General features: G+C 41.1%; 3 protein-coding genes and 1 long non-coding RNA gene across 7 annotated transcripts in view; 2 read left to right on the forward strand and 2 right to left on the reverse strand.

Moving 5' to 3' along the window:
- Positions 1-7,660, reverse strand: part of NCF4 (neutrophil cytosolic factor 4) — an 18,675-nt gene extending 11,015 nt beyond the window's left edge. The window contains exon 1 of the mRNA XM_033514713.1: positions 7,563-7,660. The gene's annotated coding sequence lies outside the window, so the exon portion shown is untranslated. The remainder of the gene's footprint in view (positions 1-7,562) is intronic.
- Positions 7,661-19,993: 12,333 nt separating this feature from the next.
- Positions 19,994-33,245, forward strand: PVALB (parvalbumin). Of its 3 annotated transcripts, none has more exons than XM_015628295.1 (5): positions 19,994-20,049; positions 23,647-23,714; positions 25,728-25,860; positions 26,344-26,453; positions 31,657-33,245. In XM_015628295.1, the coding sequence occupies exons 2-5, from the start codon at positions 23,654-23,656 to the stop codon at positions 31,683-31,685; spliced, it is 333 nt and encodes a 110-aa protein (XP_015483781.1). In that variant the 5' UTR covers positions 19,994-20,049; positions 23,647-23,653; the 3' UTR covers positions 31,686-33,245. The 3 variants fall into 3 exon arrangements, with proteins under 3 accessions (XP_015483781.1, XP_015483779.1, XP_015483780.1); XM_015628293.1 differs by lacking the exon at positions 19,994-20,049 and adding an exon at positions 23,189-23,207; XM_015628294.1 differs by lacking the exon at positions 19,994-20,049 and adding an exon at positions 23,268-23,340.
- LOC117244426 lies at positions 28,806-42,887 on the reverse strand. The gene is made up of 3 exons (XR_004497508.1): positions 40,215-42,887; positions 34,637-34,704; positions 28,806-28,889 (listed from the first exon to the last, which is right to left on the reverse strand). It is a non-coding gene; the product is annotated as an uncharacterized LOC117244426 (long non-coding RNA).
- Positions 42,888-42,979: 92 nt separating this feature from the next.
- IFT27 (intraflagellar transport 27) lies at positions 42,980-54,485 on the forward strand. Of its 2 annotated transcripts, XM_015628292.3 has the most exons (8): positions 43,002-43,117; positions 46,636-46,715; positions 47,772-47,831; positions 49,133-49,192; positions 50,145-50,262; positions 50,572-50,681; positions 50,883-50,984; positions 51,598-54,485. In XM_015628292.3, the coding sequence occupies exons 1-7, from the start codon at positions 43,084-43,086 to the stop codon at positions 50,979-50,981; spliced, it is 561 nt and encodes a 186-aa protein (XP_015483778.1). In that variant the 5' UTR covers positions 43,002-43,083; the 3' UTR covers positions 50,982-50,984; positions 51,598-54,485. The 2 variants fall into 2 exon arrangements, with proteins under 2 accessions (XP_015483777.1, XP_015483778.1); XM_015628291.3 differs by having other exon boundaries at positions 42,980-43,117; positions 50,883-54,485.
- The last annotated feature ends 12,783 nt before the right edge of the window (positions 54,486-67,268 follow it).

Genomic DNA, 67,268 nt, shown 5'->3' on the forward strand with positions numbered 1-67,268 from the left:
TGAGTGGGCTCAGCAAAGCCTGTTTTGCCTCAGTTAAAATGTCCCCATATACAGCTCTACCTTTATATTTGTAAACTAGGATGAAAACTTCTGATCCCCTCTTAAAGCTCTGTGATTCCCAAGGATTCTCCTTTTCACAGACCAAGAGCCAGGAGGTGGAGCTAAAGAATAAATTTTAAAATGGGAGCAGAATATATCATCAGAAAAATCAGCCTTGTCAAACACCAGGGCACCAGGCACAAGAGATGAGCTTTGAAGGATGGATCAATGAAAGTAAGACAGGAGTCCTTTAAAAGCCAAAGATCTTTTTGGCTTAGTGTGCTCAAAACAACCCACATACAAAGACAAGGTAATGGCTTGCCCTGGCTTGTACTCAAGCTATAGTGACAAAGCATTTATATAACATCAGTTAACAATCTTTCAAGAAGAAAATAAAAGGAAGAAAGTGATGAGGAAACCGTGATTTCTTAACGATATGGTGAAGTTGTAACACAGTTTATCTGCCTTAGTCAAAAGCTGTTATGTGCATCCTTGCCTCTCCATTTCTGCCTTTGACTCTCTTCCATTTTCATCTTCAATACGTATTTGCCTCCTTCTCCTCCTTCCGCTGACAAGAACAAAAATTCCCTTCTGAATGGAGCAAAAAATCAACCAGCATCCTTCAAAATAAAACTCTATTTGCAACTGTAATCATCAGCCTTGAGAGTAACTGCATTGCATTGCATTTTAATGAAGTAAATCCTTCACCCATCTCCTTGCCATGGATAACTCTAGGCACCACGATAGAATTTGAGAGGGGATACAGTGTCTCTTGATCAGAAGGAACCAGGAGAACAAAATTCTGAACTGTATTTTCTGAGTGATCTGCTACTCTGCTACATATCATAGTTTTGACAAGAAAATCATAGAAAGGGTATCCTAATTTTTCAAATGTCCTGAAAGATAATCTAGATACAATGCAGGTACATCTTTTAATAGACAGAGGATATGACACATGCAAAAATACATGTTCATCATTTATCTAGGGACATGGCTTTTTGAAAACAAGTCGGCAGAAACTCTCAGACAAATTGTCTATGCAACTGCTTTGCTGTAAGATGAGTAGAACAAACTGAAAGCAGCTCAATTCCACTACTTTCTACTAGAGATCACAGCTAGTAATAATACTAACTTGACAAAATACTGCTAAATCTACTAAGAAGGTTTATGGTTCTGCAGTACTTTCTTGTTCTGAACTCAACCGGAAAAAAGGATTGCTTTTCTGACAAAAAGCAGATTTCTGCCTCAGAAGAGTGGATAGCTGATTGGTTAGAGGGATCACCAAGGCTGTGAGACTAAGATTGGAAACACTGCTTTGACATCTTCTTCTGTGCCAAATCAGTGCCTCAACTACCACATGTTTTCTTTCCATTTCTACTATTGTGCTACTATGGTAGAAATAACAATTCCTTTTCTATGGGTTGAGAAAATAGGCTGTCTCTAATCAAACATACATCCTTTCTCTGCTCAAAAAATTATTTTAAGAATGAAATAAATATCCACTACAAATCTGATAGCCTGATGACAGTACCTATGTCAAGAGATGTGCCTGCAGCAGGAAATTTCATCAGCTGACATGGCCAGCTCTCAGTTTTGAGAAACCCCATCTTTACACTATGGCTGGCATGGTCATTGTGGTGCTATGCACTGACCCAAATACATGTGCAAGAGAAAGCAGGAATTCATCCATGTGCACAGAATACAAAACAAAATTTGTTCCATTAAAGGAGACTACTAAGAGAATCCTCAGATGACTGAATCATGACCATATGCTGCCACCACTATATGCCTCTTCACAGTTCACAGTCTACTCTATTATTTTGGACATGCCTGTGAGCTGTGAAACTGTGGCCTTCTGTCCAATGCACCTGTTGTTAGAAAACACATGTACAAGGACACATAGCACCCTGTAAATCTGACAGTATCAGTTAGAACCAACCAACCAAACGAGTGAGGAATTTCAATGAAAAATAGGAATGTAGTCCCAAATCACCAGAGATACATGAACTACTAATAAAAGGTAAACCAAAAAATGTAGCAGAAATACTCAGCTGAATCTTTTGGATGACAGCACTACATACCCATGTCCACTAGAGCAGCAGCTACTGTACCATTTTGCATGACTCTATAGAATAATGGATTCTCTCTCACGCACCTGATCTTACAAAACTGCTGTGCAGTTATGCTCAACCACCTGCCATAGAATAAACCTTTCAAGTGACAGGAGAAAGCAAACAAGAATAAAAATGTTAAAAGATGTCTGATCTCATCACAGATTAATCTGCAAAGGAAATAACATTAGCTATCACTGCAAGGAAGCTGAACATCAAACAAGAACACATATGGCAGAGTTGGCTTGCAAGATACTTTCATTCAACCTATTGTTTTTAAAAGAGATGTGGAATGTTTGTTTCTGTAGCATACACATCATTAGCAGTTGGATGCCTTGTCTCCTGTGGTTGCTTGAGACTGAGCTGCAACTGTAATAACACTGATTTGGGAAGCATTTGGGGATCTTTTCCATTTTCCTTTACAAATAATATTTGTACTGACCACCAGCTTTACAGAATGCTTTAATAGACTTTTACAATATTTATTTCAAATACAGCCATGTATAAGCTAGCTATTATTTTTATTATAGCACATTAATAATTAATTACAGTTCTGTAAAATTTCTGGACAGAAGTTACATTAGATAAGCTATTCATGTCTGTCCTGCAATCTTTGGAGCTCTTTTGCAGGTAGTGTTACAAAATCCTTAGGAGACAATTGGCACAATGGTAAGTAATAAGATTGTTTCTTTCCCATATGCTATCAGGACAGTGGAAAACAAAACATTAAAAAAAAAAAAAATTGAAGTTGTCCTATATTTCTGAACTTGAAACTTTGAATAAAAAAGCCAAAGGGGACATAAGTTGAGAGTTGAGCTGATTGGATTCGTATTCTTCATTTGATAATGGCTCAATGTATGGATATTCTCCCTGTCACACATTGTGTTGGGATTAAAAAAGCCACAGGAGTATGGATTGATAGAATTTGGAAATGTGCTTTGAATTAAATCTGGACACAGTTTCCATGATTGCTTTTTTAGGGTGAAAAATAGCTAGTAGGTATTTGCAGAAAAAGACTCTTTTCATGCCCTGCTGATATAAACACAACTGAATAATCCATCTTGGACTGAAGAAATTTAAAGGTCAGCATCTACCACAGTTCCTGACAGTGAATTTAATGGTGTCATTTCCAGAATAAATTATTACTCGACATGGAAGAGGTTTACAGAACCAAATGTTAAAGAAAGAGCAGCATTTTTTTAAAAATTGCATTCTTCTCAGAACATCAAACTAAATCATATACCTGAATCTTGGCTTTTTCACCTCTACTGCTTGAGCAAAATAAGGAATAAGTATTGCAGGGGGAAAGAAAAGACACCCCAAAAAGTGAGGTTTCTCTTTAGACACTATCAGCTATTTTGGAAATACGCAACCAAAAGTACCATTCTGAGGTTTGAGAGTTCATGATTCAATAGGCAGATCTCACCAGCTTTTCTTATGCAGGGAAATATCACAAGCAGTATTATCATCTTCCTCTCTGTGGAAAACAATTCTTCTTTTAAAATAAACCTGCTTCCTTTAAAAATCTTTTTAATTATACAGGATTTCTTCCTGATAGGGCAGAATCACCCAGATTGGAAGAGTTAGAAGAAACTTCTTCATGAACAGTGGAGCTTTTTTGTTCTTGCAGAGCTCAGATGGATATTTGATGCCCAATCAAATCAAATAAAAACCAAGTGAGAAAAATGGAAGCTCAGAAACAAAAAGAGAACATTTCTTCATCCAGATCACATATCACTTCCTGGATAAAAGAGGCAAATAAGGAAGAAATAGGGCAGAGCTTGTCACTGCTATTGTGCACAACAGATGCAGGATGGAGGTGGATCCCTGTGCTCCAGTCAACTTCTCCAATGTGAAATTCTGGTAACTGGCAATTGCAGACAAAAAAACAGGAAAGTTCTATTCAAGCAGTCCTGAGAGAGCTATGCCTACAACCATCCCTCCAGAACTTTAAAACCTAGTTTTAATGCCCAGCAGCAGAGTACCTTTGTGGCAGGGAGGTTTTTGTGTTTTAAGTCAACTATTTATCTTGAGAATCAAAAGTCTGTCAGAGTTATTTCTACTCAAGACAAAGAAAGTTCTGCTTCATCTATTTCACAAGTTCAAAAGACCTATTAAAATTACCCCAAAAAATTTCACTATACTTCCCCAAATGGGAAAGCAGGGTCGGGATTTGCTAAAATTTGTGCACTGATGCATTCAAATCAACCTACACTGTTCCTAACAGTTTAATTTCTTCATCCATTTGAAGAAATCTTGTGACCAAATTCATTTTACCTTATTAAGAAACTTTAGGTAAGTGTCTGTAGTTAAGTGAAGTTTTCTAAAAAGTTCAGAGAAACAGGCACCACTGGCCAGTAAATAAGACCTCAAGTGGGCCAGTTCTCCCTATGAAGGTTTTATCTGTCTCCTAGGAATATATATGTATTATGAAATGGCTATATTCCCAGCTTTGTCACCTCAGGTTTCTAAAGGTAAGGTAATAAATCTGTCCATTACTGTGGACCTAGTTATTACTGGTACAAAGGTACCTTCTCATTCGGGACTCAGCTATATTTGGATATGCACTTTTACACTGGTATAATTGTCTTTACCCTAGGGGAGTTGTACTACTTAAGATACACTGATATAGTCAAAGAAGCACAATTTTCTGGTGCAGAAATATCCAGTCTGCTCCTTATAGAGAGTTTATGGCTCATTTTCTAATGGTTCATAAATTGGGACAATATTCCTTAATAAAATCAGGGGGCAAGGGGGCTAAAGATTAGGATAGGCAGGCAAGTGGCAAATATAGAGGCAATAAATAGCAAAGCCCTGTGTTTTTTCAAAGTTCTGCTGTTCAAAGTATTCCTCACAGCATATACTCACAGCCTGCCTCACCTGCTGCCTCACCTACCAGCCATTTATTACCTCAGACCTTCACTCCCTGAAAGATAAAATTGTGGAATTAATGCACCAATTAACATTTCAATGAGCAATTCAATCCCATATCAGTGGCTGGACTGTCCATTTCAAGTGTGCAAGGCTGGAGTTTATGTCTCCCATACCTCAATAGGCAGAAAGCTGCCTCATTATGTGAAACTGGGTCTGAAGAAGAGATCTCTTAATTAACTGCCATAGCAAGTTCAGCCACTGGTTTGCTGTGTAATTCCTTCTGCCTTATCTTTGCCATCTGTAAAATAGGGCTGACTAAGACTTTTCTCATGAGGGGGGAGGTGAGAAGCAAAAATGCTCAGTACAGGTATAATTCTTGGTGAAAATCAGGTAAAATGTGAGAAACTACAACCATTACTCTTTGCAACCCACCTACACTCAAAATCACCTGCAGTGCAAACAGAAAACAATGTAAAAAGGTTGCTCTTTAAAAATGTGCCAGTAATGCTCCAATGCCAGGCCTTAGAAAGTCCCAAACCCTCAGAAAAGACTATAGTGGATAAACTATCACATATGTTCAACACCAATAGGCCTGTCCTACTACAGAAAAGAACAAGGAAAGGAAATGAAGAATTACTTTCTTCGGAGTACTATTTAACTTTGGAATACATCATTGTGCTTGTGGATTGCTTCAATAATCTGAGCCAAACAAAGGTATTGGAGAACTCTGAAGTTGTGATTTCAAGAAATGAGTATATGGTAATGGTAACAACTTAGGAAATTCCCTGTCTTCACATACTCTTGGTTTTTTTTTCCCGCCTCACAGGATGGCACATCTGAGGCTATGCTGCAAAATACGTCAGCTAACTAAGACAGCTGTAAAAACACTTTTTTAAGCCACAGATCAATTTCCCAGCCCAGCTCACAGAGCAGACATCAACAGGATGAGGAGAATGAATGGGGAGGAATACATTAAACAAGCACTGCCTGATAACTTTGTCTTACAAGAGCAGTCTGCTCTGACAACACAGTGAGTGTATGTGTGTACATGCACAGCCCCAAATAATTCATTTTATTTCTTGACAATCCATCTCCACATGCAGATACTAATGCAGCCTCTTTCATGCATATGCTTCAGGGCAACCTAACAGTAGTGTGGCAAGAATTTTACCACTTTTAATGACGCATGGAAGAAGCCAAAACACACCCCCAAACCATAACCTTTGCTGTAATAGCTTTTCTGAATGAGACAGCAACTACTGAGGTAGTATCTACAGAACACAGTTCTTGAGTAGCTGCTCCTCTCTCCCTTGGTGCCTTTGCCCTGTTTGCCATCACTTTATTCATTTGCCATCACTTTATTCATTTTTCCAGATTTCACTACAAACAACTTGTACAAGCTGTTGCACGATGTGAAAACAGTGCCATAACAGTGGGTTTCTCATCAGGAATCATAACACAGGTAGGTGGAAAAGAAGGCAGGAAACCGTATGTCAACAGCACTTTTTCATGATTGAAAGGTGTTTTCCTTGTGAAAACACCAAAATAAAACTTAAAAATAAAGGAAAAGGAGGAAGTGAAGGGAGGGGAATAAAAATCAAAAGTGCCTGTGACTAAGACATGCAATAAAATCTATTTACTACCCAAATAATTCTTAGTCCAAACAAGGTGGTTATGACACTCTCAGATGTGTCTGCTAAAAAAACTGTAAAAGCTAGAGGGGGATTGATGTCCTGTTCCAGTTCTTTCTGTTCCACATCTCACCTCTTGAGTTCTGCTGAATGTGACATTTTTCCCTGGCACCTAATACACAGAGCTCTGCTGCTAATTTTGTGCACAGAGTTCTCATGCTGTGTAATTTGAGGCCAGAGACTCCTCCAACAGCCTGCCAGACGGAGTGCACACCCTTCAACACTGCTTCTGCTGCAGAGAAAGGGGGGATGGGACAAGGAAATGAGCCAGACAAGAAACAAGAAACAAGCTTCCAAACTTGTCCAAGATGTTTAGCCAATTTTTGGCTCTTAGATTTACCAGGGATCTATCTCCAGCTCACTCTGTCCAGTTTGTCAGAAGATCCATCCAGTGGATTTGCCAGCAATTGCAAAGACTCAGTCAACTTAAGGCGCTCACTTTTCCCTTTTTCTTCCCATATTAGATTCTGTGTGGCTGCTCTAAAACTAAATCAGGCTGTTGGCCAAAAGGGTTTTTTAATACTACCCAGATGAGATAGTATAAAAACTGATTTCTGCAATATTACAATCAAGGATATGAAAGAGAATCTGTTTCCTCTTTCTCCCCACCTTGGTTAACATTTCTGCATCTCCCAGAGATAGTCTGCACTGTAATACATTCTACTAAAATGAAAATGGTCAAGTAACCTTCAAAACATGAGCAGATGTACTCAGTAGGGGATTGAACTGGACGTATTCTCATTAACTAACCAGAAAAAAACAGACTCCCCTCTTTGCTTCCAGTGCCTTTTAGTGGAATCATCACTTTCTGCGGTATTGAATTAGATCCATTTTCAATACTACTTACTTTTTCCTTGGTGCTGATATTGCCAGAAGGAGAACACCCCACACCACTGTATTCTCTCCACTCCAATCTTCTTTCTCTTGACTGCATCAAAAACAGACAGTGAGGGGACTGCAGCATAAAAAGAAAAAGAAAAAAAAAAAAAAACCTTTGAGAACAGAATTATATCAATAACTTCTTCTACTGTAAACACTTCATGTCAGAACAAAATAATCTGCACTATCTGAAGATTTCTTTGGATGGTACAGCATCATCCTCACTAATGCTTCTTCTCTGATAATTATTTTGACCAGCAGTATCAAGAACAAACCTAGTCTGAAAAAAAAAGGAAGACTCTCAGGCTCTGCTGTACAGTGAGTACTATGATAATCCACAGACCCATCTGAGACTAATTTAAATCTTTCTTTAGAATTTGAGAAGAGCTGGGACATCTTCTGCTGTTCACCTGCAAGAAAGAATCATGATCTTTGACATCCAGAGAACTTTCTTTGAACTTTCTCTGCAGTTATCTCATTGTGAAATATGTGCCTCTGGAAAGGGAACAAGGGAGGGAAGGCTGGAAAAAGGAACATAGTCCTTTATTCTATATCTGGGAAGTCAGATAAACAAAAGATTACACATAAAAGTCAGATAACTTCATATACTGATCTACCACAACCACTAACGTGCTCCACTGAAGAAAAATAAAAGAATGAGAGCAAAAATAGGGACAATGCACAGCTGACAAAAAGAGTAACATAAAAAGTAAAAATAGGGATATGTAGAAACAAGCAAATGTAAGGAAGAATTGGGAAAAATCTATCCTTTCTCTAAAGTAATGCAGTGCAAAGTCCAGTGCAAGTCCAGACTTGACCCACAAGTGTCTGGCTATCTAATTTATGAGATGTGAAGATGACCACCCAGAAGGCTGGCTATAAATTATATCTCTTAGACATGACATTATGATTTACATTCGGGCATAGGAAGGGAAAACTGATGAATAAGAATCTTGACCTTACCCTCTGGGGAACTGCCTGGAATGTACTCTGTTGGTACCTGAAAGTCTGTAGATGCCCTGAGGTAGTAATATTCCTTGCCAAGACCTCTGCATCAGAAAAGGTAATAGATCAGAGCTTTTTTCCCACTGTCTGACAGCATGGCTGGACAACTACAGTCTCAGACCCACAACATTTGCAATTTTGCTGACCAAGCTTTGCTCAAATCCTTGCTTTTTCCTCTTCTTTCATAGATCTTCGTTGTTTATAGCCTTTATTTCTCTCTCTATACTTCCACTTCAGTTTGTTAGGGGTTTTTGTGGTAGCAAAACAATAGCCAGTAAGTCAAGAGTAATTATTTTTCTTGTCTAGCAAATGCTTATCAGGCTGTATCTGGAATACTATAAGACTGTATCTGAAATACTATCACTAGTTTTGGACCCTCAAAAACAAGACAAATAGTGACAGTCTCATAGAGCTCAACCAAGGACAAATAAGGCTGGAGCACACAATATTTAAGGAAAAGCTGAAGTAAATTACTTTGTTTAGCTTAAAAAGGAAAAGACTGGGAGGGATATATAACTGCTACACCAGCTAAACACAGTGAGATTAAAGAGCAGACACAGCTAGACTTTTCTCCTAGGTGGACAATGAAAGCTGCTGAAAGGAGACAGAGTTGCACAAGCAAAAAAATCTCAGTGGAGGTAAGAAAAAAATAATTCAACATGACACTGGAACAAGGCCTAGAAAGACTATGGGGTCTCTGTCATGGGAAATGTGCAAACTTTGACTAGACAAGTTTAACCTGTCCTTTATATTAGGTCATCTTTGAGCTATTCATTGCATGTGTGACATCTGGTGGCCCCTTCTAACCTTACTTATTCTTTGTTCAGTTACCAGATGCTATCTTCAGACAACCAGAGTCTCCATCAGAGTTACTGGTCAGCCAATCTGCTTGACCTAAATTAAAATCTCACAGGCATTTGGTAGCTGTGAACACTTCAGACAGTCTATGATACAGTGCTATAAAATTAAGTTTCTTGTATTAAAAAAAAAAAAAAAAAAAAGAATGAGCTGAAACTCAAATTCTCCTAAAGTCAACACTTCTAAAATCAGTACCTTTAATAACATCACAGTAAAATGTATTGATGCATATTCTCAGATTGCATTGACAGAAAGAAGTAATCAACTGATCTCCATGCCTTGCCTATACTTCCTGTCTCATTCGTCTGCACTTTCCTCTTTGATCACCAAGTTTTCCAGCTTCACCATTTTCTCCTGGTGGCATGCATCTTTCTCCTAGCCCATCTTCCTCCTCAACCTACTTTTCTCTTCACATAACCTTTTATTTCCTTTATTGATCCCAACCTTTTTTCTTCTAGTCTTGAACTTCTGAGCTGGAAAATAATTCCTCAAGGCACCTCCCCTAAATAGCAGCTAATTATTTGGCTTTGGGCCTGCTCCTGCTTTGTCAGCTCTCTTGTCATCAAGTCTATCAAGTGTGTGTGGGGAAGCTCTGGAATGACCAAGAAACCTATAAACTGACCTGGTAATCCCAGGGAAAACCTGGTCTGTGTTAATGATACTTGTAAAATAATCAAGAGAGCTTGATGTGTAAAGTACCTTTGAGCAGCCTTTCTCAAATGTTGCCTGACACAACAAGTATTCAGTGCTCCAAAGGGGGGAGGAGGGAAATATGTCTGCCATGAAAATTAATAGAGAGATTAACATTATGCACCACACAAACACTAGACCTGCACTGATTTTATTAGCAATTAAACATTTCTTTGTTTTCCTTCGCCTTAGTAGTTTGTCTCCCATTACCCTCAGTCTCTTTATTTTTGCTAATGTTGTGGCCTTTAGACATCAAGAGTCTTAGTATGAGAAATAAAACAGTTATAACTTTCACCATGCCTGGCATGCTTACACAGTGAAACAAAGGACGAAGAAACATTTACACAAGTTGAAATTGGGCTCTTTAGGTTGTTAACTAGTGAGCAGTCAGAAAGGCTGCAGAGTTTTATAAATAGACTTGATTGGGAGAGCAAGAATTACAGAAAATAACACTTTCACCACATAAATACTTAATTCCAACTGGTATTTTAGAGATATAACTTGAAAAGTCAGAGACATTTTGCTCTCAGTTACAGAAAAGTTACTGTTCACATATTTTGAATGCAAAACATGGGGCTTACCAGTCCACCTACATCATCATGTAAGTATACAAAGAGTTCATGAACATAGCAAAAACTTTTATACTAGAAAAATTGTTAGTTTCTTTCACTCTTGAATCCATATTATGATTCATCAGAGCAGACCTGTATTTCTAATCTGAATACTTTCTTTTCAATTGTCACAAAACAAAAAAAATTTGAAAAGCAAACACATTTGCTTGACTTGGCAATACAGTTTACATTCTTACAGATGATTGTCTTATTCTTTCAAAGTCTATCAGATTTAGCTAGGCTAACAACAGGCACTCTGCTCTTACATATAATCCTTCTGCAAATCTCAATAAACTCTTTGCTGAAATAATAGCCATCCAGCCGCTAAACCCACAAGATAATTAAACACTCTATGAAAGGACATTTCTTTTTAAGCAGATTGAAATGCTATCAAATGATTACTCCCTCTTAGTTTGGATAATAATTATTCAAATACTCTTTTCTTTTTAACCTTTTCTCACCTAAGTTCTCTCTGGGGCTCTTGGGCAACAGAAAAAATAAAAATGTAACTGTGGGATAGCTGAAGGCTATGTGAAGGCAGGAAAAAAAGGCATTAAATAGTTACTTCATTCTCATTTAAGCTCCAAATCTAGCTTCAGAGGGACTATTCATAGTCCAAAAGTTTAGGATAAAGAAGACTGTGCAAGATCATAGTGCCTTTGGCATAAGAATTGATTCTTGCTATGTGACATCTAAGTACAATACTTAAAAAAGGCCCCAATTACAGTTGGAATTAGAAAATTTGATGCATTATAAAACAGCTGTGGAAGAAGCATGTAGAAAGAGAAACTTCTAGTAATTTCCAATAAGTCTATTCTCCAAACAAACACCTGGGTTTTCTTGTACTGATTTGGTTAAAAACATAATGAGGAAAAGAAAGTAACAATAGCTATTTTTAAAGGGCTAGCAAACTATGTAGAACCACAGGAGAAGGGTGGTTGCTATATACTACTGATTCCATTTAAGATACCCCCTCCTTCACTTTGGAAAGGGAACAACTTCCTTAAACACACATTTGGATCTCTTTCTTCAAGTGCCTATATCTACAAAAACCACTTCTTGTCCAACCCTATTTACTTCTCTAAAATATGACTGTGCTACCATTCTAAGAGAGAGTCTAGCAGATGTTTTTGTTTTGCTGTCTCATCTTCAGGCTCCTTTTAAGGAGCTATTAGTCTTCCCTAATCCCCCAACTAAATTTATCAGCAGTTGTTAGCAGCCAAGAGTTAAGCTAAATTAAACTTTGAAATCCCTGTACAGTGTATCAGATGCACTTCTGGTAGGGGAGCAGAAAGTTCCAAATGTTCCACTTACCAAAACGTAGGAGAACTATGTTTTTCTCTACAGGTTTCTCAAAGCTTCTATATATTTTTCAAGATGACCACAATTTCCCTGATTTTATAAGAGCAGGAACTCAGCTATTGAAACAACTTTTCATTTAACTCTACATCAGGTATGTACTTGCTTTTTTCACATAGGTACATACCTTCCTCTACAAGTGTAGATTATGTAGGGAGGGGGAAAGTACACACACACATACTTAGGTTAAGGCTGCATGCATGCATGCTTGAGGCATCTGTTCCAGCTGACACCCATGGTGAAAAGGTATTTATCTTTATCTCTCTCTCTCAGCATGTATCTATCTGTTCCCCAGTCTTCATCCTCACACAATCAATCATTCCCTTGTTTGCCTCTCTCACACGCTCATAACTACTTACCAGAACAGATATTCTTACTGGTCTTAGTGAGTAATAAAATACACAGTGTTTTAAAACTTTGTATGTCAATACTTGGTTAGTTTTGGTGAAAATATATGATAATTCCTCATTCCAGAACTGCAGAATTCTGTGGTGCTTCTATGTCAGAAGATGGACAGTTATATATCCTTACATACACACACACACACACACAAAACCAAAACTAAATCAAACACCACCAGAGCAAAAAAACTCTCAAAAAAACCCACAAAACAAAACATAATATGACAGTCCAGAATATACTCTTTCTTATAAACAAAAAGAAAGCACATGCATAAAATACGGATGCTTAAGATGAAACAGAAAAGACAGATCTTTTACCTGGTTTTGCTGCCTTCAGATTACAATATAAAACATCAGCAGTTTTCAGCAGTCACTGATATCAGAAAAGAGATCAGTACCCACCTAGATTTACGGTGTCAATGAAACTCCTAAACAATTGGCCTTCTCTCTACAAAGCAATTATTCAGTGGTACTAATTGATCCCCATCACATTGCAGTTCTTGAGAATAGCTCTAGAAGAGGACCATGGTGAAATCTCCATTAAAAGCACCACAAGAGTCTCAATGACAACTGTGGAAGATGGCTCAGACCCTCAAAAGACAACTGAGTTGAAAATGCAGCTCTCTGGATGTAAAAGCATTTCTTGCAAATCAGGTTACACTAAACCAGTGAAATAAAAACCAACTTCCTCTTCCAAGACTTCACAGCATTTACCCTGAGGCCAAATCAAAGATTTGTTCACAAAATCATTTGCCTACCCTTTCCCCCAGTTTGGATTTTTTTTCAGGAGAGAAATTGTGTGTGAAAAGTGTGATTTCTGCTGTCTTTATTCCCATGGCTCCTAAAAACTTCTAGAAAGGGAATTGGGCACATCACACAAAATGTCAGGTTAACAAATACCAACACAACAGCTCAGAGAAATAGACACTTTCTCACACCTTCATCCTCCCATATCACACGAAAAGAAAAAGAAATTAAAAAATCAAGAGAAAACTAGCCAAAACCATGAAAGGCAATCAAATACATCCTTCAGAAACATAAGCTCACCTAAAAATAGGATGAAATGTTAAGCAAGTGACTTGGTTTTACCCATAGCAGTAATAAAGGTCTTTGTAAGGGATTTGCACAAGTTCTGTGCTGTTACAGTAGCATCTGACTCCTCATTGCTGGAGAAAAACAGTGGTGAGGATTTAGAACATGTATAACCTGAGAGAGAAATCATCTGTCATTCCCTCACGGGGCATTAGCAAACTTTCCCTCTCCTGGGAGAAGGAAGAGCCCCACTCCTCCCCCATTTCTTGTGAACACAGCTTTAAGCATTCTTACAATGTGCTTATGAGTACAGGCTCATGAATAATATTAGTAATTGAACAAATCTATCCCTATTAAGAAAGGATAAAAGAAACCCAACTGAAGAGGGACAACATTCTGTGCAATAAACAGGGTAAGCATGGTAGTAAAGAAGAGGTCAAGTAACAAACAAATCCTCTTATGTGAAAGCAATGATCTCTTTGCTCCACCCCAGTGAGACTGCTGTCACAAAATATACTTCTCACCATCAAGACCTAGAGCAACAAAAAGAAAAAGGAAGGTCCATTTTGGAAGATACCACCCCATGACAGGATGTAACATGCAATTTCTGTACTGTGTGGTCTCATGTAAACAGTTTATTTGTTTTTGTTTCAATTGTCTGCCCTTTAACAGGAGAAAGTGTTGGAAAAATAAGTCCCTAGGCAGCTGATAGTAACAGGAGACATAGAAGTACACTACCTCAGAGATCAACAAGGTTTTCAGTATGCCCTGATATTTGCTTTTTCCTTCACAAATTACAGAGCAGAACTGTCAACAGAAGTGCAGAAAAATAACAGAGATTATAAATTTCAGAGGCAAAATGCTGCCAGCCAGCACATCACTTGTGTCCTGCAAGTCTCTGCATCATCCACAAGCAAGCTATTAATGATCAATTTTCTGAACTATCTCATTCTTCTTCAAGACAGCAGTTTCTGTTTCCCAGTGAGATCAAACCTCAAAAGGCTTGGGAGGCTACTGCCTCTTACAAACAGCCATCAAAATACCAAAGCATGAGCCTAAAGTGCTGATGCATCTCGACCAAATGGATTGATGCTCTACTTCTAGATTACAGCACTTCTGTTAGCTACACAAGGAATATATACATAGTTTCGAAAGCAGGAATTCAAAAAGACCCTGCAATAGGGTGATTTTTGCAAGAGATTGCCACTGTGAACCTTTTGGGGAAGGAGAAGCAATACAAACATCCAGGCAAAAAAAAAGTATTCCCATAATGAAGACCAATTCAGATGTGCGAAATATAAAAAACGGAATGCAATTTTCTATTAAAATGGTTAGCCCAATAAATCTATTTCTGTTTTGCAAATAATTTTTTTAATAATAGGAATAAACTCTTTCACTTTCATAGGAAAATAAAGAAATCCCCATACATAAAATTATTAACAATATGATGATTATCAGAAGGAATATCTGAAAGAAAATAGTAAGAAGAAGTTGAGATACAGTGGAAATGTCAGGGGAAACATACTTCCCTTAGGAATATGCCTGTGAATCTTTCTTTAATATTTTTTTCTCCTGGACACAGAGGATAAGGATGTTACAAGAGACAAACTCAGATTTTCAATTTGACATTTACCTGAGGGGATCCCAGGTGAATGCTGCTGGACAAGCTAACACTTGAATGTCAATCCATTCTCTTAAGAAGTTTAGAACAGGTAGCAAGAAGAGAGATTTCCTTCCTATAATCTTTCTTTTAGGCAACCTAAAGATATAAAAAAGTGAAAGCAGGAGAATTCAGCATTTGGGTCAGATTCAGACCATGAACAACAAGGAGATATTCTTTTAGTGCAAATAAGATAATTTTGTGTGTATTTGTTTATAAACAACTGGGCTGATGCTGTTCAACTCATTTCATCAGGGCAATTGAAACAGCACTACAGAATAATGACTTTTATTTACTGTTATTCTCCTTAGCTGGATTCAAATCATCACTTAAACTTGAGAAGATGCCTCATTTACCAATTGTGCAAATGGAAGAACTGTTTTCTAATGAAATATTGACAATAAATAAACAGCTGACACAAAAGTGCTCCTGTTCTGGTAATAGTATATATAAACTTCCTTATCTAGCAATTATATAATATTATATTATTATATAATAATATAAACTTCCTTATCTAGCAATTTCCACTTGAGATGTTGGCAGCAAAGCCCCAACTTGCCATTTGAGCATTTGAGCTATAAAATTCTTCACACTTGCTGTTAACTCAGAAAGATATGACTCCTTTACAAACCTTTGACTTTTAAATCCATCTCACTGGGCACTAACATCTCTGAAATGAATGATAAGTGCACTAATTTTTATTTTTTTTAAAAAGGAAAAAAAATACAAGAAAAAAACCAAACAAACAACAGATAAATTAAAGAATTACTATTAAAATTTGGGGTACCATAGGATTCTGGCTGCTAAAACTAAAGTCCAATTTCCCCAAAAGCTGTTTACCCTGATCTAAATACTTTGTTCTCCTACCAGCAGCCTAGTATAAATAGGAATAAGTAATGAAACCATCTTTCTGCTGTGCTAGTTTTTCTGGAATATAACCCCTGTGGTAATAATTACATGGGGCTTATCCATCCCAGCGTGAACACCACCAGAGTGTCAATTATGACAAATGTCTGGTACCCACAAGTGTCTGTGGTAAAGAAAACCAACTGTTTCCATTCGCTTAACCTTGGGGTCAGGGTTTCCCACTGGGACTAACAGCTTTTTTTCCTGCTGTAAATATCCATTTGAAGTTGCTAGGATGTGTTATGATACACAGACCTACTCTTTCAGCACTTTCCTTTTTCTTGTTTGGTAATTTGAGCCTAACTCTCACCAGGGGTTTACACCTATCTCTGGTTTTTATTTGTATTATCCCCTTTGGGTGAGACATTTCGCTTTCTTTTCCACACCATTTGCAATACAAGCTGGGGAGTCCCCAAAGCCCACTGGTAGCATGGACTGGTAGTGACCTATTTCTTACCTCTGGGGTATCTCTTGCAGCTATTTGCTATCTTCAGCTTTTGAGACAATTACCAGAGGAATGGAAAAATCAGTAAAAATGGAACCACTGAGCTTTGATCCTAGGAATACAGACTTCCCTCAGGCAAAACCAAGAACAGACTATTGCAGAGGAAATTATAATTACATATACAAAACAAAGGACATTTTAAGTAGTGTAGACAGTGACAGTGGACATAGATAAAAGTGTTTGGAGGAATGTAATTGCAAGGCAGTCCGATTATTACATCTTCCTCTAATCCTATCCCAAATCCCAACCATTTTGGCTCAGGAACTTCACAAGCTGGATGTGGCCTGTAGGAGTTTGATAACTTTCAGCGGATCTCTCTTCCATGAATTTGTCCACTTTCCTCTCCAGCACATATAAGCACTCATCATCACAACATCCTTGGCAGACTAAAGCTTCAGGCTGGTCATCTGGAAGAATTTCTTCCCTGAAAGGATGGTTAAGCATTGGAATGGGCTGCTCAGGAAAGTGGGGGAGTAACCATCCCAGGAAGTGGTCAAGAAACAATTGGATATAGCACTTAATACTGGTAGTGTTCAGTCAAAGTCAGGACTTGATCTTGGAGGTCTTTTCCAACTTGAACAATTCTGTGATTCTATTACATCTTTAACAAATAAGGAAAATCTATGGGGAGCAAAAAATGGCTGGCTGGTATCCTTGAAGACTGAAGCTGCTTGTCACAACACAGCAGACACAGGAGATAACAGCAGGGCAAACTTCCTGTTTTAGGATGTTATGCTACTGCTGTGATGATACCATCCCAAAATTTGGATATGTTGGCTGAAAGGGACCCAGAGCACCTTATTATTCAGATTACAGTTATATATGTGTGGTGGGGAAAAGGAAAAGAAATTATAATAGCGGAGCATCCCCAAATCTGCATTGTATATGTATCCTAAAGAGGAAACACAGCCCTAATTTTTTGTGAAAGAACCTGATTGAGATGATAGTAAATATGCAACCACATTACCAAAACTGACAAGTGCAGTATCACAAACTTCCTCCCTAAAATCTACCATTTCACATAGGTGAAATTTCAGAATCTCAGTGAGCCTATTGCCACAACTCTCCACACCTTCCAGCTTTGGGAAGACTTGTACAAGTAATCTATATGTGTCAGATTTTGATTGTATTCTTCTTACAAAAAGAAAAAAAAATCCCAACAACAAAACCCCTTTTAATTAATTAAATACTTGACATGTAACAAAGACCTCACTATATGCCCAATGTGGTCATAAATCTGCTTCTCTCTTTGTAAATAAGCCTTAGTAGGACCTAACTAAAAGGATAAGAAAGGATTTCCACTAATCAGGATTGCTTTCACATGGCTGAATTACACAGAGGAATCACAATGACTGGCCCTGCACTTGCTCTCCTTTCACTAGTGGACAAATGCAGTCATTCCAGTGGAGTAGACAGAAATGGAAGTCACAGCCCATTAGCCAAAAAGACAGTCCTACAATCCTTATCCTCTCTAAGCTGCCAAAGGAAGGTAAAAGAGAAAAGTTGTTCTGCCAGCTACCAGATGGAAATTAAGCATGCAGCTAACAACCATGAGATACTGGTATCTCTAAACAAGAATCTGATCTTGGGACTACACCAAGGGTTTATAAAACGGGAAAGTATAATGGAAACATGACTGAATTTAGCAAACACTATACTGTTGATGGCTTGTACTGTTCCAAAGGCAACGCACCATTTGGTTGAAACATCTGGATCCACAAGAGCCAGCTACCTCACACTGTAATTATCACCTGCTCTGAGCTAGGGTATGGACACAGTGACTGTGAGAAATTAAGAATGCTGCTGAAAAGTAGTATTACTTCCCATACTACTGTAGCACACTGAAAACTCAAAAACCACTACAGGAAGCGTAATAGAAAAAAAAATAAGAGAGAGAACACAAACGATTGAGCTAACCTTTGTCATGTTTGATTCAATAAAGCTGCCTCTTTAGAAATTATCTAAAGCTGCTGGAGTACTTCCAATTTATCACAGAACTCAGCATCTAAATTATACGGGCAGTAGAGAAATATTTTTAAATATTCCTATCCCATACTTACCTCAATTATATTTCCTCACTTCTAGTATCAATTAATCAAGCTAGAAAAATCAAAGCTCACTTTTGCAGCACCTGCCTTTCTTAAAAGATAATTTTTATTGTATCACAAAACCTTGGTTGCTTTTTAACCTAGGAAATGTTGGGTTTGAGTGCTGAAACAGAAAATAACTTTTTTTTTTACTCATAAATGTACTACAGATAAATGCAGTGCATAAACCTTTATAAAAAGTTTTCCCTTTCCAAAACAACGTTAAATATCAGGAAACATATCCCCAAATGGATTACAGAATGGCAAATACATTTCATAGGCATTTTTATTGTTGTTATTGCTTGACAGAGTAAAAATAGAAGTGTCTTCAAAGGTGTCTTTCCCTGGAATAAGCAACTCAGCATAAAGTTAATTTATATGCTGAAAAGGTTACAGTCAATGTATTATGGCTGTATATACAGGATCTCTTCATTTACAATTCCCTATCTCTCCCAAGAAAGCTCAGGTTGTAAATTTTTTAGACTTCTACAGCACCTTGCCCAATGGGGCCCTGAATGCAGATTTTGCATGCCCCTGTAAGTATGAGCAATCAGAATTACACAATTGAGATTGCTGTTGCCCGCAGGAAAAAAAAAAAAAAATACTGTATTTCTGACTTGCTTCAAGGCCGAGAGGTAAATCTGAATGTTGTAGACTTCAGGTGCAGGAGGCAGTTTAGAGCTGTTCTATTTTGGTTCAAATAGTATCTGTCAAGGCTAAAGCAAGAAAAGGGCAAACTCGGGAGCCCATCTGTGCTTTCCTTCACTCCAATGAGGGAGTTACATCTTCCCATTCCCTTCATGAGCAGAGTCCCATCTCTTGAAATGAACCTTCTAATGCATCGTGATCTCTGCAATGCCACTTTCGTCTGATGTATGATTCATGGTCCTCTGCAAAACGTTTTCCCTTGCCAGAAAAACATTAAATATCAGGAAAAGTGTCCCTAGATGGATTGTACAATGGAAAATAGGCCTCAATAGCATTTTTATCATTGTTATTTGCCTATTTGTCCCTTAACAGCTCACTTTTACTGCTTGCCTCTCCCCTCGACATTGGAGTTTCATGTGGACCATCGGTTTGCCAATGTAATGGGTTTTCACAGCCAGGGGAAGGTAAGCGCCAAGGATTATTAATAGCGTTCCTCGATTAGTTAAGGGAAAGATAAATGTGACACCACCAACAAAACCCCTGAATATCTGATACCAGTGAGGAGTGGGTATCACCTGCCGAAAATAGAGCGAGAGAGATTATATAACTGGGGTTCCTACCCCGAGTTCCATCTCTTTTTGACCACCTCCCTATCTAACACCTTTTCAAGCGTGCTTACGAGAGGTACGAGAGGTAAGTAGCAAGAAAATGCTCAAATTTCCACAGCAAACGTGGATTCACCAGCTCCGGGCAAGATGCAGGACCTTCGCAGATAAGGGGATCTTCCATCACTCCGTCCTCATTCCCCTTCCCATAAACAAAAGCCCGGAAACAAAGAGATGCAAATCTCTCAACACTGAGGAATGGCTTCCCGCAGAGAAGACTCCAAACGGGAAGAATGGATCATTAAAAGGAGTAAATAAGTGAATTCATTGAAGGGCAATGAGGAGAAAAGCAGGGGTGAAGGTGGAAATTACAAAACTGGGAAAGAGAGAGAAGAAAGTCAACGAGAACGAGAGTGCGGGCTTGCAAAGAGATTTTACTGAAATAGCCAGCTGTGAACCGAAGACAAAAAAACCCCACGATATCCAGAACACGTCTAGAAATGACACGTCTCCTTCTGCACAGATGATTGTAAGCGATGGGATGGAATCGCTCTCTTTGGGGTGGTAACTAGGAAGATAAAGGAAATGTGTCAGAATTTTTGCAAAGGACCTCCGTCTTTCTGCTTCAATTCTTGGTGTGAGGGCTTCGTGCTGCTCAGGAGATTCTCCCTGAATTGTTTGCTTCTGGCAAGGGTGGGCTGATTTCTACTTAATTTATTTGGTCGTCTACTTAGTAACAATATCGTCATTCCGGCGCTGGTAGAAGGGGGAGTTGATCTACACAAAAGTTTTGGTTCAGACAACTTGGAAATCCACGGCGTGGATTTTGCAAATAGTTCGGGCAGAAAAATTGGCAAAATCTCAGAGATAAAGGAAAACGTGTCATTCATCTCGCAGGGATGATGAGAAAAAGATGAAGGGTCAAGTGAGAAACTGTCAATTCGTGAAACGCCTTTTTTATTAGAATAACAGTTTTGACTACAGGTTGGTGGTTAAAAGCTTCTGGAAATTTGCTAGCTATCCTTAAAGAGAGACACTGCTGAGGCTGGAGCTGGGCCTCACCGCTCCTCCATGTGAGATCCCAGCTGGCCGCTCCGCAAGCCCTGTGTCCCTGCTTTCACCTTTCTGGCTGTGGAGGGTACGCACGGCTTCTGAGCTGGGGGAAATGTTATTTACGCTCTACAGATGGCTCCACCTGATCTGAAGCCTCATTTTTCTGACACCTCTCACTTTTCGCCTCCACAGCACGATTAGGCCGTAGAGGGCTGACGGATCCGATGACGGAGGGAAAGAGGGGCAGTTCGCGCATCGTTAGGGATGCGGAGGGAGCCGCCGGGCTCCCAGCCGCAGGACACAGCCAAGGAATGCGCCTCTGGCCGGTTCGCTTGGCATGAGGCTAGTTAACCTGATCAGCGTCTGCCAGCACAGCAGGCAGCGCTGCGCACCGCCTCTGCCAGCCACCAGCTCGAGTTCCCCCCGAGGGCAGCCTTCCAAATGGGCTCTGCCTCGTCAGCAGAGCGGGGTTAACACCGAAACACGAGTCACCCGCTAGGAGAGAGCATCTTCACTGGCGGGTGGGCAGGTGCGTTCCTCTTTGTAGGGACCTAGAAGGAAGCTCTGTGGCTCAACAACGGCTTTGCAAAAGATTCGCAAGAAAGGGAAAAAACCTGCGGAGACTGAGGCCCAACTCTTCTTCAGACTGCACCGACGCTGCACGCAGCAAAGCTGGGAAAGCAGAGGGCGATGGAGCATTGGGCCGGCGGTGTCTGCACTGGGAGCAAGAGAAAGAGATTGTCCTCTCTTTCCTCAGTTAAGGAAAGGTAAAGGGACGTCAATTTCATAAGATATGGCACATTGATCTCTGACAAATAGCTGCATATTGATGGGTCCGCACTTATCCTACGTTTAAAACGGACTACCAATAGGGTTCTAACCCTGAATTCCACTAAAGCAAGAAACCCCAGTACCCCGAGTGCTGTCTTTACTGCACCCTTCCACCTCCCAGCTCCAAAACAACCGCTGAGCGAGAATGGCCCATGCAGGAAGGTGCACAGAGCTTTTCTGTGGGGCTGCTATTTATCTCGGTTCAGCATTCCAGTGCTCAGCTCCTCTGTCCCTGTAGAACAGGGAAGGATGCGTTCAGCCTAAGGAGAGGGACTTGGCTCCACCATCCATCTCCTTGTTTGTCCTTGGAGAAAACTAAGCATCTCTTGCATCTCGGGAAATACATGGAAAAGGGAGGCCGGGGAGAAAGTTCCAACGGGAGAAAAACGACGGTCCCTTCCACAATGAAGAGACGATCTTTAGGAAAGAAGAGAAGAAGAAAAAAAAAAAGGTGGGGGGGGACTCCAATGTCCCCTCCTGCTCCGTCCTTCTGCGTTCAGTGTCATGCTAATGACTTACCCATCATAGCTGAACTTGGGCCGTGGGAAAAAAAAAAAAAAGGGATGGGGCTCGTACTCTTCAGAGCAATTATCGACAGCGCAACCCGAGGTTCTGCACCAGCCGCCCCCTTTTCAAGGCTGCTCTCCGGCGGCCCCATTCAGAGGAGAGGTGTGATTGTGGCAGCAGGACCGGGCCGTACCCGTCGATCGCGCCTGGGGATCTCGCTGCCACCGCTCTGTCCTCCCCCGTCTCTCCTGGAGCAGCGATGCCAATACTCCTGCAGAGATCTGCCCTACTACTGGGCCCTAACCTTGGCTACCTCAGCCTAATGGCTCCTGCCCAAACTCAGAGAGAAAGTTGGACTACTTACCATATTTTATGTGAAAAATGGGCACAGATCCTTGGAGAGAAAAAAAACCCAAAACCCTAGAAAACACATTACAAATCCTAAATGCTTTCCTTTTTTGACTCTAATGGGAAGTGCCTGGTCCTGCCTGAGAAACCCACTACCGCACAGGAGCTCCTCACGAGTGTGTTGTCACCTCGCATCTCGTTTTGCCATACCCCGTCGCGGAAGATTCTGCAGCATATTGTGCATTACAAACGGGATCCGTAGGATTCGCTGGGATGTGATAATTAATTCAGTGAGGATGATGCTTAATATGGACTGGCCCGAAAGAAACAAGGTCTAAAAGGAATATGTGTGTGAAGGGGAGGGGGAAGGGAGAAGGGGGAAATGTTTAAAGTGGTTGAAGGATAAGGCAAATGTTCAAAAGCTACATTACATTTGCTTCCCGACCTCAAGAGCAGCTTGAAGCTTGGCATATGCTGCAGTTCCTTACTCGTCACCGAATATAACTGGTAAAGCTCATCCTGACTTACTAAAGGAAAAGGCTCTGCTCTGCACCACTAGTTTGTCCACTGCACCCGAGGACTTGACCTTGGCAAAACTCTTTCTCCAGCCGGTATCACAGCAGACTCTGGCACTGTTCCAGTAAGGCTTAGGCTCCAGCCTCCCAGGGAGCGACCCCCACCCGCATCCTCCCCCACCCCAGTCCCCACAGAGGCATCCCCGTGCCCTCTCTTCAGCTGAACCCTCGCGGCTGTGGACTACTTGGTGCTCTGCAAACTGGAGAGCGACAGCCCACAGCACTTATCCACGCAGAGCTATAGAGCTGGCACAGGTCCAGCCTTTCCCGGTGTGCCATCCCCACACAGCACTGCAGCTTTGGTCATATGAGCAGAAATGATGAGAAAAGCACTTTTTAATCTTTTCGCACTTGCTTCCCTGTTCAAACAGTTGCAGGATGGCTATGACTGACTTGCTCAGCGCTGAGGATATCAAGAAGGCTGTGGGAGCCTTTTCAGGTGAGTGCTTTTTTCTATTTTTTTTTCTTCTCTCTTTTCCTCCTTTCATCTCTTCAGGTTAGGATAGCTGTGCATTTATTTCAGCTATGGGAAGATTAGAGGAACTAGCTAGACAAAATTTCAAATGAGGATGTGTTTTCAGATGTTCAACGAATGCCTCTGACAGGTTTATGAAGTACAAGGTTGCATCCTCAGCAAAGTTATCCTGCACATTAGGGAGGTGAAATGTTTATTTTAAAGGAAAGTAAGCAGTAACTGCGGACAGACTTTGCTTCTACTGAGAGGATACTTTCAAAGGGAACAAACCCCTCGGCGAACCAAGCTGCATTATATCTTGGTGTGGGATAGAGAAGTCAGCAGTGGATGTCGGCAGCTTCCCTCTCACTCCTGAAATTTAGTTTCAGATGTTACAGAACTGCTGTTTCCCGTTTCAAGGATATAAGAAACCACTCTTGTACTTCCTATGCAGAATCCCCGGGTGGGCTTTGCTTTTCGGGATGGACAGAAGGCAACAGTAGAGCAAGCGGGAGCACTGCTCGACTGCAGGGGCTCCCTGCAGGTCGAATGGCTGCAGTGGTCCACACTTCCCTCTCAGACTCCTCCGAGTATCAGATGTTCCCTACCGCTCTCACTCATCGCGACCCCCAAACTGACAGCAAACCCTCTTGGTGCTTACAGAGATTCGGGCAGTTAAGGTTGCTCCCAAAGCAAGGCAGAAATCGTGCTCCGGGATGCGCGCTATGCCCCCCTCCCCCAAACTACCTGGCTGACCGCACCATCCCGGGGAGCCGCCTCTGTCTGTCCTGCTCTGTGCGATGACCTTCCCGAACAGACAGAAACGCAAGACCCGCTGAGCCTGGCTCAGCTCAGAAGCCGGAGAGTGAGAGGGAGCGACAAATTGCTTTGCTGGATCCAGCAGCTGTTTTACTCATTAGCTTCCATTGTTCTATGGCCATCTCCAAGTCCCGGAGCAGATGCAATTAGCAGCAACTAATGACAGATCTCAGTCAGGCAGATCACGGAAGACTGAGCCTCCTTAATTTTATGTAATGGGAAAATTTAATGCGGCGGGAATAAGAACGCATGAGGAGCAGGGAAAAAAAAAAAGTCCACCGCACGTTTTGGAGGTCACTGCGTGGTTATTTCTAATCCACATCTCAGTTGTTAGGCTACCTGGGTGGGACAAAAGCGGCTGCGGTTAAAGGACGAGGGAGGTGGAGCAGGTAAATCAGCTCCGATTTCAAGGGCTCCGGGTTGTTTGTTTCTTTCCTCCCCGGAGACAGCTCCTCACAAGGTCTTGCAAGGCAGCGCGCCGTGCAGCACTCCCTTGCAGTGCCTGAGCTCACACACCACGACTGCACATTCCTTTAGCGGTTGAAATGCAAACACTGATTTCTAGTAAGTCTCCAGGAAAAAAGAAAACAGACAGTGCTCTGAAATATTTCTCGTCAATGCTTGAGCACGAGCATTTTTTAGGGTTTGTTTTTTGGTTTTTTTTTTTTCCAGGGGTGGAAATGTCAAAAAGTGACAGCTATCTAATAGACTGCTCTCAGATGTCTGTTCTAGTGTAAAACTTAGCCCAAAAAAAAAAAAACCCAATAACAAAAACAAACAAACAAAAAATCCAACCAAACAAGAAAACCAAAACCAAACAAAAAAAAAAAAAAAAGGTTTAAGGCACTGAAATGAGACCAAGCACATTAGACCTCAGCTCCCAAAGCTCCCGTCTATCACAGACTTCTTGTGTGACCTTGGGCAAGTCTCATCCTTCTCTAGCTCAGCTCTTCATCTGAAAAACCGAGATATTGCCTCTCTGCCCCACTGTTTATTTCCATTAGCACCTGTGAAGCACGGACGATTACAATGAGTACACCCAGCACCTACCAGAGCTGTGCTCCAGTGTTCCTCCCGGGGCAGGAAAAACAGCAGCACGGAAGAAAACCACGGGTATGTGTTGGTGTGTGTGTTTCAATGACTTTTCTAAGCAGGTCTCTGGTTTTTTATCTCTTATAGCGGCTGAATCTTTTAACTACAAAAAGTTTTTCGAGATGGTAGGATTGAAAAAGAAAAGCCCAGAAGACGTGAAGAAGGTTTTCCATATTCTTGATAAAGATCAGAGCGGCTTCATTGAGGAGGAAGAATTGAAGTAAGTAAAGTTACATCCCTCTCAAATATCCCCACCTAAGGAGTCTAATTTCCTGTGGGTTATTTTTACAAGACTCTAGGTAGTAACACACAGCTCAAACTCTTGACTAGTATTTGTGTGCTACACCAGTTGTTTGCTGAGCACATCATCTGAAGAGTGTTGGAGATAGCTAGTTGCAGCTTGGATTGTGGGATCCCTGAAACACATGAATGGTCAATACCTTACAGGTAGTTCTTCAGCCAAATGCAATTTCAGAGTAAACTACTTCTGAATGTTAAAGAAGGTCAACAACAGAAGACACAACGCTGGATTCTAACTTGTGTCTAAAATCAGTGGTACAAATAAATATGAAGTGCAATTGTTCTGTGGGGAAAAAAAAAACAAACCAAAACAAACAACAAACCAAACCAAAACCAACCAAACAAACAAACAAAAAAACCCCAAAACAAACCTTCCTTTTTTTTTCCTATGCCTCCTTCCTAGGTTTGTCCTGAAGGGCTTTACCCCAGAAGGAAGAGACCTATCAGACAAAGAAACAAAGGCTCTTCTGGCTGCTGGAGATAAGGACGGTGATGGTAAAATTGGCGCTGATGGTATGTAATTAGAGGAGTAAACTTTGACAGTAACAACCGAATGTTACCCTTACACACAAGAACTGAGGAAACCCAGGAATCACGGGGGGCTGTGACCTTCTGAAGGGCAAAAACCAGTTTGGGTTTAATGAATGCCAAGCCCTGCTCCATTTGCCATCCCTTGCTTGGAGGCGTTAGAGGAAGAGGAGCCGAGTTGTGACACTAGAGGGGGCAGGAGCTCACAGAACCCGGCTGTGGGTCGGGCACTCGGCAGCGCAGGATTGAGTACCCAGCCAAACTCTACCTCAATTACTGTAATTTCTCTGTTGATATCAACGGAGTGAGGATCAGGGCACTACGAGTTCAGGGACTGAGGCTTGACTATAAAGCTTGGAAAGAATAATAGCTGAGCGCCAGCATTTTTGCTTGATGTAAAGTTAGCAGGAAATAGTTCATGACTTAGCAAAGCAATGCTCTTAAAATTCAAAGTACACCCATTTTGCTACAGAATTTCTATACAATAACAGTCTATCCAGCTTATGCTAGTGTTTACGTGGGCCTTCACACCTAAGAAAGCTTGTCACTCCCTTTTACTGAATATGAGAAATACAAGAAAAGAACAATTTTTCCTCTCACAGCATTGCTTAAAAAGCTAGTCCTGTTTTCTATTCCCCCTTGGGATGAATCAGCTTAGCCCACATACAAAATTTCTCCTTTTTTCTCTTTTTTGGAGGTGAGAGTGAATGAAACACACTGAAGGAGACAAGAAGAGATGCAATTCTAAACTAAAGCTTTCCTCATTGCAGGAGATAGAAGTTTGTGGCCAGAGTGCTAAATCACCTAGACAGCAGGCAATTGCTAAGGTTTTGACATATCAATAAGCCATATAATAAGTTGAAATCTAAAAAATACCTAAACCCCCTCATATCTCTCTGTGTTTACCTAATCTCTGAGATTTTTCAAAAATGTTATCTCAAAAAAATAAAAAGGTCAATTAAAAGAGAAATAAAAAGCAAAGTTAACTAACACACTCTCCCAGCTTAGAAGATGACACACAAAATCAGCCACTGACATATCAGTCAGGTGATGCACACTGGCATATCAGTGACTATGGCCATGTTCCTAGACCAAGCCTCTTAATTTCTCCAGTCATGACTATATTAAGGTTTAGGCAAAGCTCCTACACTTCAGCAGTGCTGTTGAATCCAGTGTGAGTGCCATTTCTTGGAACTTCATATTCTTTATTATATGGGTCTTCTTTATACACACTAAAATAAGTGATAGTAGTACTAAAATCACTGGGCAAGTGTTTCAAAAGAAAACTTTATTCAGGTAAGTAAGCTTACAGCTGATCCACCAGCCTTAGATAAATTTTCAGCTATTCCAGAAGGCTGCAAATCAAAACTAGCTTTAATTGGAATAAAAGAACAATTTGCATAATGATTTTGGCTTGTACAGGAAAATACAGCATTAACCTTTATATTTAAGACTACCATAACTTTTTTTCTTTGAAACAATGCCTGAAACCCAGTATATTGGAATAAAGCAATGTGAAATGCCTCTTCTCCTTATCTCTTTCTTCTGCAGCTTTTACTGTTCCCTAACTTTAAAATGGAATTACTCTGTGTTTACACTTGATAATGAGAAGAGAATTATGTGGCTTTTTTCTATTGATTCTTCTGACCATATCCCTAGGTACAACACTACCAGTTTCTTACCCATTTCTTAAATTTGACTTTAACAGCCAATTTTTACATCAGAAAGGACTGAAATACGTACAAAACTTAACAGGATGAGGATGAGTAGGATACTTCCAGATACTTCCCAGCTTATGCTTTGGCCCATAAATCCAATTCAAGACTATAAATGCAAACGTAAATAAAACATCAAGTCATAAATGTACCTCACATTCATATGCAGTATTGCAATGCTGTATTCCTTTTGTGAACCAATTTTGTTTCCTGCAGCTGAATTTTCAGGCTTTACTTACACTCCTTGTTTCAAACATCAACTTCCTAAATCACTAAACGATGGCAAACAAGCAGCCTTTCACAGGGGTTAATGTTAATTCTCCTGATGGCCCTCGAATGCTGTCCCTCAGGAGCCCACAGCAGTTGTAAGCACTGATCTTTAGGGATTTTAAACACCAGAGAGACAACTTTCTCAGATGTATCATCACAAACATTAATCCCAACCTAATCAGCCTTCTTCTAGCTGGGGTCTCACATTACAAATTTTCTCTTAGATCTCTTGCTTTAAACATTTTCTCATTCCTGCAAGACCATTCAGCTCTGAAATAGCTTCAGCAGTTTACCTCTTGTCTGATCACGGTTTGAACTTGTGGCCAATGAAGCAAAGAGCTGAAAACTTGTAGCCAGTTCCTGTAAGACATGACCATCTTCTGTGCAGTGTCAAAACCCCTCCACATTCCACCAATGTGGTCAGAAGATGATGAATCTGAGAAAAAATTGCAGGTCATGGCCAGGTTACCTCATTACACAAGCAACCTTAGTTTCCACATCAGGCTGAAAAATGATGCTGAAGCAGCTCTAGTAGCTTCAGGAAAATATTTATTTTCCTTTATTTCTTTTATAAGAAAGAGGAGAAAAGTATGAAAATTTCTAGTCATCATATTGTTTTAAATCTATTTTGTTTATTGGCATTGGACATGCACATTGTGCTTTTTAGTTTCTTGATATTAATAGACTTGAGAAAATACATAGAGAACTTTCAAAGATCATGCACTGTAGGCAACACAAATCCAAATTTGTATCCCTGTATATCAGAATGTTGTAAAAATGTGACATTAAGTGTGAAAAATTATGAATCATGACCTTGCCAGGTGAAAGCCATAAAAAAAAAAATAAAAAAAATTTGGAATTCATTCTTTTCTTATCCTGCTTTGTGCTCTTGTATCTTCCAAAATAAATTAGTATAAGTCATTAGTTATAAAGTTTCCTAAGCAGACTTGCTGTTGTAAAGAAAATGTAAAAAACACAGTCTGGTGAGAGAAATCATGAGCCTACAACATGTCCTCTGTAATGATGTCTGTCATTTCAGTAAAATACTAGAGGGCATGCATTAGGCTGGTATATAGTACTAAACTGTACTGAACACAGTGAAACAGTCCTCTCCTTTTAAGTCAGAGCTTTGATACAAAACAGCTAGTAAATTATTTTACATGACAAAATGGTCTAAATCCTTGCAATTTAAAGCCACTATTTCTGCAAAGAAAGACACAACTTAATTTTGTTTGGAAGGGTAACTACAACTGGAAACAATGATATACTAAATCACAAGGATTCCCTTACTAACAGGCCAGTGAGAGGTAGTAACCATTTACAAGGGAGCGATACATAGTGCATTATCTCAGAAGTTTTGCATATATGAGTAGACTTTGTAACAATGCTTCCACAAACCACCTGTGGTTGGACTAACCCTCATGCAAAAATGAGTACTGAATTAATTCAGAAGATTATTCAACTGGAACATCTTTGAAATATTTAAAATACATTGAAAATCCTGGGAAAAGTGAAATTGTTGCAATTATGCAAGAAGGAATACTTTATGGCTTGCTGGCTATCAGAAAATACCTGTGAAATATACTGCTATTAAGTGATAATAGTACTATCAAAATGTATTATAGAAAATAGTTGGCTGCAAGTCTGAATAACCTTTTCCAAACATATTCTGTAGACACAAATGATTATAAAAGGTATTTAATTTAGCTGTAGTAAGTATGACAACTTGTTTTAACAGTATATGCATAGTTAGTTTTCCCTTTTGGAAAGGTTTGATCCATTGCAGTTCATGTTTCTCTCTGTGGGACTTATTCACACAGAGATTTAATAATCATAGCCTTTCTCCTTTTCTGCCCAGAATAGTTGGGGTTTTTATCACAAGCCCTTTATGTTATCTCTTAAATTCAGTTTGCAACACTTTCAGTCTATGTACCCACCATGTACAGGATTTATACATGTTTTGTGTTAAGTAATCTGCATCACTAATCCTAATTTGGATTTACATCTTTCAAAACGATGGATGAATTTGGAATTAATTTAAACCCTCTGACATTTTTTATTTCTCAGTCTGGTTTCTCTGCATTTGGCAACATGCATTTTGGACACGCCATCAAAAGTGCTATCTGTTTGCACACAACAGTCAATTAAGATCTTACTTGTTTAGAGATGAGCATTTTTCATCTGAACACTAGAATATTCTTTAAAATGCCTAATTTTCATCCTCTATCTTTTTCAGTTGCCAGACTTTACTCTTCATTATGTCAAACTTCAGTAATTTTTTCTTGAGCCTTTACAGACTACTGCCTCCCCTATTTGTCATTTTCCTCTCAGCTGATTATGTTAAACCCATAAACCACTCTCTCTGCATATCCTCTAATCCCTTTATCATCTTTGTTGCCCTTCTTGGGAATCCCTCCAGTCTGTCATACTCGGTGCTCTGAGGCACATACAACTGTGCAAGGTATTCTCATGTGTAACTCTTCCAAGGTTAGATGGAGTTAGGAATTATAACCAGGCAGCTATTCACCAGGATACAAATGTGCCTTTTCCATGCTTTATCTCCCTTCTGAAAGGCATTATATACACTAAAATAACCCCAAACTGCAGATAGATAAGTTTATGTAAATATTATGGATGTACCACTAATAAAAGCCACAGGGTAAAATCCTGGCTCTCTGACACCACAGGAATTTTTCTAATTCTTACAACACAGTCAGAATTGCTACATAGGTTGGTATGAACCTTCTGTTTTTGTAATCTGTCATTTTCACTCAATTTACAATTACAAAATTGAGTTTAAATGCAATAGAATTATAATATGGGACATGAATACTTTGAAAGTCTCATTAATGATTCTCTTTGCCAAACTGTGATAGAAAGGAAATTTATCTCACTGAAAGATTAAATTTCTAGTTCTTGCCTTCATCCCATTGAGATTTACAAAGAAATAACTGAGAACTAATCAAGTTTTTCAGATGAAGAGTGGTAGAAGTCTTACAGTCTGGCATGTATAGCATTTCTCCCTTTCATTTCACTGTAAGATTTCCCAAATCATACTTTCCCTTTAATTAACTTGGATTTCTTTGCTCTTCTTTATTGTGATATTTCTGCTACACCAATGACTCTGTATTCCTTGTAATATGCTTCCTCCTTCTTTAAATTTTGGTTTTAAAATATTTTTTAAAATTCTTTCCTTTCTCCAGAATTTGCAACTATGGTGGCTGAATCATAAAGGCTTTGACCAATGCAAACCCTTCACCCACCCTTCACTGCCCAATTCCAACCACCTCCTGCTGACTGCTTTGGCTCCTGTTCTATTTATTTATGTTATTTTATACTCCAGCTCTGTTCTCTGCAATCCTGCAACTCTGTAATTGTGCTGAAAGACACTGTTAAAATAATAAAGGTCACATCAATCTGGGCTTTCTTCTCTCTCACTACAACTTGTTTCTTATTTCATGTAGGCTTGGCACACGCTGAGAGAAAATGTTACTTGTTTTGTTTTGGGTTTTTTTTTCTGACATCCCTGCTGCTTTATCCCTAGCTAGGGTAAAGTAGGAAGAAATTTTAAAAATTATTTGGGATAAAACATGCATATAGTAAGTCATTCAGTCCAAGTCCTGAACTGTGGCAAAACTGACTGCATTATTTTTAAGCCATCCCTGCTAAATGGATGTGTACTCATAGCGTGGAAAATCTCTAGTGATGGAAAATCTCTAGTGATGGCAATTACCCAACTTCATTTGGCAGTTTGTTCTTTCAACTTAATCGGTGTTATAGCAAAAAAGTATTTCCTAATATTTAAACTACATCTCCCCTGCTGCATTTTGGTGATCAGTAAGTTGATCTGTATAATTTTTTTAATTTACCCAGTGCAGGGGGATTTTTGCATAAAAGGTTTGACAGGAATATCAGTTGGTGCCAATCATACATGAAGATAATTTCATAAACTATTAAAAAGTAGTCACTTCTGAAACACAGGGTATGTTTATTAGTAGTGTTACACAACTATCTAGGACAGGAAGAATGGCATCCTCACAAGAAATAACAATATGAATTTCAGGAAAAAGAACACGGAGATTCAGGTGCGATGCTGCAGTTGATAATCCTACTGTTAAAACAGTAAATCAGAAAATCCCATCAAAAAGATTTTATTCTAAAACTTTACCAGGGAAGTGAATGTCTTCTTTGGAGTTATATATAGGAAACTGAGACTTATGCTAAGGAAATTATTAGCCAATAGTAAGCCTATGACAGAGCTCAATACTTATTTCCCAAATCCTGCTCAGTAACTTTGGCACCAATCTTATGCTTTTTACCAGTGTTGTTGGGGGTGTTTCGCTTTTAAAGCAAAGACTAAAGCAGGGGGAAAATATTTTCAGGCAACATCTCCCCAACAACTTGGCAAAACATTGATTACTACTGCAGTATAAAGGAAACGTATTTTCCATTTCTGTATTCCAAACTATTCCCTGCAGCAATAATACCTTGTTCAATTTAGATTTATTATCACCAATTTAGTGGAGACACAAAGATAAGGCTGAAACCCTGTCATCATCCCACTGTACAGAATACCATCCTCTGCCACAGCGATTACCCAATGCTACTCGGGAAGCCAATAAACGTTCCCTAAAGCCATTCCAGATCCTCACTCTGTAGTAACTCGCAAGGAAGACTTTTTGCTGAAGATGCCGTGCATTCAAAAGAAACCCTTTGGTTTTGCACACTGTATATACGGTTCTGAAGGATGTATTGATTTTTAAGTATTCTAAATAAAGCAAATGAAAACGGATTGCGGTGAAGCGAGTTTATTTCCTGCTTTTTCTCGGCAGCTGCTGACCTCGCGTGGCAATAAAACCACATTACAGGAGCGCACAGGGCTGCCGAAAAGGCATCCGGCACCACGCTGCTGCAGCAGCGAGATTGAAGGGCCGGGGAATTCGAGAACCGACATAAAAGTCGCTGGACAAACAAAGCCCTTTATACACCCTTTTTATTCTCTGAAGCTGCAAGGATTTGTATTTTAATGCTTCACTGGATGGCACGGAAGCTGAGATTTTATCGAGGGGTTTGGCAAAAAAAGAATAAAGACTATAGAACAAATAGCAAATAAATAAAGACACTAATGAGACTAAAAAAATAATTGTAGCAGATTATGTGAAATAAATCAAATTACAGCAACATCAATGGCGATATTTCACTAGCGTAGAAGTCTGAATACCGCAATGATCCCTGTTTCAGTCTTTCTTCATGTTGTTACCTCAATCTGGAACAAGCAACACTGAGTGCCTAATTTGGCCTGAAAACTTTCAGCCATTGAGTAATGGAGAAAATGAAAAGAAATATCCTTTATTCACAAACTGAAAAAGTTACATTGAGTAGAAAGACCTCCAAAACACCATCTCTACTTTTCATGCTGACAGTAAAAGATATTCTAAACCTGCATTTGGTCGATTTATTCAAATATGCAACTGATATAGTCAGATCCTGTATTCTGAGATCTTATACTCAGAATTCTCAAAAGCTCTATTTAAACACACTTTTTTCCCCCTCCTCCCAACTGCATTTTAAATTAAAAGTTCAAATTTCAATATGCATCTATTGCCAAAGAAAATAAAAATTCAAATACAAGTGTAATATAAGTAAATCTCTGCCCAGAGGCAGAATGACTGGCTTATCAATTGCCATCAAACTACTGGTTTCCTTTCACTGCTGGATCTTCAACGTTTCTCTTAGACTCTTATTTTTCCCCACACAAATTTCTTCCAAATCTTCTCCAATTCTTCAATTGTTTTATTTCAAATTTTAAAAACATTTAAGTTTTCCTTTCATTTGGATGTTATCTAGCCATGACTCAAAATACAGCAAACAAATGTCAAATTTGAAATACAATAAAATATAAAACAAAACATTTCATATACAAAATATTAAATTATTCATTCTTATATATAGCTCTTGCTTTAATGTCTTTGAGAATGTCACAGAAACCGCTGTAAAGCCTGAAGAAAGCAGAATTTGCTACATAATTTAATCAGGCTTTCTGCACAGTGTGGATTACAGTATGCTTGACAAATACAAAAAATCCACACTACCCTGCAATTTACCGTTTCATGAAGAAAGATGTTTTAATTTTCAGATGCATAAGCAAAGGAGCAAAATTACATTTCTCCAATAAACATTTACCTTAAATTTCTTAATTGCCATCTTCCATCTTCTTGCCCTGAACAGTAAGTGTTCCATAATTTGCTTCCCTGTTGTAATACAGTAGAAGTTATGAAAGAAAAAAAATACTTTAGCCATCCTGTTGAAGACAAATTTTTAAATAATCAGTACATATCCTTTACTTAGATTAATATCCAAGGGTTTGCAATGAGACATAATTGAATGACAAATAAAAAAATAAGCATTACTTGTTCATACTGGAATTCTGTATTGCTAGAGAAGAAATTGCTTTCTCTGAGCTACAATTCAAGAGGAAAATCCAAATCTTCAAGTCATAGCTGAACCATCACTTCCTGACAAATGACATTAGCATTTAACAGAAAGAGTTTGCATTAGCAGACTGTCACCAACTCTTAAGATTTCCCCAATCACCATTTACCATTACTAAATCCTTAACCAACAAATGCATAATTGTTTATTCTTTAAGGGTCCTGCCAAGCTCTTAATGGAGTTTCATGGATCAGCAATTTTCCACATGTCTTATTTTGGGAATCAATGGACTGCAGGCCATAACACCTGTTCACCTTACAGAAACTGAGCTAGGATTTATATTTACAGTCTAACTACCAAGTCCTGAGATCAACACTGCCTAATGTCCTGAGATTGCTTCCACACTTCCTTCCTTTTATCAATGCAAAGGTTGTTTGTTTGCTTCTTTTGCCTTTTCTAACTAAACTAAATATTTTTGAAGACTGGTAATGTAATTCACGTTTCCCTTTCCTGCAACACACACACAGTTTTAGCAGAGCCTCTGTGCTAGAGTAGCTAAACATTAACAACATTCTGTTCAAAACAGAGTTAATATTGCTATGGAATTACACACTGCAGCATTGCACAATATTTGCAACAAGTCTTGCCTTAACAAAACAACATCAAAAATTGGGCCCAAAGGTTCACTGAAGTCACAAATTAGCTTACAAAATTTTTATTAATGAGCATAATGTACAAAATAACTTAATCTGACTCTAAAATCATAGACTGGCATTTAAATGGCTGGATTATAGGAACTCATTCTTTTATTTATAAAGCAACTTCAAATGAAATAGAAATTATAAGGCATGCACACCAAAATCCAGCTGTGGTTAAATTACATGCTGACATTCTTGTTCTAACCCCCCTCAGGAGCCATGGGTAATACAGAGAGAAGAGCACTGGCTTTAGGCTGGTGATTAAATATCTCCTTTAAGTCCTGAACTCTCTAATTGCTAACATAGGCTTGAACCTGAGCTCCTGCTCTTTCATTTTGAGCAAGCACTTTAGCTGATTCTCTTTTCCAAAGAGACACACCCTTTGGAAATCCCAACACTCTCTAGACATTTAAAATTACATTTCTCCTAAACACAGGAAAGTGAAGCCAAATGTATCTAAATAGGGTCAGCTGTCTGCATGACAGATCAATCATCAAAACTTTTCTGTCTGACTGAAGGATCTCTTAAGGTGGGATAATTATTTCACAAGGGAGGAAGTACATTTCTGGTTAGTGCTCTTCTGGTTAATAAGCAAATAAGCAAAGCTTAACAAAGGCTGATGCACCTTTAAAGGCAGAATTAATATGCACATGAATACTAGAGTCCCTTCTCCAACCACCAGAAAAATAGAAGGAACTGCATGAACTAGAACAGTGAATGGATCAGATGATCCAAACATAAATACTGAAAAGTTTATGGAACTAACAAGAAGCCTTAAGCTAATAAGCCATGGAACATGCAGCTAGAAAAGATACTTCTTTCATAAATTCATTCAGTCTCCCACCTAGAAAAATCTAAGTGAAAGGATCTTGTCAGTACCTGGATCAGCTTGTTCAATTCATATTGTCACAACAGTTTTTAACTCCAGGAGATGCTTTGTGAGGTTTATGTACAGAAATACAGTTGGTTCCACTGGTATTACAGTAGCACAACACTGGCATTAACTTAGGCCTTCAGGTGGTAAGAACATGGTAATTCTCTATGAATGTACATTTACATCTGACATTAGGAAAAAATTCTTTACTGACACAGGTTGCCCAGAGAAGCCGTGGATGTGCCATACCTGGAAGTGCTCAAGACCAGGTTGGATGGGGCTTGGAGCAAGCTGGTCTAGTGGCATTGGGGCTGGAATGGGATGGTCTTTAAGGTCCCTCATTGCACAAACCATTCTATGACTCCAGATGGATCATGAGAGGTGCAGGACCAGAGGTCAAAGGCTTAACTATTGATTACTGGAGGGAAGGTCCAAGGATTGCTGAAAACTCAAATGGTTCAGAGACATTTTCAGCTTTTGAAAACATGGTCTGGAAGGATTTTTAAAAAATTATAACATTTTAATTGTTAACAAAATTTACTCCCTGTGTATTCACAATGCAATTCAGCTTAAAAATGTATCACTAGAAAGATACTAAAATATATAAGAAATAGCAAATTATCTCACAGTTATTACTGCTTTATAAAGAGGAATAAAAATTATGAGGCTGTGCTAATTTTATGCTTCATTCTGCAGATGAATGAAGATTTTGTCTTAAAAACATTTGCATTCCTCTCCTTTAAAGCAATTTTCAATTTTGCTGGATGCAGCACAATTGCATCTACTCTTTCAGCTGCAATGGGTTGTTGAAATTGAGCTATTGCCCAGCACCTGCTCTTAGTCAGACAGCTGAAATCAGAGGTTAGGGGAAAAAATAAAGATTTTTTGTCATTGTAATGCAAGTCTCCTTTTAGCTTTGCTGCAGTCAGTGTTCAATTATGTTCTGTAACAACCTCCATTACTAGAGCCAGTGTTTTTCTGTTCTCTCTGCATATATTAACTTCCTTGTTCACACGTGAGATCCTTCTTAGCAAGGCAGAGTCTTAAGAGACATTTGCCCATAGGCTTCATGAGTCTCTATCTTTTTTGGGCTGTTGAGGATCCTAGCGTTCAAATGCATCTTCATTTTGAATGCTTGAAAGGTAACTGATACAATAGAACTTAAATTATCTCCCAATGAAGGTCTGATAGGTCAAAATTAACCTGAAATTCCATCTAGTCTGTTGAATACAAAGCATTGAACAAGTAACAATGAAGGGCTCCCACGTAATTTTTTATCCTATTTTTACAAGCTCTGAATCCTTCTCCCTCAGAATTTTTATCAGTTCACTGTGTAGCCCAGAAATTCAAGGCTTCATCAGAAGCAGGAATCAAGACCCTACATCTGTAGGAAGAAAGCCACGAAGATTTTGACCAGCAAGGCTCAGCCACAAATGGGAAGGAAGTAGCTGGTGTGAGCAGCGATTGGGAAGGCAGGAACAGGAGCCTTGCTTCTGAAGTAGGAAGTAAATGGACAGAGAGCTCCGAGACAGAGGTCAGAGAGTGAACAACATTGAAATTCAAGGTCTCAGGAAAAGGAAATCCAGAGCAGGAAGTACTGGGATGATTAGAGTGAGGATTTGAAAAGCCTGGAGCACAAGACATCTTATTACAATATAAAATCCATTACAATAAATTGACCTTGAAAAGAAAGGATATCATTAAGGTGAAAATGTTGGTGCCTCAAAATTTAGCCTGTTACATAAGGGAAAAGAAGAGAAAACAGAGTGTTGCAAACTTTTTAATATTAAATTAAGAGTCTGAAATATTTCTCTTATCCTTCTTCCTCCATTAAACCTCCAAGTCTTGGAGTCACATGGCTGAATCTTAGTTTTCAGCAAAAAGAAAAAAAATTCAGCTGTCATGCCATCAGAGAAAACCTTGAACATTCAAAGCCTAAAAAAATAGGATATAAACCCAAACATTAACTTCTATTTTTTAATAAATCTCATTATTTGAATGTAATCTGTCTTGCAGTTTTTAACATAAGATACAGCATTAGTGAAAGCCTAGCATCTGCCTTCTAAGCAGACAGCAGCTAGAGATCCAAAAAAAGATCCCCAGCTGCTATCATAGTCATCATCAGCACATAATGACTGGCATGCTGGAATTGTGGGTAGCTCATTTAAAGCTGTCACATATTCATGTATTCTCTGTTTGACAGATTAACCCCTTCCCTGAGATGCAGGAGCACACTCAGTGCTCCCTCCCCGGCATCCAATCCCCCTGTGTAGGAGAGCACGACACCATCGCTCCAATAAGGGCGCTCACAGCTCGGAAGGCTCAGGCCACACAAAGGGCCACAGCAAGCCCTCAGTGTGTCACAGACACTCCTCCGTGGAGAGATCCACACAACTTTCTGTGTTCCAGCTCCCTGATCAACAACCCACTATCTACTGCGTTGGGGAGTATTATTAAAAATTAAATAAAGATTTCAGGGTTCCTTCCCAGTGCTTTTTCAAGTTTCCATGTGCACGAACAAGAAAATCAAGATTCAAGCTGGAATTTTTCCAGACATATGCAGAGTAATTACTCTCCGGAAATTCTCTTTATCTTCATCCTTGTGGATTTGAATGCATCCTTGAGAAATCTTTCCCTCCTTTCATATTCATCAGAAGAGAGGACATAGCAGTTCCAATTAGCTTACTCGAACCAAGTTTATATCTTGTAGAGGTACCTACCCTACATTTAGTAATTTGCTACTTTCCATTGATGCCACAACTGCCATCCATTTCTAACTTCCTCCCAGCAGAGGAGATCAGAAACAAATGGCAGATATTCCAGATCAGTCAGAAGAGGCTGTTGTAACTGCCAACAAATCCTTTGGCTGATTCAACCATTTTGTAATCATCTTATATTTCAGTGCACCGATTCTCAGCCAAAAAAAGCCTTCAGATCTGTGTGTCAGCCCCCACCACAAAAGAGCAAAATCTGAAGACCTGAACTATAATGGTGTTATCAACAGAGCTAGAGAAAGCATCCAAATTCTCACTTCTGTGCTAATAGCCCCACTCTGAAGAGAAATAAAAGCTGGTTTTGGGGGATGCCAAATGAAGTAGCCCTCAAAATAGATGGAGTATCTATTTATTCCACTGCTTGGGGGAAGTGTAAAGAATGGAAATCTACAATAAAATTTACACATCCTTTCTTGCAGTTTTCACAGCTCTCCAGACATACCAATAAACATTCATAGTCAATCCTATAAGAATCTATGCGGATTTAAAAAGCTGCATGAACTCTGAATATTCATTCACAAGAAACTGCTGATGCCATTTTGTCACAATGCTTCCTTTTAGTAACACAAGATTTTAAAAAGAACTGATGAAATACTTTGTATTTAAGAGATTTCTTACAGAAAAACCTACTAATTCCTTTTCCTCAACATTAATGCCCTCCTGAGAAGCACTGCTTACTCCAAAGAAATCTACAGCTCTTCCACAGTAGCTTTTATCAGGCAGTAGGTTCAAGTTACAGGTTGTAACCTTCTCAGTTCTGAACATACCCAGAATGTTTGCATCGACAGATGAACAACTGTGGAAACAAGTCCTAGTAATATTAGTGAACTCTGCCTCAGAAAAAAATCACTTTATAACAGGTATGCTCTGTGAAGAAGATAATGAAGTGACCTATGCAGTGCCTGACAGAATCTGGAACACCAACCATACCTCAGTCTAAAAGAGCGCATGACCTCAGTTTAATCCCCTTTGTAAAGCCTTACCTGATGTCTGAAATTCCTTGCCACTCCTGCTGGAGATGCAGTTCCACCATTGCTGCACAAGGCAGCCAGATGAAATGCGAGCCACACATGACACGTGCAGTTCAACTGCTGGTTTAAGGGAATGTGACCTCAAATTTCAGGGTCTTGTGGCTGTCAGGAAAACTTTTCCTGCTCACATGAGAGAAGGGGCACTTCCCACTCAAAATAATCTTGTTTTGTTTGAGGGAAGAATTAAATGTGTGAATGAAAAGAGTGTTCTGTTCCTCCTGAGCTGCTAAATACAGGATTTAACCTAATAAACACTTCTCTAGGGTAAGGCCATCACCCTCTGTTGTTGGGGGTTTTTTAGTTTAAATCCACAGGGTTCCTCTTCCCCTCTTTCTCACGTATTCAAGATGAGAGAAGCTTCAGTGAGCACAGCTACCAGCATTCCAATTTATTCAGCAGCAACCCCTGTGGACTGCTAACAGCAGACTGCGATTCTGTTTGGATTACAAGGTGCAGATAAGTAATTCCATCCTTAATCTATCACTGTCAATGCTGGTAGGGGAACAACTTATACCTGTGAGAAGTCAGGCAGAGGAAAAGATTGATTGGGTAAAAAAAAATTAAAAATATTGTGGGGTAGAAGGACAGAAGAAATAGAGAGGATACAAGTCCATTAAGAGTTCTGTGCACACATGCATGCAGAGGTAGGAAATGAGGGAATGGGATAAAGGAACAGGGTGCTAATACGAAGGCAGCAAGCAGGAAGGAGATTCCAGATGCCAAGCAGAAATTTTCAGTAGCAATGATATCTCACTTCCAACATAATCTATGCCTTCCACTGCAGTGATCCCAGTGTAAAATGCCAGGGATGTTTGTGACCTCTGTAAATGCTGATGGATACCACCACACTGCAGCCACGATCAATAAACCTCAAGTACATCATAATGAAGCCTCAAAGCCTTCGCTTGGAGACCTGTCAGTAAATTGGGGCAATATTACAGATAGACAAAAGGACAATGCAAAGATTGCAAAAATGGAACAACACAGAGGCAAGTGAATTTCCTGGAGAATGAAGTGGAAGGCAAAAAGATGAAAGAGGAGGTAAGCTATTTAGACATAAGTGATGGAGAACATCAATAGCCCACATCTGTTTTATGTGATGAAGGACTTGGGGATGGAAAACACAGAAAGTAGTAATGAGACCTGGGATTCATTTTTCTTTTCCCTTTTAAAGGAACAGGAGGGACTCCATCACTTATTTTACTACAAGTCATCATCCACAATTGCAGTCTTCCCACTCAGGCTAGTGAAGTCTTGTTCATGTTTTTATTACAGGAACAATGTTATTTTATGTGTCTATAGAAGACTCCTTTGATTCAGCTATAGGTTCTCATTAATTTTATGTTATTTGCATGCCTGCATAGACATGTCACAGGTTTTATCCCAGGAAAGGTAAAAGAGCTGTCTTCTAAGCAGTTACATTAAAATAAAATGTTGACATTAAAATAAAACTTGGAAAACTTTATTTTTGACCCTTGGAATGTCCAGTGTTAAGACCCAAATACAGATGCATTATTGATTACTCTGTTCTTCCCAAGCTTACTCACTGCTTTCCGCAGTTTGCACGTTCTGTGTTTCAGAATAAACAACCCAAAGTGCAGCCAAGCTAAGTTCATACCCTAAAAAAGTAGGGTATAGGTATAAAAAGGTATGGATTGCTATTAATGGCATGCTTTCTGATGGCACAGATCTTTCAGAGGTTGCAAGGAGGGAAAAACCCAGGAAGTTTCGTGGCTCCCTTTTTCGGCTTCCACGCAAACCCACTCGCTTGGACTGCTTAAGGAAGGCCGAAAATCAGTTCAAAGAATAAAAATAGGGTGTAGAAATAGTTCAATAGTAGCCAAGGGAGAGCTTCGTAGAAATATTTTAAAAGTAAGAGAAAACAAATAAAGAAATTAACCTACTGCAGCGTGAAAGGCTATAAAAATTGACAAAGAGAGGGGGTAAAGAGGAGAAAGCAGCTAAGAAACCAACAAACAAGAGAACTTTCTCCGTGAGAACATTAACACGGCCAACGCAAGGGAAAGTGTGCAGTGGAGGGAAGGAGGGGGGATCAGCTCTGGCCCGGCCAGGGCAGGAGCGCAGCTCCCCTGCCACAGGGTGACGGCGGCCTCACAAACCGCCTGTTCCCGCCGTGCTGACCCGGCTGCGTGGCCGACCTTGAAGCTGCGGCATCAAAGTTCGGAGCCCGGCACAGCCGCGGCTCCCGCGCCGAGCCCTGAGGGAAGCGTGACCCAAATGCGGGGCCGGGCGCGAGGGACGCGCAGGCCGGGCCAGGCCGAGCTCCCGCCGGGCGCATGCGCAGCAAGACACACAGAGCCAGGGCCCTTCCGCACGGAACATCGCCTTCCGCGGCCTCACGGGCAGGAAGTGGAGGCTTCACCCCCGGTCGCCTCTTCCCGCCTCGGGGCTGCCGCAGCTCCCAGCCCGTAACTTTTATCATTTTTCTGCCGTGACCCCAGAGGGTCATTTCAGCCCCGTGGTGCAGGGCCCCTGTGTTCTACCCAATAACAAGCCGGCCTTCGCTGACGTCCTTAGTTGCCAGGCAGAATTCCCCTTCGCGCCTACCGTACCGCCGCGGCGCCACAGGGAGGGGCAGGGCGTCTGCTTTGATTGACAGTACGGCTAGGGGCGGGGAGAAACGCCAGAACCAATAATAACTGTGGGTGTCCTTGATGAGCAGGGCCCGCAGCCAATGGGGATGGGTGGGTGGTCGCTCCGTTGCCAGGGCCACGCGGTTGCCAAGGCCGCGGCTCAACGCGGTGGCGGCCCCGCTGCCACCGTCCGGGCCCGCCGCCGCCGCCTGCCCCGGGCCGGCGCCATGGTGAAGCTCGCTGCCAAGTGCCTGCTGGCAGGTGAGTCTGGCCCGCCCTCTCCCATCCACCCCGCTGGCCGCAGCGGACTCTAGAGCGGGCGCCGTGGGGTAGGGCGAGGTCGACAGCGCAGGCGGCCCGGCCTCCCGCAGCCCCTCGTGGAGGGGCCGCCACCCCGGAGAAGAGGTGGGGAAAGAGGCAACGGGAGAGAAGTGAGGATCTCAGCTGCTTGGGGACGGGAACAGTGGGAGTCGCGTGTGTCATTACCGCTTGGTACCCGCCCCCGTCTGCCACGTGGAGTGGAGCTGTGCCCAGGGAGGGTGTGAGGTGTAGTTGGATCGGCTGAAATCCAACGACAGGATCTGAAAAAGAGGAAAGAAACCCAAACCCAAACCAAAAAGAGTATTTCTGTAGTGTGGAAAGGTGGGCACAGAGACTGGAGAAAGCGCGATCAGGGTAGGCAGCTGAGTCCTGCCTCATTTGTGAGTCTTGCTTTGGGCTGACGGGAAAACTTCATGTCAGAAATGAGGATGATGCTGAGAGTATGATAGAAAGGTAAAGCCTAAACAAAGAGTAGAAGGATGAAGCATGAGCACTTCACAGTTGCATCTTTTTTGCTAAACAATTTGGAGGCTAACCTGTGGAAAAAATGAAGACACCAGTTTATTTAGTTAGGATGGATTATAGAGGTGCTGGAAGTAAGTACAGCTGGCTGTCAACATATTGTGAAAAAAACTTTAATTTTTCCCCTCCCTCTACATGGAAGCTCTGTGCAGCCTCAGCCAAAAGCACAAATCCATAAAACCTTTGTGTGCAGTCAACTCCCAGGTTTAATTCTTCATTCCAAATTATTTCATACAGAAGAAAATGTTTGCCTTTTTTAACCTCAGAAGCATATGACCATCAGCTCACACAAAACCAGATGTGGTCTTTGGCAAAGGCAAAAGAATTAATCTCCCTTGTGGCACTGCTGCTGTGAACAGCATGAGTATCTTGCCTGTCTTCTACACTTGAAACGTAGGCATCATTTCCAATTTGGAAGTTTCCTGCTCCCAATGTACTGGCTTTGCTGAAATTTATCCAGTTTTGTTGTTCAGTGTTACCAAAGGCCAATTCCATGACCATTTTAAAATCACATAATTTTTCTTTGGATGACCTGTTTATGTCCTTAATCCTTATTGGGTCTGGAGCAGCCTTTTCAATTCTGTTCACAGCACAAAGAATAGGAATGTCCTATCCCATATGTCATTGTTCTATGTGCTACAATAATATCCATGTATTATTAAAAGTAATAAATTCATGAAGCAGACCAGGCAAAATAGAACCTCTGTTGCAGAAAAAAACCACTGTAGTGAAAGGGACCTAAGATATGAGTAACCACAACAACCTAAAGGAAACAAGAAAATGCAATTACATAGATAGGAGCAAACCCATCAGAAATGGAACTGGGAGCTCATGTGGACTTATAGAAATGGTAATAAAGAGCCAGTGACACAGAATTCAGAGGGACACCAAGGTCAAAGAGAAGAGGGGAAAAGGGCTCTTATTAGCAAAACAGAGACTATTAAGTTGACAATAAAAGTCGATTCCTGTGTTATCTCAAGTGTCATTTACAGACACAAAAGTACCTGTTGTCTGAGCTTACTTTGGAGACACTACATGAAGGTTTTCATTGTGGAGAAACAACCAGCAGTAGCAAGCATTTTTGACACATGAGACTAAACTGAAAAGAACAAGGAAACTTTGTGTAAGTGTACTGGTGTAATAGACTAAAGAGGATGGCAAAGAATAGAAAGAGGGAAGAAACACCTGGGGCTGTCAAGTGAAAGAAAGGCAACGCATTAGTTAAGAATTTGTGCTGGCTGATGCCTGCACAGTTTGGAGCAATGTGTGCCTCTCTATCTCATTTTACAAAGACAGATCTAATTGTCTATTGAAATACAGAATAGCTTCCACTTAGAACAGAGTGTTGTCTTCCGCACAGGCTTGAGCTGATCAGAGAACAAACAAGCTGACTTACCAGATTTTCCTGTCTAAATATTATGAGCCCAACTCAGCTTAAAGTAAGCAAGCATGCTAAAAATGTTTAAACAAGAACTACATTCATTTGGTTAATGCATCTAGGGGTAATTGTCACTATCCAAAACACCTTTCCTCCTCTGTAATAGTATGTGAGCAGAAAGCTTTACCAATTTCCTTCAAAACACCATTAGGAAGCCGTAATAGAGTCAAAAATATACTCCTTTCTTGGCTTATTCATTAACAACATAATGTAAAATACCTCCTTTCTGGCTTTATTTATTAAGAACATAATGTGAAAGACTTGTATTCCAGGCTTGGCTGTTATGAGTGTGCCTTTAAGGGTAAAGCTTTAATCACTGAGGTGTTTAATTACTGGCTCCTGTCCTTTTAACTATGCAGGCTAGCAAGACATTATGTGGAGAAATGATAAGCTCTTTGGAAGCATTAAGGCTTTGTTTAGAAAGGGCTATGATTTATGTGTTTTTCCATGTAGTAATACAGGCATATATGAGCTCTGCAGAGCCTGAGGAAATGGCCTGAAGTTGTGTCAGAGGAGGTTTAGGTTGGATATTAAGAAAAGGTTCTTCACCCAGAGGGTGACTGGGCTCTCTAACAGCTCTCCAGGGAAGCGGTCACAGCAACAAGCTTGGCAGAGTTCAAGAAGCATTTGGGCAGTATTCTTGGGCACGTGGTGTGACTCTTGGGTATGGTCCTGTGCAGGGCCAGAACCCTGTGATCCTTGTGGGTCCCTTCCAATTCAGTGTATTTGGTGATCCTGTGATTGCTTTGGATCTCACAGAGTTTTGTAAGAGCAGGCCAAAGCAGGCAGCTGCCAGGTTTGCCTGAAGTGTGCAAGCCATATCAGAAAGCCTTGGCTCTAGAGGAGCAGAAGCCAAAGCCCCTTCTTTCCCTTCCACACAGGGATGAATCAGCAGGCTCTTCTATCCAGCCATGTGCTTTCTCTCTGACATTTGCTTCTGTTATGCCCAGGATGCAACTAATGAGCCACCAGCAGCATTGAGTCAGCAAGAGTTGCTCTCTTAGCAGGGTCAGCAAGAAGAGTTCATTGAAAAACACTACCAGCTTAAGCAGCTTTGTCTCAGTATATAACAAGGATTTGAGTCTGGGGAAATGGATAACCTAAGGAGAGGAAATAGCCTCCTAGGAAGCCCAGTCCCTTATCACACTGCAATTTTCTCTACATGATAACATATCTGGGAAATTTTAATTCCTGGGTAAGGGCTGTGGAGTAGGCATGAAGTTCAGAACAAACAGCAGTTCCACCCTGATCTGGCAGTCCTTTGCTGTTCTGTATAGGTCAAAAATCAGGTGTCAGTCACTAGTACACATAATGGCAATATTCATTTAGTTGTGTGGGTATTACCTTTTAGATGGTTTTGTGCTTCATGGGACACTTAAATTGCCTGTATTCAGAGTTAGAGCATCTAGGCTCTTACAACATGTGATAGTAACAAAACCGAGGAAAAATAAGATTCTTAAGTATGAAACAAAAATATTTTATATTTTTTGTTTTGCAGGAGATCCAGCTGTGGGCAAGAGTGCTTTAGCCCAGATGTTTCGCAGTGATGGGGCTCATTTTCAGAAGAACTACACACTGGTAAGCATATAACAAGCTCGGAGTGCTGTCTAATATTTTTCTAAGATGAACAGGAAAACTGAGAGGCCTAGAACAAAATAAATATGATTTTAAGTTGAGGCATTCAAGGTGGGATCTTAGAGGGTTTTCTTTCTTACACCCTAGATTCTGAAGAGAAAAATTTAACATTCCGTAAGTCTGCATTATGTAGGTGCTGTTGAAACTTAAGGTAGAATAATTTAGTTAATCTTGTGATTTTCCTGCTGAACCAATGTTTTCATAAGGTTTTGTGGTGTTAGAGAGCTCCCCCCTTTAGGGACTACTCTATGAAAAAACACTGCTGAAGGAGAAAGCTTTTAATTCCAACTATTAAATGTGCATGTGGACAGTGCGCTTATCGCTGTGCAAACACCAAGATGTGCTGCATAGCCCCAAGATAATTATAATCTACAGAAACTGTTCCCAGATGAAGAGGATACAGTTTGCAGTCTTTCAGTGTAAGAATCAATGGTGATGACTAATCAGAAGCAGGATAAAAATAAAAGTAAATATAAGTAAAGTAAAAAAAGGAAAATATGAGTGTGGAGGAAAAAGACCCTAAAATATGTTTGTTCATTGAAATAAAGATGGAAACCAGAATTTAAGGATAGAAATAGAACAAGCAAATGAGCTACAAAGCAGAATAAGATAAAAAGTGGAAGAAGCACAAATAATCTCAGTCCCATATGTTAGCTCATCACATGGTTAGCGCAAAACGTTCTAAGGCGTGCGTTAGAGAAGCAGTGTGAGAGTGAACGTAGACCTTCAGACTTCAGCTAATACTCTGAGCTCTATAGAAGGAAATCTCTTTGGTTTTCCTCTTTTTTCCTCCTTCTGAGCAAATCTACGAGTCTTTGACATATTGTTGAGATTAGGTTACCAGAGCTAGAAGGAATATTGCTGAGTTTCCAGCAGTCTGTGTTTGATGGAATCGTAATGATTCACAAGAATTGCCTCAATCCAGTGCACGGTTGGTATGCAGTTGGACAGGCTCTTGAAAACTCTCCTGATCCTCATTTTCCTGATTCTTCTTGACAGACAGCGGGCATAGAACTGTTGGTGAAGGCTGTATCAGTTCCAGAGACAAGTGATAGTGTGGTGAGTTTTTCTGTGACATAAATTGGGTCAGAAAGAGACGTCCAGAACTCAAGCCCCACACGAGTCTCATTCTGGTGGAAGCTCACTATCCATGTTCATAGGGCAATTAAGTTATATTAAGGAAATGAGGCTGACCATGTATAATTGCTGATACTTAAGGGTTAGTTTAGTCTTAAAAATGTAATTTCTATATGCTTGTATCCAACACAACATTTTAAACCAAAGTTATTGCCAGCTTTGTTGAGATTTTGTTCTATCCTTTGGGGCACTCAGGTTTAGTTCATGATTCTTGGGACTAGAGAAGCTGAAGCTTATCTGTTATTTTTCCTTAATGCCTTATACTCCCACTTATGGAATGTATATAATTTTGTATAAATAAAGGTTACTGTCCCACTCCACATATTCTGTTTCCAGTAGGGATGGAAACTAGATTTGGGGCCTTGGAAGTAACTCGTTTACTGCTTATATTTGAAAAATGGCTATTTATTTTCTCATACTATCTGGAGTTTTCTCAGTGCAGGCATCCTGGTTTAGGGCAAACCTCCAAATGGAGTCCCTCTAGAAAAGCAGATTCCAGCCCCTCCTCCAACTAGTTCGGGAAAAGATTTCCTTGGAGAAAAGTGGAAAAAAATGTTTATTTAACAAGCAAACTATTCACAAGCATAAAAAATGAATAATATTAAATAATGAAACCTCTTGCTGTTCTGTAGAGACGGCAAATTCAGAAAGTCCTTGTCATGGGGTGTAGCTCAGCTCACTCAGTCTCTTATCTGTCCCTTCAGTTCTGGAATGCAGCCTCCCAGCCCCTGGTGGGCCACAGGCGTGAGCTCCCACTGTTCTTCTGGGTTTTCAGTCCAGAGTAGGTTTGAACAGTTCCAAGCAAAAGAAAAAAAAACCACAGTCCACGGAACTTCTCTGCCTCAGCTAGCTAAAAACTAACTAAATGCAAAGGAGAGCTCTGTCCCACTGTCTGTCCATGCTGTCCATGCTGCAGGCAGCACAGTCTGGGAGCAGGATGTGGTGGAGTGAGTGCAGTTTCTGATAACAAACTCCTCACTTTTCTCCTGCTTTGCTCTCAAAACCAGTATCAAAGGTGCAGAACTCAATGTCCAGCATAAACAGGACAACTGGGGATACAAGCATCATAAAGTTACAGGACAGTGAGGAATTTGTCCCTTAGAGACATGACACTGCTGTACTGAATAAAATGCTGGACTTACAAGTTGCAGTATTTATTTCCAAAACCTTTCCCTACCCTGCATTTTTCTTGGCAAGAGCCTTCTTTCTGTTTCCGCTTTCAGGAATTCTTCATTTTTGACTCTGCAGGAAAAGATCTATTTTCTGAAATGCTGGAGAAACTGGTAAGTCTTATGTAACAGTCCTCTTCTTCCAAAGAAGTGCTTTTGCTTTGAAGATCTGAGCTCCCCACTCTGGCAGATGTAGCAAACTTTGTCTTTAGTGTAAACGGGAGCAATTACCTCAGTTGCCAACACATCCTGTTCTACCTCTCTAAAACTTGTATAAGTACTGGAAGAAATACTTTCCAAAGAAAGGAAAGCAGATAGGCAGTTTTCTTACAAAAGAAATAGGGAATATTAACTGAGAATTTCTGTGTACTGTTGTTTAAAGTTATTTTTATTTCTTAGAAAAACATCTGTTTTGCTGCAACTTCAACAGTGGGAGGGCTTTTTTTGTGTTACAGTGATGTGTTTGATCCAAAAGGATTTGTTCTTGTCCTTGAGCATAATCCTGCCCTTGGGTTTTTTCCTTCACATATTTGTGACCTTCCCTGTACAGTTCTCTACTTCTACTGTGTTATCTCAATTTGAGAAGCAGAATCAGTTAATTAATGTGAGCTTTCATAAAATGGCTAAGTCAACCTAATGGTTCATTGTCTACAAGAGCAATTCCACTTTTACACTTGCACTAGATCTGGTTTGCAAGGGACTTCTCTAGAAGCTGGATCAGCTTCTTGAACTGGAAGAAAACCTTTCTACTTTTTTTCTAGGACTAATTTTGTGCTGATTCAGCATGAAAAATCAGCTTCCCTGGGGATCAGATGAGTGCCAGAGCTGATACAAGTAAAGGGGCAGGACTGCCCAGACACAACTAGGGAGGAAAGCAAGACCATCTCTCCCAATGTCAGTGATTTAGTAGGGTCAACTGAAATGTGAAACCTCAGCCAGGGCATAGGATTCCTGGGTGTTAGGCTTTTTATTTTCATCTTAGCAGCTGTGTTTGCCATGTTTACAGCCTGGCTGTTGACCACATCAGTTTCATTAGAGCTGACAGTGTTCCTTTCTTGCTGTGCAGTGGGAGCAGCCCAACGTCCTGTGCCTTGTGTATGATGTCACTAATGAGCAATCCTTCAACAACTGTAGCAAATGGCTGGAGAAGCTGAGGGCTCAAGCAGTTGGGGTGCACATCCCAGGTAAGAATGGGGTGTGATTCTTGTTACCTACTGCCCTCTTGTATGACAGCAGTTGTTTCTGTTGAGCTGTGGAATAGAGCATTTATTTTAAGTCGGAGCAGACATGGATTCATCCAGCTCCTTTGCTTTTATCAAAAAGCAGATAAGGCTTGAATATGTTTCTTTTTTGGAATATTTTCTAGGTAGTTATATTCTCCACACCTTGAACTTTTTAAGCTACTTCTGAAAATGTTCCAGTATTTATGGCTTACAAGTCAGCATTGATGAGCCGTGGTTTTTTCCTTTTCTTTCATGTCTTTTTTTCTGTAGGTGTCTTAGTGGGGAATAAAACAGACCTAGCTGATCGTCGAGTTGTGGAGCAGGAACAAGCACAGGAGTGGGCTGAGAAACATGGCCTGGAATACTGTGAGATGTCAGTGGTGAGTATCTGCTCCTTTCACCATCTGTGCAAGGAGAGGTTTGTAAAGTTATCTTCTCTTTCAGGCAGGGAAAGATAACTGGGGACTCTGCTCCCCTCGTTTGTCATCTAACTCAGTTTTAATCCTTCTACAGTGAAACAGAGCAGAAATAGTCTAATGATTGTTCCATCTGCAATTCACAACTTTCTGCTTTCTTTACAGAAGGAAATGAAAAATTTTGAGGCCCCATTCCACATTCTGGCAAAATTATTCCACCAACTGTACAAAGAGAAAGTGGAAACTTTTCACTCACTAGCCTGACTGGTATGATTTATTTATCCTCTAAGCTTCTTCTAGTACTGAGAATCCTGCTGGATTGAATACAGAGAGGAGAAAAAATATGAGCTATTTGCTACTTCATGGTCATCCTCTGGTAATTCAAAATAAACTAGAAATAAGCAAGTGGAAAGACACTCTTCTGAAGCTGCTACCTCAGCATTCCTTTCATGTCTTCTAACTTGGTTCTCTGCTCATTGAAAGTCTGCTAGGTTGGAGGAGGCGGAGAGTAAAAGGGGAGGACAGAATGGAAATTGCCAGCTCTTTGCTTTGATATCTTTTTGTCTGAACAGACTTCCTGCTGCTACAAGCAAGGATTTAGAGGTTTGGAAAAGCAGAGAGGAAGCTGACAGGATGTTTTTCGACTTAAGCCAGCCTTGATGCATACACTGCAGGGCAGGAGCGATTTGGCCCTACCTCCTGAAAAGCATCTTCAGGAGGACACTTACAGCCCTAAAATCAACACCTGGAGACTGAGATGTGTGGGGGCAGAGCTGGATTTAGGTGTTTCCAGGAGTGCCCAGAGTCGGAGGCCAGTCTGAACGGTGTTGCCCTTATCGGTTGTAGGATTGATATGCTGGTGACTAACGCATGTTTCTAGTTTCCAGAATCTGTTTCTTTCCTTCGGCGTGGCTCACTGTCCCTCCCTGCTGGGACCAACCGCTGTCGCTTGGTGACGCAGTGCCCTCTGCTGGTCCCAGGTCACAGGAGTTCTCCGGAGGCTGCCACCTCCCTTGAAGTGAGCGGGAAGGGCTTCCTGCAGCCGCATCCAAACTGGATAAACTGCAGAGCGGAGTCAAATTGCGAGAATACCTTTTCTATTTTAAAGGTTGATCTAAAACTTATAAAAAATTACCTTTTCTTCTTCATGTCTTTATCATCTTTACATATTGTTGTGTCATTTTTGTCAGCCGAATTTGGCAATACCATTCTAATTAGGTGCAGTTCTCAATCTGAAAATCAGAGTCCTCTTATTAAAGTCTCTCTGCTTGTCATTGAATTTCAGATAAAAGACCATGGTTCTGATGTTGCTAGTGGAAACAGAACTAAGGAAATGAAAGTCAGCCTGGCTAAGTTACTCTGACTCAGCTGTGTCTGGCTAGAAGTTTCATATTAGAAAGGGTAAAAGCCTAGAGAGAGGTGCTCCTTTGTGTGCAGTACTGATGTTGCATATGTAAGAGTCTTTGCTAATGCAATATGCAGAAGCACCTGTGGTGAGGTCCTGCCTTGTAACTGAGCCTAACACCAAGAATTTCAAAAATTTAACCATTATCTTCCAGATTATGGTAGACCCCCTTAGGCAAGGGAAGCTGAGTTTTGTAGAGACTAAGCACTGAGTGATTTTTCAGGCAGTCTTTTCAGGAATCTGTGTTTCAAGACTTTTATATGTGTGGTTTATAATAATTTTTATGCCCAGTGCTAGGAAAAGTACATTAAATTGAACATAAGAAATATGGCTGCAGATGTTGCAGCAGAGTTTATGAAGCACTTCAAGAATCTGGAGAAGCACTGCCCTCATTTCACTGGCAACAGTGTGTTGATGCTGGGAACTCACTAGGGAGCATGAATACCAGTTAAAGAGGATGAGTAGGAGCTCGAATCTACAAGAAGTGAAAACAAGAGGTCCTTTTGCTAGAAGCCAACTCAAAAATGGCAGAACAAGGTGGGAAAGCTCCTGCTTTCTCCTAAGAAGGAAGGGGTCCTCCGTGAACTTGGGGTAACAAGAAGACTCACTCTTTTTAAAATTGGATTAGCATTACTGGCATTTGTGTCTTACATGGGTTGTCTTGTTAATCCTGGGTATTTTCTGTTGATTTACATAGGCTGTATAGATGCTTGCTTGCAGGTGCTGATGTCTCTGACTAGTAAGAATAAAAGCTATTTTGGATGCTGTGCTGATCTTGTTAAAGAACTAAAGAAGGTTTGTTTTTATTTGGTATTTCATTTCCCCCTGCTTCCATTGATGATGTGATCACGAAACAAGACACATATTTTTTCCTATTGAAAATAACATAGCAGACGTGTATGTCACCTGTGACATTGTGTATCTAGGGGGGATGAATGCCTTGGGAATAGGTAATAAAATGAATTCTGTGCAATCTTTAACCAGGGAGCCCATCTCTCTGCACCTGAAGGACCTCCCATAAATTCAAATAAACACTATGAATGCACCAGTAAGACTGGTGAATGCTGTTTTATAAAATAAATGTAAAAGCTGGAGGAGCTCATTAAGGGAATGTTTGCAGTGGTGATTTGTGATTTATAGGGAAGCTGCTTTTGAGAAGTTAGTGAAGAAAAATGCTGCCCATGCAGGGAAAGATGTATTGCCTAAGAGAGGAAATGCATGATGTAATTACCTTATAGTAGGGATTCACCCACTGCCCCTCTCCCTCTTCCACAGACCACAACTACAATTAGAAAAGAAATCGTGTCTAAAGTATGTTGTCCAACTTGCTTTTTACAGGACTATTTCAAGCACTAATGTGGACACAATTTAATGCCTTTCAAAATAGCGTGTTTGACAATAACAATCTCAGCCACTTCAAATGCATTTTAACAGCATAACATATTGTCCTTCCTGGGCAATGTGCTGTATAATACCAGCCTGATGCAAGTGGTGGTTGTTGCTATTTTCCTGGCTTAAATGTGACCTTGGTTGTAGAGGCTATGAGAGCAGAGGGGGTAAAAAACATGGGAGCCAAACATGGGAAGGTTGTGGGAAATAGTTTTGTCTCTGTTTGAAGGAGTTCAGGGTAGTGACTAAGTGAGCTGGACCAGCAGGATGAGTAAGAGTCTGGAGCCATTATTAAGTTTCTTCTCCCTGTTTACTAACTGTGGCAGTCACATCTGTAGAATGAGGATGCATGTTTACTGCTTGTAGGCTTAGCATCAGTCTGAATTACAGATGCTGTGGAGAACAGTGGGAGAAAGACAGGAAGCCTGTCTTCTGACCAGGAGGCCTCTTGTTTTCTTACAGCTCCCCTGCTTTGTCCAGCTGTGCAGTGCTGCAGGTGCTCAGCATGAGTGTTACAGCACAGAAAAGACCCAGCTCAACCAGAACTGAAATTTCAAAAGAAGGGGAAGGAAACAAACACGCCTTTAACTGGTTTTAATAGATATGTAGTCCTTTTTCCTGCTTGCTTGTTTGATTAGACAAAACCATTTCTTTCCTCCCAGGAGTCCCTCCTTCTTACCTTTCCTTTGGTCCTCATGGGTCTGCACAGAATCTCTGTTATACTTGTGCCCTGCTTTACTTAGCTTGATACATCACCAGCTGATTTTTTTTTTTTTAATCCTTCTAATTTCTGCATTATCTATTCCCAAGGCTGCAAGACATTTCTTCTTAGATTAATAGACTAAAGGAAACAAAAGTGGAATTTTTAGACAAATTGTCTTGGAAGAAAAAGCCTTAAGAAGCTGTCTGACATTCTGAAATTTTACTGGAAATTCGTTTGTGTAAAGTTGTCATATTAAAGATGCTTTAATGGTTTTGTTTTGTCTTGCCAGACATAGTCTACTGCAGAGTGAAATTCAGGATGTAAAATTCCAGAAAGATCAGGTTTTATTGTGGGAATTAATAGGAGTTTCAAAGCTGATCACGCTGTGATAAGATCTGTTAAGTCTTAACAATGGAGTGGTCACTGCTGTTCATAATGAAGCATTAAATACACTGAAACAGGGCTGTCAAAACAATTTCTTTTAGAGATTTGTTCATTTTAAAGGCTTTAAACTTAAGAAAGGACATCTTTTAAAAGACTGATCTGATAAATGACACCATTTGGACCAGGGTTATTTCTGATATAACTTCAGTGACTTAAAGAGCTGGAGTTAGTCTTTTATGCCAATTGACTCCCCTGGGTAAGCTTCATTTCTTTACCCACCGTACATCTTGGACCAATCTGACCTGATAGCAAAAGACACATGATGTTGTTGAAAATGAAATACTGCCTTGGGGCAGAAGGATAAACTGTGTGGCCTCCTGAGGTCCTCCCAGCAATACTTTCTATAATTCTATTAGATTAAGTGAGGAAAGAAGTAGCGTGGAAAGCACAAAACAGGCTAAGTCATAAACTAGCAATTAAACTGGGAGCTGGGCTGGGCTGCAGCAGAAAACGTACAATCTATCCCAATTAAGAGCTGTATCTCAAGAGAAACTGGGAGCCTGACGCAGGTGCTGACAGCAGGGAAAACACTGCATTTCTGTTCTGGAGGCAGCAACTGCTTTCTGCTGGTGCTTATGCAGATCTGTGGGGGTCCTTACGCAACTCGAGGCTGTGCTCTGTTTTCAATAATTACTGAATCTATGATGTTCAGGTGGCAGTTGCTTACAGTTGTGGTCTCATCTGCCTGCACAAAGTTGGCAGCATGATGGCAGATTATTTGCTAGTGGCAGGAAGACATCCCTATTATTGACACCTGCGTCATGGGAGCCGTCTGTCCCTATGCATTCTCAGTCCTTTTCCTATCTCGTATCCGCTCCTTGATGGACACCATCCAGCTCTGCTTGCTCTTAACAAGTAATTTTTCCATCTTGCAGATGGAAAGAACCTGCAAGAAAGTTCTCTGCAAGAACCTAGGGCTGAGGGACTTCTTGGACCTTCTGCAGCAAAGGTGGAGTCTTCAAGGAGCACTTCAAGGGCCATGTTGGCCTCCACAACATCTATTTTGGCCTAGGGGCACATCATCTCTCTCCTTCTCGTGTCCTATTTCCTCCTGCTGTCATTTTGCCTGCAGAACAATGTCTTCTGTGCCAGTTGCCCTTGGCTCTGTTGACCCGGAACAACAATGCTTGGGGGAGGGAAGAAGAAGAGAGCTGCTCAGTCTTGAGCCTTTTCAAGGCTCTTTAGCTGTTGTGACTCCCTGTCAAAGTCACCTGAGAGATGGGGATGTTGCTCAGTCTAGGGTGTCATTCCCTGGCAGGAGACCACCAGCTGAGTCCTAGCAGCCTCATGTCAGCTCTTCAGAGCTTGCTGCAGTGTAACTTTGTCAGACACTGGCTGTTCTCCTTCTAACCTGGGGTTTTGGTGGGAATTTTTGGTAGGGTTTTTTTACTCCTTGGAGGTCTTTTGTTCTTCTCTCATGGCTTCACATATTTCCTCCCCTAGAGCTGTTTGTTAGGAGAAGCTTAGAATTGCTCCCTTTCCTGGTCTCTGAGATTCAATCTGGGAATGTTTAAAAGGAAAATGTGACAGACCCTACATGTCAAGCTGGGGTCAGGGATGGGGTCAGTTTGATGTGTTTCCCTCCAGCCAGATATACATCAATTTGAGATATGTGGAGCCTGTAATCTTTCGGCACAAGAACTAAAAAATAGCCAGTATGAGGGCTGCAAGTTAGGGACTGTGAAGAAAAAGGTATAAAGGCAGAAGTGTTTGACTTCTGTGTCCCAGACAGGGGAAATGCAGGAACAGTAGGGGAACAGAAATACATAGGAAATATGTAGGTCCCTATTCCTGCATGAAGAGCCCTAAGGTTTGCTGAGGCAGATTGAGAGGGTGGGATTTAAGGATAGGAAACCTAAGGCTTTTCCTGTCTTTTAGAATGCTGTGTGGAAATAAAGTAGGAGGAAAAGTAATTTTTGCATGAGCCACTGAGGGAAAATGAGGATACAGGGTAGAGCTGGATGACCTTGCAGGTGGAAGGGCAAGTGGTAAGAATAAATAACTAAAAGGAGATTTTCAGGGCCAATCTCTCAGGGCCAAGGGCAGACAGGGGGATTCAGAGCCATGATGAGGAAGGTCACTGGTAGCCATCAGTTGAGGCTGAAGATGTAGGGCCTGCATTAGAACAAGGCAGGAAGAGTTAAAGCCTGTGTGACAGTGTTGACACCAGAAATTGAAAGGGCAGTAGCAAGAATACAGAATGATAAACCTAAGAATAGTGTGGGGAGGTAAGAACAGCAAGCTGTGATGCTGTGAGCAGCAGTGGCTGGAGACAGCATGTCCAGGTGAGAGCAGAAAAAATAGAGTAGGTATGCTGAGGGCACTAACAGACTATCAGGGTGGAAGATTGTGAAGAGATGTTGAAATTCATGTTTGAGTACAGCTCTTCTGAGGGAATTTCTGAGCGGAGGGAAATAGATATCTGTAATTGGTACCCACACATCTTCATAAACACATTGAAAACACAAATTAATTCCAGCACTGTCTCCACTATCTCTGTTTGCCAAAAAGTGTAATGACCTTTCTGCTTAAAACCTTTATTTATTTTTTGGGGGGAGAGGGCAACAACACATACATTTATGCCTAATTGTGATGATGCATCATGAATACATTCACAGAATGGAAAGAGAACCTACACCTCCACTTGACCAGGCAGAAATGCCCACTACAACTTGAGCATTGATATCTCACAACAGAAGCTTGAGAATCAGTTCATACAGGAGAACGGATGGAAGGAATATTTTCTGTGTTGGTTTCCCTTCTCTGCTTTTGCTAATTCATTTTGATTCGTGTGAAGTGTTGATCTCTCTTAGTCCAGCAGTTACATGTGGCCATTGTGGGCCATATCTAGGACTTTGTTTCTGTGATGTTGGATGGCTTCAGTTTGAGGACTGTAAAACTGAAAGTGTTGAGATTTAGGTTACAGTTGAAGCATCAGGCATAAAATCAGCTTGTAGGCACAGCAGAACAGAGTATCTAGGAAAGATGTTTTGCAGGGTTAAGATAATGCTTTTCAGTGCTGTTGTCAGCAAAGAGAGGCTGCAATGAATATGAAAATGTTAGATGAGGAATTCTGGGGGGTTTGGAAACAGTAACAAGTATGGGTTTCTTCTAACAGGTAAATGCAGAGGAAAGGATGCTGCAAGTCTCTGGATGGAGGTATCTGGGGAGGTAGTGGAGAAGGTAAAGGAGCATTCTTGGACAATTACATGGAACTGGATAAGAGCAGGAGGATGGTTCTGGTGTGAGCAAAAGCAGACTAATGCAAACTCCGCCCTCTGGTTTCTGTCCCTTTTGAGGTGTGGGGCTATTTCCCTTCAGCAGAGTATGTCATTGCTCTTTATGGCCCTCACAGCTAAGATGGCCAGCAGGTTAGCTTTCCCTGTTCACTGAGATAGAAGTGATCCCTGAATGCCATCTTGGTCCACAGCTTTTTTGATACCTGATTCCTCTTCCCTGTCTATGCCTCTTGCCTTTTTCCTCCCTTCTCTGCATGTGGAGGTCTTATATGTCCCCACAATTCTGCTATAACTCCCATGATACCAGCCCTCCCAATGACCTTAAGACTGCTTATTTCCTCCCATGTACTTTGCTTTCCAGGATTAGAAGCTGTGGTCAGAAAAACAGCCACTGGTCATTCTATCCACTACCACCCTCTCCTACCCCTATCCTTTCCATCTGGTGCTAGGGAAGAGCTTGTGCCCTGTTCAGCTGGCTAGTTCTGGCACAAAACTGGGCTGGTATAGGAGTGAGAGGGCTGTGCCCATGTTGGATGTGTGTCTCTGTGCGGGTGAGGAGCATCTGAGGCAGGCACCCTTTCCTCCTTTTATCAGACTGCGCTCATTTATTATACCATCTGTTTTCCCAGTGCTGGAGATGATGCTGGGGATATGTGACTTGGGGCACTCAGGCAGAAACTGGCCTGCACAAGGCCAGCCATGTGTTTGCCTCCTAGCAATGCAGCGGTCAGCAGCAAATTCTTTGCTGCTGCCTCCTCTCAGCATGGGAGAGAGCAATTGTGGACCTGGGTGTGTAGGAGACACAAAGAAATAAAATGTGGCAGTGGGAGGAGGGGAAAGAGAGTTTGGGGTACATGTGTATCAGCTGCAGAGAACTGAGGGACAGACAGACAGACAGATGAGCAGAGTTGGGGAGAAGGAAGAAGAATGGATCGAAGGGAGGGAAAAACGTAAAGAACTGTGCAGGGAGAGACAAAGAAACAGACTGGCTGGGGGGCAGCAAGAGAAAGGCTGTGAAGGAGGGAAAGACAGGCAGATTTGGCAAGGTTGTGGTGTGGAAATCAATGGATTGTCTGTGGGAGAGAGATGTGTGCCAGCCAGGTACTACACTCATAGGTAAGTGGATAACTAGGGAGATGGAGATAAGTTCTGTGTGTGTGTGTTTATACAGGCCTGTATAAGGGTGAGCTGAATGAATGGGAGTGAGGAAGGGGAGTCATAAGGAAAGAAGAGTGAAAGCAGAGCAACAAAAGATCAAAGCTAGATAGAGATGAGCCCTTGCAGTGCAAACAAGAGCTGGCATCAGGCAGAGGGGAGGAAGGGATTTGTATGAAAAGGAGACTAACTGCACTTGTATGTTGGGAGCTGAGGTTTTCTTATTGGAACGTGAGAGACGACGCAGGGCAGCCATCAGAGCACAATTCCCCAATACTAAACAGAAGCATTTTTATGCATGCAGAGCTCACTGCCAGTGCACAGAGAGACCCAGTGGACCCAGGAATGTAAATGCCACGATGCTAGTGCAGACTGTTTCCTACCTGCTGAACTGCAATTTGTACCTGAGCATTTGCAACCTGTGGACTGCCTATTTCAAGCATATGTGCTTGACTATTAGAAGCTGTTTAAGATGGCAGCCTAGGTATTTATTTATCCTCCTTTCCCTTTCCTCTTGTCCTTTTCCTCACAGTGTACTCACAATAGAAAAGGAGACATGAAAATGTAGTGTCCAGATTCACAGGGACCTTCTTGTTTCTTCTGCCTTGTTTCACAGGCACCGCTCTGCTTTGCTGCCTGACTTGACCTCCCCCTCTTCCCTTTGACCATTTATTTTCTCTTCTGTACTTTCTTCTGCATTTTTTTCATCTACTTCTTTATCTCTTCCTTCAATTTTTTGTAATTTTAAGGATTTTTATTGTCCCTATAACTCCATCCCCCTTTCTCCATTGTGTTCTAGACTAGGAGCCCTGTTTCTTTCCTTCTTCTCCTTTTCTTTCTCCCCAGTTCCTCCATCTCCTTCTGCCTGTGCCTGTCTGCCTGCTTTCTCTCACTCACTGTCTGTCTCTCTTGAACTGGGTTGTGAATTCTGTTGGCATCAGAGTGGGACAAACTGTAAAACCGAGGTTCCCGGAGGGCCAGATTGTGATCATTTTATTTTTACAATGTCCTTGGATGTGTAAAGGTGTTTGTTTGAGGGGGAGGAGCAGTGCATGTGCTCCATGTGGGAGAAGAGAGAGGAGTGAAGGCCAGAACAAATGAAGCTTATAACCAATATAGGTCAGTTGCAAAGAAGAGTCCCAATGGTCTGTGAAATAGAGAAGTGTTTTGTCATTTCAGACTGGCTAGTGGAGAGATGGCAAATGAATAGTTTTATCTAAACACACAGGGAAAGGGTCTTGTCGGAGAATGCAGTAGTGATGAGCATGGGAGGAGGACCAGCTCTGCACAGGGTTCATCTCCCAGCCACCCCCATAACCCAGGGAAAAAACCGCCTTTCCTCCTGTGTGTTCCTATGTCTCTGCTATGGGCTGTGTGGTGCTTCCCTGTGCCCTCTGCCAGACTTGCTCACCGTGTCAGAGAACAACAACCAGGCAAACAAATTAGAGAAGCACAGAGAACCATAATCCCACACTCTTGGAGGATGGGCTGGAGTGCTTGGTCAGCCTCTGCTGGGGTCAGCTGCCAAAGAGACCCACGTAGTGACAGAGAGGAATTATGAAGGCCCTGAGCATGGTCTGGTGGAGCTGCATGAGCCAAGTGCACTGCTGGGAATTGTTTTGCTCTGCAGAAGGCTCCTCACTTCCCATGATTTGCCACCATATAAGTAAATTCTGCTTTCTGATCATTCCAGAAATTTTCAAAAGTGGTCAGTAGCTGCAGTGAATGACAGAAATGCAGTGAATGACAAATACTGATGTACCCACCATTTGGTCTTGGGGGTTTTGATTTAATTTCTATTGAGAAATTTGTTGGTTTATGAGATCAAAGCTACTCTGTTAAATGACATTAAAACATCAAAACTGAAATCTAGATTTTCAGAGGTGTTTGGAGCCCCTACACCTCTCTAAATTCGATGTGAGATGCTGACTGCTTAGCACAACTGAAAATCAGGACAGTTCCTCACTGTCTAAACACGGAGTTAGAAGCCTGAATAGACTTAGGTATTTTACTTCTTATTTTAAGGTAGTCCTTTATTCCCAAAGCAGAGAATACCACCTCATGACAATTTCTACCCATGGAGTACTCTTCTATGCATCACCATAATGCTCCAGTCTAGCATCTGACTGGCTTAATCTGATGTGTTTAACCTACTTCCTCTATAGGAATTCACTTGGGGGATCCTAAACCATTACAATGGTAATGTGAAAACAAATCCTAGGAATTCATACAAGAGCTCTGTGGTCATGGTGTATCGGCTGACTTGCTCTGAAATAGTGTCCTAGGTGCTTTTACACCTCATGGGATGTCTCCCTGACTATGTGAGACTAGAGAAGTAAATCCTTCTCGCATTAAAATTGGTAGCCTGTTTCTGGCATCAGTGGGACATGGTTATTCTGAATTCTCTTAGAATGCCAGCTCACTGAACTCCTGAATAGGTGCTGTGATATGTGCTACTCTTGATTTGTCCCTCTGAAAATTCAGAGAGACGAAATAGCCTATCCTAGACACTAACCATTCTCTTGCTTTTCCTGGGATGTTCCTTCAAGAATCCTTTTAACCCTGATGTACTACTGAGCGTCAGAGAAGTTAAATGTCCAATATTCCTGCCCCGATACCCTAAACTGTCTGACAGAAGAAAAACTCGGGGTATCCTAAAGATGAAAGTTCGCATAGCTGTCTTGCATTACTACCAGACCTAGGAGAGCAAATCTGTCCATGGAGGAAGCCCCAGTGATCCCTCTGTGGCTGCAGAGGTCTAGATGGCAAAAGCTCATATTAGGGCCGGATTGTGGCTTTAAATGATGATACTGAATAGATGCGGCTGCACAAGATCCTCTTGTCTGTCCCCATCTGTGCCCTTTACACTGAAAGGAAGACTGATATCACAGGATATCGATCAGTGTCAACACAAACCATCCTCACTGTACACCTCACCTTTACCTCAACATTTATCATTGCACTGATGCTTCCAAGAAGATTCTGAAAGCCTTCCGAAAAAAATAAAGCCTTTCTTTTTTTTTGACTTATTCTTTGCAATTCCATGTCTACATGGAAACAGATTTTTTTTTTTTTAATTATTATTTAAGAACCAAACCACAGCCCATGCACATTTCCTCAGTGTAGTTTCATAAAACTGTTTGTCGAGAAATGGTGACTGCTTTTAATTTGGACTTCCTGAAGTTGACCAGGAGAAACCACCCCTTTCATGGGAAATCGGGAGTGATGGTCTAATCTAGTCAGTGGATAAATGGACAAAGGCTTTATTGGGGGCAACATAGTTGGTGCCCGTATTTCAGGTGCAATGAGCAGTGAGACCCATTGCCTCTCTGATACATTCTGGAGACTCTTCCCTGTGTCTTAGGCCCTAGAGCAGATTTTGATTACAAAACCTGTGCCAAAACCTTTTCACCAACTTTTTGTTGCCTGGAATATCCTTTCAGAGTTGGATATATGTAGATGTCAGTGGGAACTAACTGTGTCTGGCTTTGGATATGAATGTGAACTAAGAAGAGAATTTCCATGAAGAATCTGGGGATACAGAAAAGTAGAAACAATGGCTGTATGCTTGTGAATAAGTGGGTCTCAAGCTGGATTTATATGGTGTATGGCTAATTCAGGGGTAAGGGAATGTAGAGGCATGTATTTATTTAAATGCAAGATAGTCCAACATGAAGGTAGCCTGGGATTATAGATTAAGTGTAGAAAAATGTGTGTTCTGGAGAGGATAAGTATGAGGCACAGCATCTGAGTGGGGAAGAGTGTCTTTAGTTTAGCATACTTATGTAAATACATAGGGATAGACGTGCTGGTGGGAGGGGGAATGTTCTCACAACTTATATTCTCTGCTAGTCATATTCGGTTTGTGTATGTGTGTGTGTGTATATATATATATCTATACATATGCATATATCCTCACTGAGAGTGCTTTACCAAATACTAGAATTCCAGCTAGAATGACTTGTTAGCAGCCTGCCCTCTGTTAGAGCTAATGGGTTGCAGGTATTGATTTTTTTCTATTTCTATTGATTAGGAGGCTGCTGTACATACAAACCTTAGCATAGCATGGAAAGAGAAAGGGAGGCAAAACAGTTCACATCCCGGCAACTCATCATGGCGGAAAATTCATCCTGGGTATCTCAGTCTTCTCCAACTATCTCTTCTGAGTAGAGAAGGAAGGCATTCCTTTTTTTGCAGAAATCAGCCCTCAGGGCTCATGAGAGGACACTTTTTGTTTCGCAACCATCTTCAGATATACCGTTCAATGGAAGAAAAGGTTGTGTAAGAAAAAGGGGAAAAGGGGTCTCACATGGAAAGAGCAGGAGTTGTAGCTTCAAGACTCAATCTGAAAGTTACCTTGGGTACCCATAGGTACCCAATTCATTCATAACAGCACCCAGATCCCACTAAAATCAGGGCAAACACTTTCACTTTGGTGTGCTTTATGAATACGTTCTGGATTTTTTGGTGCCTCAGTGCCTCCGCAAACTAATGAACATGTTACTTTGTAGGAGTGTTGTGAGGCCGAATGAACAGTTTGTACAAGATTTAGCTTGGAAGAGGACATAAGTGAGAAACTGAGGGGCTTCTGTATGGCAGCATTAGAACCTCATACTTGGTGCCTGCCATTCCTGTCTATCACAATAGGTTTTTTAAGCACTCTCAGGGCAGCACCTGCACCCATTTTGCATGGAAATCTGCTCGTTTTAATTGATAGACCTACATGTCCGGTATCTCCCTTTTTCTTTAATTTCTGGTCACAGGGTTACACTAGAGATGTGGTATTGAATGTCTGATGTTTAAACTATGTTGTTGATCTTCAACATGAACCTGAAGATAAGAAGGGAGGACCAGTGAGGCTTTTTCCATCTGCATTTATCTCCCTATGTCTATCATCTCCATCTCTAGCTCCTTCACCTGCAATTCTCTGGCAAAACCCACACATTTTCTTTCCATGGCTTGCTGGCTTGTTGAACTGGTCTAAGAAAACCAGCATGCAGATATGATGTGAATAATGTTTCTTAACTGCTTTGGGAACCTCATCTTTGGATGTCAGTGATGACTGCTCTGATCACCCCATCTGCTTTTCTAACAGTACAGATATGTGACTTCTTTCTTCTCCAGTGAAATAGCTTACATTTTAATTCTCTTTACACACCATATCTCATTTCTCTCTTCTCTGCCCCATTGGCTTCCAGTTGAATGATCATCACCCTAACCCCAGTTTGTTTTTCCTAACATCTCCTCTGCTGGTGCATTTCCCTATTAACACCTCTGCTCATCCTGCAAATGCAGCTGCATCAACTCTGTCTCCTTTACATCTCATTACAACAGCTCCTTCTCAGCTGGCCTCCCCAGGATGAAGATTCCTAGATCAAATTTTTATACACTATCGCTGTTTGATTTTATCCTATCTGCCAAAGAGCTCCACTGCAGCACTCAATCCACAAACACTATTCAGTCTCATTACCATCCCATGGAGTTGCTTCCGACTTTGTGCCCTTCATCTCGCTTCCTGCATCTTTCTCGTGCCCCTTTTTTTCCTACAGCACTGCCCCTTCTCTCCACAAATAGCAGCACTCTTGGTTTGCCATTGGAAGCAGACTTCCTGTGGCTCCCTGTCTCATCAGCTTCTCATTTCAAGTAATTTAAAATGTAATTTAAAATCTCTCTATTTCCTCCAGACTATTAATTTCTCTCTCCTTACTCTTCTATAGATGTCATTCTGTGTTGCACTATTCAGAAGATACAACTGTTGTAAAAATCTGCCACAGTGGTTTTATTCTGTATTCTTGTTTTGTATTATCATTTTTAATGATTCTTTATAGGAAAGACAAAATCTCAGCACAGCATCTAACCTCAGCACAAGCAGTCACACAGGACAGTCTGGCATTTGCATTGCCTTTGTTCCATTCTTCTCCTCTGGCATTTAGAAGTGTAGAGGGATTATTGTGAATGGTCTAAGAGTATATAAGTAGGGTAGCAGGAAGAGAATTATTTCTGGAAATTGGTAAGTGTGAGGCAGGAAGCCATGTTTAGTTCTGATCCTGAGATATACTGAGCTCTCATAGGTCTGACTCCTCTTAGCCAGAGATTATAGAAATTGCCACCCTGGAAACGTGGCCTTCTTATAGTGGCAATTTCTTTGGGGAGAACATGCTCTTCTCTTGTTGCTTGTTGTTCTCTTGTAGTGTAATACACTCTTTGAGAGTGCAGAGTAACTGAGGAGCCAACCTTCCTTGGAAGTATGAGGTCCAGATTTCCAGAGTGGTTTTCTTGTCCACACATGATATATTTGTGCCTGATGGATTTAAGTGCAAGAATAGCCAAATGAAGATTTTTGTTCTTCAGAATCTTTCAGACTCCTGGCCCAGATTTTCTATCTTCCTTTGAAGAATGAGGTTTGAATACTGGGGTGGGGTTGGAAAGGAACAACCACTAACACAGAAAGAAATTGCTCAGCGTCCCAAGAATTATTTATTCTTCCCTTATGCCTTCCCTCTTCAAGGCCCCTTCCTTCTTTTAGGCAAAATATAAAGGGAGGAGAGGTCCTTGAGAGATCTTCCCTAGCTTTCCCAGCTAAGAGCCTCATGGAGCCTCCTCAACACAGGCCATCCCTGTAAAGCCAAAATCTGCCACCAGCTTAGGGGTGTTCTCCACATCTCCTCTGCCTCACAAATTCCTTTGCACCAAGGACAACAGTTCAAAGAGCCTGTCCACAAATTACCATCCTCCACGTTCTTGCAGCAGGCTGTACTCAGAGTACGAAAACTGCGGAGTGCAATATGCACCTGCCCCCTTGTTCATCCCCAGCTGTTCAGCAGCTCCAAGGATACAGAAAGACACCCCCAGTTCCAGTGGCAGAGAGCAAGGCTAGGATTCCCCCAAATGAGCTATGTACTGTGTTCATCCACAAAAAATACTTCAATGGTCTCAACCTGCACTGTCTCCTACCACCTCTCCCTTTTTCTGCCTTCCCCAGGGCCTTTTCTGCCTGCTGGTGGCAATTTGCATATGGCTGATGCCAGACACCAAGAGTGCTTGCTGGTAAACAGCTCTGCCTCAGTCTCAGCTATGAGGGCAGCCTGGAACGTGTCCTCCAAATGGGGGAGATGATCAAGGGTCTGTAGGGCAGCCAGCCCTACAGCCCCCTGGCTGTTTGCTATAGAGCCCTTCATGTCCATGAGTCCTGGGACAGATTGTCCTGGAAGGGCACTCCCAGTCTGCACCCAGAGAGGGAGCAGGGAGAAGCGATCACTGGAGTTATGAAATTGCAGCACAGCTGAAGCCCTCCAACTGGTTCAACTTCCCAGCACCCCCTTCCCCCAGCACTGCTCCCCCGCATAGAACAGCAGTGAACCTAAAGCAGATCTTCTGGTCTCATTTTTTACTGAACAATGAATCTGATCAGAGAGAAACAAAATCGGTAGCATCAAGAATTAGATTATTTCTTTTCTTCATGATTGTTGCATTAATGAGCAGCTACATGTATAGAACCAGGAGGTGACTAATGTAATTAACCTGGTGTAATGATACTGCTGAGGAAAAGAGAGAGGATTATGACATACTTAGATGTCAGTATTGCACAATTTTTTATGTGTTCCCTGTACTATCAGGTTGTGTCTGACACAGAAAACTTGAGCAGTGATAGATTTCAGTCTGCATCCATTCAGCTCATGCATCTTTCTGTGTAAAATGAGGATGTGAAAGGTGGATTGCTTTCCCAGGGTTGAGGGGGTGGAGGTATTCAATTTTGGTGGTTCCTTCCCTCAACAAAATGATACTAATTATCATAAATCGTCCTTTCTCATGAAGAATCTTCCCAAAATGTCTGCTTCTTGGAGCAGGCATTGGGATTTCACCGAAATCCCTAATGACAAAGTAAGAACGCAGGGATCCACGCAACACTGGTCAGGGGGAGGCAGAGGGACAGAAAACGAGCAACACCAAGACATATGCAACTTGCAGCAAAGCCGAGAGAAGAGCGAAGAGCAAGCACTTAAAAATCATAACAACGGCAATAAGAGCAGAAATACATGCTTATTTTTAAGTTACCCTTCCACGTTACATTTCACCCGCCTCCTGGGGAGAGAAACGGCTGACTGAAGTTTTGTGCGGGTCTAACTGCGGCGTGCGGGTCGCACTCGCAGCTCCGGGCACCTACGGCGGGGACGCGAAGGAAGCTGAGCTGGGGGGCGGCGGTGGTGGAGTGGGGG

The sequence above is a fragment of the Parus major genome, chromosome 1A, assembly GCF_001522545.3.
Source record: "Parus major isolate Abel chromosome 1A, Parus_major1.1, whole genome shotgun sequence".
NCBI classification, from domain to species: Eukaryota; Metazoa; Chordata; class Aves; order Passeriformes; family Paridae; genus Parus; species Parus major.

What these genes read in the sequence shown, in the direction of transcription:
- PVALB (XM_015628295.1), top strand. Translation starts at nt 23,654, where the DNA reads ATGGCTATGACTGACTTGCTCAGCGCTGAGGATATCAAGAAGGCTGTG. An exon ending in GGCTGTGGGAGCCTTTTCAG is followed by an intron (nt 23,715 to 25,727) that starts GTGAGTGCTTTT and finishes TATCTCTTATAG; the next exon opens with CGGCTGAATCTTTTAACTAC. An exon ending in TGGTAAAATTGGCGCTGATG is followed by an intron (nt 26,454 to 31,656) that starts GTATGTAATTAG and finishes TCCTTTCTCCAG; the next exon opens with AATTTGCAACTATGGTGGCT.
- IFT27 (XM_015628291.3), top strand. Translation starts at nt 43,084, where the DNA reads ATGGTGAAGCTCGCTGCCAAGTGCCTGCTGGCAG. An exon ending in CAGAGACAAGTGATAGTGTG is followed by an intron (nt 47,832 to 49,132) that starts GTGAGTTTTTCT and finishes TTCCGCTTTCAG; the next exon opens with GAATTCTTCATTTTTGACTC. An exon ending in AGTTGGGGTGCACATCCCAG is followed by an intron (nt 50,263 to 50,571) that starts GTAAGAATGGGG and finishes TTTTTTCTGTAG; the next exon opens with GTGTCTTAGTGGGGAATAAA.